This window comes from Amblyraja radiata, chromosome 13 (assembly GCF_010909765.2).
Source record: "Amblyraja radiata isolate CabotCenter1 chromosome 13, sAmbRad1.1.pri, whole genome shotgun sequence".
Taxonomy (NCBI): domain Eukaryota; kingdom Metazoa; phylum Chordata; class Chondrichthyes; order Rajiformes; family Rajidae; genus Amblyraja; species Amblyraja radiata.
The window spans coordinates 16,727,248-16,788,195 of record NC_045968.1 but is presented as its reverse complement, the minus strand read 5'-3'; the positions used below and the strand labels follow the sequence as shown (position 1 = coordinate 16,788,195).

The window sequence follows — 60,948 nt, the reverse complement described above, 5'->3', positions numbered from 1 at the left end:
AGGGCAGGAATGTGTATGAATAGAAATGTGTGTGATTAGTAATAAAACAGTAGTGAAGACTTAGTGCGTTTCCACTCGTCTTTACACTATCTAGCTCTCTCTTGAAAGTATCCAGAGAACTGACCTCCAACACCCTCTGAGGCAGAGAATTCCACAGACTCACAACTCTCTGTTTGAAAAAGTGATTCCTCGTCTCCGTTCTAAATGGCTTACCCCTTATTCTTAAACTTAAAAATAAAACTTGATGTTGGTCGGACTTTAAATAATAGCTATAAACTAATGAGTTAAAATATGAGGCTGCACTACCTTAAAAGATTGTGCAGTGAACGTCAGATTGGGATGTCAGGACTGTCTTATGAAGAAAGACTGGATAGACTTGGTTTATACTCTCTAGAATTTAGGAGATTGAGAGGGGATCTTATAGAAACTTACAAAATTCTTAAGGGGTTGGACAGGCTAGATGCAGGAAGATTGCTCCCGATGTTGGGGAAGTCCAGGACAAGGGGTCACAGCTTAAGGATAAGGGGGAAATCCTTTAAAACCGAGATGAGAAGAACTTTTTTCACACAGAGAGTGGTGAATCTCTGGAACTCCCTGCCACAGAGGGTAGTCGAGGCCAGTTCATTGGCTATATTTAAGAGGGAGTTAGATGTGGCCCTGGTGGCTAAGGGGATCAGAGGGTATGGAGAGAAGGCAGGTACGGGATACTGAGTTGGATGATCAGCCATGATCATATTGAATGGCGGTGCAGGCTCGAAGGGCCGAATGGCCTACTCCTGCACCTAATTTCTATGTTTCTATGAACTAATGGAGGTAAAAAATCAATTGCTGGAGGAACTCAGCGGGTCAAGCAGCATCTGTGGAGGCAAAGGGATAGTTGAAGTTTTAGGTCCAGACCCTCATCGGGACTAACAGATATGGTGTGCTGAGTCCATAAAACATCATTTGGATATACACTCCAAAAGCATTTTATCTCATTCACAAGTTAATGGAAATCTGGAACATGCCAATTTAAAAATTGCAAAAATTAAATTGAAAAATAAGAGTGTCACGGGATTTGTAACAAAATGGACAAAAATGGATTAGGGGCTCAGTACTGCCAAGTTGTAATTGAATGTGGAACATATCTGTTTGTTCCTTTCAACACACTATTGATTTGGGTAGCTGACAACCTGAGAGGCATTACGCAGACGCGGAGCCGTCTGCGGGCCGGCAGGAGGTATTGCGCAGGCGTGCGTACGGCAGCGGGCCGGCAGGAGGCAGTGCGCAGGCGTGCATACGGCAGCGGGCCGGCGGGAAGCAGTGCGCAGGCGCGGAGCCGGCAGTGGGAGGCGTGCTCCCGCTGGCCCGAGGGGAGGAGCCGTCGACGGCGCCCGGCGGAGCTGACCCGACCCCCGCACCCCACATCCCGGCCGCGGCATGGAGACGCGCACCAAGCGCAGGCTGACCAACGGCGCCATCGGGCTGCTCTTCCTCTTCAGCGGCATCGAGTACGGTGAGGGGGAGGAGAGGAGGGGAGAGAGGGTGAGGGGAGGGAGTGAATGAATGAATGAGGGAAGGGTGGGGATGAAGGGTTATGATGAGGTGGGAGGAGGATGAGGAGGAAGGGGTGAGAAGGGAAGGTGAGGGAGGAGCTCGGGGGGAGAGGGTGAAGATTGATGGCGGTAGGAGGAGGGTAAGGGCTGGGGGTGAATGAGGAGGTGAGGGAGGAGGTGAGGGTGGGCTGGGGAGAGGAGGGGGGGGGGAACCTGCCATGGGTATCATGCGATGTCAAGTGATAACATGGATATAGTGTAGGACACAAAATCGTGGCTCATGACAACCTCTGCCGACCTCTGGTTTGAGCAACCATTGGCAGTCACGGTGGCACAGCGGTAGAGTTGCTGCCTTAAGGCAAAATCCGGGTTCGATCCCGACTACGGGTGCTGTCTGCACGGAGTTTGTACGTTCTCCCCGTGATCTACGTGGGTTTTCTCCGAGATCTTCGGTTTCCTCCCACACTCCAAAGACGTACAGGTTTGTAGGTTAATTGGCTTGATAAAAATGTTAAAAATTGTCCAAGTTGGCGATATGCAGAGTACTGCCCTGCCGACTACGAAATTCAGAAGGTTCAGAAGGTATTCTATTGGAGACAATTCAAATGTTGCCTGACAGACCTTTGAAGGACATTTGGACAGGTAGACGGATTGAAGGACATTTGGACAGGTGTATGAATTGAAAGACATTGACAGGTGTATTAATTGGAGGACATTTGGACAGGTGCATGGATTGAAGGACATTTGGATAGGTGCATGGATTGAAAGACATTTGGACAGGTGCATGGATTGAAGCACAGTTGGACAGGTGCATGGATTGAAGGACATTTGGACAGATGTATGGATTGACGGACAGTTGGACAGGTAGATTGATGAGTGCGCTGCAATGTGCTGCTGGGGATGGTGTTGGAAGCAGATACCAGAATGACCTTTGGTCTTGGCATAGTGTTCGACATAGACATTGTGCGCCGAAGGACTTGTTCCTGCTCTGTACTGTTCCACATTCTATATTCTATTTGGACAGGTACATGGATTGAAAGACATTTGTAGGCACAGGATACCGCAGACTTTGCAATCTGTAGCAAAAAGGAGAACACAGCCAATCCGGCAGCATCTGTGGAAGGACATTTTGACAGTTGGCATTTTGAGTTGACATCATTCAGCTCGTATGGAAGGGTAGAGGGAAGGAGCTTGTGTAAAGTGATGGAGGGGTGGGGCAAGAGCTGGTAAGTGATAGGTTCCCATCTGCTCTTTCAGCTGATTGATGATGTGTCCCATCTCGAAACATTATCTGTCCATTTTCCTCCTTGCCTGATCCACTGAGTTCCTCCAGCTGTTCTCCTTTTATGCATCATATATATATATATTTAATGTTATGGGGTATGCATAGACATTTGTATATACTTGTGCATTGATGAATTTACTGGTGTGTTTAGAGACTCTTGCTGGCTAACAGTTTAAATATCTTCTATCTGAGATAACGCGTGGTTGTGCCATATCCAGTTTCCTCATCAGGAAACTGACCTCGTAATGTAGATGGAACACAGTCACCCGAGATAAGGAAACGTATTCAGCATCAAACCAATCTCTAGAGACAATAGACAGGAGGTGCAGGAGTATGCCATTCGGCCCTATGAGCCAGCACCGCCATTCACTGTGATCATGGCTGATCATCCCCAATCAGTACCCCGTTCCTGCCTTCTCCCCATATCCCTTGCGGGATATCTCGAGCAAAATTAATTTCATGTGGTCATTTCCATTCAATGCTTCTCTAATTATTGTGCGATTTATTTTGCTTTTGCAAATCCAATCTGTAATTCATTCTTTCATACAGAGAATTGTGTGTCTTTGGAATTCTCTGCCTCAGAGGGCGGTGGAGGCTGGTTCTCTGGATACTTTAAAGAGAGAGCTAGATCGGGCTCTTAAAGATAGGGGAGTCAGGGGATATGGGGAGAAGGCAGGAATGGAGTACTGATTGCGGATGATCAGCCATGATCACAGTGAATGGTGGTGCTGGCTCGAAGGGCCGAATGGCCTACTCCGGCACCTATTGTCCATTGTCTATAGAACCATTTAGCATCCATGGGTGAATTCTGAAGCTTGTGTCTGTCTTTGGTAATGGAAGTAAAAATGCTTTGTAATTTGGAAATAGATTGTATTTTAACACAGAGAGTTCCACACTGGGTATGTGACAATAGACAATAGGTGCAAGAGTAGGCCATTCGGCCCTTCAAGCCAGCACCGCCATTCAATGTGATCATGGCTGATCATCCACAATCAGTACCCCGTTCCTGCCTTCTCCCCATATCCCCTGACTCCGCTATCTTCAAGAGCCTATCCAGGTTTCTTTTGAAAGTATCCAGAGAACCGGCCTCCACCACCCTCTGAGGCAGAGAATTCCACAGACTCACAACACTCTGTGTGAAAAAGTGAGGGAGTGAACTGCAAGAGGTCTGGTCTGAAGAAGGGTGTCAAGCCGAAACGTCACCCATTCCTTCTCTCAAGAAATGCTTTTTGTGTCTATTTTCGGTTTAAACCAGAATCTGCAGTTCCTTCTTACACAAACTGCTAGAGGAAGTAGTTGAGGCAGATACAATAATAACGTATAAAATACATATGGACAGGTACGTATGGACATAGGTACATATCTATAATACTAAAAGTCTGTTCTTGACCGGTTTTGGCCATCTGTGCTGCGATTTCCGAGAGAACGCCGCCACCTACGGCCGTCATTTTTCCCTTCGATTAAAAATGACAGAGATGCTAATGTTTTTACAAAATTCCCCATTCTCTTTGCTGCCCCCGCTGGCGGAAGGGGGGAGGGACTATAAAACCAGGAAGTGGTGTGCCACACAGTCTCTTCAAGATGGAGGAAGGCAGAGGGTCACATTTCTCTGAGCTGTGAATAACACTGAACACATGTCAATTCAAATGCAAGTGTCCTTAGTGGTTCTAAAATGCTTGCAGAATGTGTCTATTGGTTCTAAAATGTTTGCAAAAAGTGTCTATTGGTTCTAAAATGTTTGCAAAAAGTATCTCTTTTGGTTCTACAATGCTTGCAGAATGTGTCTATTGGTTTTAAAGCTTGCAACAAAGTGTCTATTGGTACTAAAGCTTGCAAAAAAATGTCTATTGGTTCTAAAGCTGGCAAAAATATGTATTGGTTCTAAAACTTGCAAAAAGTGTCTCTATTGGTTCTAAAGCTTGCAAAAATATCTTGGTTCTAAAGCTGGCAAAAATATGTCTATTGGTTCTAAAGCTGGCAAAAATATGTCTATTGGTTCTAAGCTTGCAAGAATATGTCTATTGGTTCTAAAGCTGGCAAAAAAATATCTATTGGTTCTAAAGCTGGCAAAAAAATGTCTATTGGTTCTAAAGCTTGCAAGAAAATGTCTATTGGTTCTAAAGCTTGCAAAAAAATGTCTATTGGTTCTAAAGCTTGCAAAATGTGTCTCTATTGGTTCTATTGGTTCTAAAGCTTGGGTGTGGCTTGAAGTTGAAAGGCACTACTTACTGCAGATAGTGGCTTGGGTGCAATGGTTTGAAGTTAAAATGCATTACTTACTGCGTGGGTGCATTGGCTTGAAGTTGAAAGGCACTACTTACTGCAAATGGTGGCATGAAGTTGAAAGGCACTACTTACTGCAAATGGTGGCTTGGGAGCTTTTGCTTGAAGTTGAAAGGCACTATTACTGCAAATGGTGGCTTGGTTGCTTTGGATTGAAGTTGAAAGGCACTACTTACTGCAAATGGTGGCTTGGGTGTGGCTTGAAGTTGAAAGACACCACTTACTGCAAATGATGGCTTGGGTGTGGCTTGAAGTTGAAAGACACCACTTACTGCAAATGGTGGCATGAAGTTGAAAGGCACTACTTACTGCAAATGGTGGCTTGGGAGCTTTGGTTTGAAGTTGAAAGGCACTACTTACTGCAAATGGTGGCTTGGGTGTTGCTTGAAGTTGAAAGACACCACTTACTGCAAATGGTGGCTTGGGTGTGGCTTGAAGTTGAAAGACACCACTTACTGCAAATGGTGGCATGAAGTTGAAAGGCACTATTACTGCAAATGGTGGCTTGGTTGCTTTGGCTTGAAGTTGAAAGGCACTACTTACTGCAAATGGTGGCTTGGGTGCTTTGGCTTGAAGTTGAAAGGCACTACTTACTGCAAATGGTGGCTTGGTTGCTTTGACTTGAAGTTGAAAGGCACCTGTTACTGCTAATGGTGGCTTGGGTGTGGCCTGGGTGTGGTTTGAAGTTGAATGCCACTACTTACTGCAAATGGTGGCGTGGGTGCATTGGCTTGAAGTTGAAAGGCACTACTTACTGCAAATGGTGGCTTGGGTGCTTTGGCTTGAAGTTAAAAGGCACTACTGTAAATGCACTTACTTCCTGTTTGCACTGTATATTGATTTTAGATAAAACGCTACCACTTACGGCTGTGATTTCTGGCCATCTTACTCAGTCCCCCTCCGCTGAGCAGGTTCAGAGAATTCTTCCCATCAATGAAAAATAAAAGTGTTATTAGTTTTTTTTAAAATGTTGAGAATCTCTCTCCTGTCAATCACTCCATGAAAGCCACACCTTTTCCGGTGGGATGGGGGGGTGGGGTTATAAAACCCAGAAATGTGGGTGTGGCTCAGTCTCTGCAAGATGGAGAAGGGAGAGGTCACGACTCGCTGTCTTTAGTGGCTTTGCACTCTACTTCAAATGGTATGAAACTGCACTTGAATTTGGTGGCCTTGCACCCTGCTAGAAGTGGTAAGAAACTGCACTTGAATTTGGTGGCCTTATACCCTGCTTGAAATAGAATGTCAAGGATTAGCCGTGAGTCAACTACCAGCCCACCAGCCGTGAGTGAATGAGTTGCCAGCACAACAGGCTTGATTGACTGAGACGCCAGCCCAAGAATCCATTTGGCGCACAATGTGCATACTAGCCCTCTGGAGACCAGTCCCTTCAGCCCACAACACCCATACTAGCGCTCCAGAAAGCCCCCCCCCCCCCCCCCCCCCCCCCCCCCCCCCAACTGGCCACCAATATTAGAATTGGTGGAGAGGTGGAATATTGCGTTGGATGACCAGCCCTCCTGTGTGATGCTGGGACCCAACGGGTCCCACTTAGTCTAGTAACATATAAAATACATATGGACAGGGCAAATGGGACTAGCTGAGATGGGGCATCTTCGTTGGCATGGGTGTGTGGGTCCAAAAGGCCTGTTCCTGTGCTGTGTGATTCTACGACTCGATGGTTTATACCTTTCTCTGCGTCTCCTATAAATAATGACTTTACCACTTCATGTGTCTTCATGTGTCTTCAGTGCGGGCAAATTGGAGAGAAAGCGTTAATCTTTTTTCTGCCATTCTATTGCTCTTAATCTGACCATACAATTTTACAGGCTAAAAACATGCAACATTAAGTTGAGTTCTAAGCATAGCACAGCGCAGTCATTTTTAGCCCTGTTATTGCAAATAGTCAATAATGTACTTATCTATTCTGCATTTTCCATTTCTTTCATTGTATTTTTATGATGGGTTAAAAAATGAACTAATTCTAATAGATGATCTTAACATCAGATGGTTGATGTGCATCTGGAAGGATGTAAACGTTATGTTTGACAATTGACTATGCAGCATGTTGAGATTTTGGCACATACTAAGGGATTGTGAATGCCAATCTTTCTATTTATTTAACTTCCATTTTTGCACTCTTGCTATCTTAACAAGGTCGAGAAGTAATGTTAAGTCAAGAGTTTAATTTTCATTTGTACCAACAACAAACAATGACATTTTACTTGCAGCAGCATAACTGACCCATAAACACAGTATACATTGATAATATGAACATAAAAAATAGAAATAAATTAATACCCTCAATACTAGTGCAAAACAGCTCCAACATCCTTAGTGTAACCAAATAGTGTAGTTCATAGGTTAGTTGGTGTTTTGTAGTATTCTGGTGATCAATTTTCAGACTGCTGTATCTTCTTCCCGATGGTAAGAATAAAGTACATACTAAAAAATGAATGAATTTCTGAAGTAACTTTTTAATTAAGTCCTCAGAAAATCCTACCGTGGGAAAGATGGGCAGCTTTAAAATTTAGATTTTTTTTGTGAAAAAATATTGTGCATTAAAAATTGTATACAATTATATACTACTATAGAGGCTTAGCTTTATAGTGCCACGTGTGCCAAGCTGCAGTGAAAAGCTTTGCATTGTAAGCTATCCGATCAAATCAGATTATCATATACGTAAATACAATCGGGTCAAACGCAGGTGCAATAGATAGAGCAAAGGGGAAGATACCAAGTGCAGAATAGAGCTCTAGGCCATGCAGTACACCTGTTCCAGAGACAAAGTCCAATATCCCCAATGGGGTTTAGGTGAATCGTACAGTACCCTAGCTTATGGAGGGACCGTTCAGAAGCCTGATAACAGAGGGGAAGAAGCTGTTCCTGAGTCTGGTGGTGTGCGCTTTCAAGCTTCTGTACCTTGTCCAATGGGAGTGATGAGAAGAAGGAATGACCAGGATGGATCTTTGATTATGTTAGCTGCTTTTCTGAGACAGCATGGAGCATAGATGGAGTCAATGGTGCAAAGTCTGGTCTGTGTGATGGACTGGGCCACATCTACAACTCACTGCCTGGTCTGTGTGATGGACTGGGCCACATCTACAACACTGCCTGGTCTGTGTGATGGACTGGGCCACATCCACAACTTGTTGCAATTTCTTGCAGTTGTGGGCAGAGCCGTTCCCAAATCAAGCTGTAATGCAACCCGACATTATGGCCTAACATCGAGGATCGGTGCGGCCTTTCCTGGAGACGCGCCTGGGACTTCAGCAGCGGGCGCAGCGAGGACACTTTCGTCGTGGAGCAGGAGAGTCGTCGCTGGAGGGGAGCACTCCGTTCGATGGCCCGCGGCAGCCTGAAGCCGTGGTCTGCGGAGCTCCAGCTGGCGCGGTGTACGGAACCTGTGTTCCCTCGTTTTGGACCCGGGAGGAGAAGAGCTCCGACCACCGGCCCGCGGCCAACTTCTACCACGGACGCGGCGGGGACTTATCATCCGGAGCGGGGTCCCTTGCTGGGGATCCCTGGAGAGGAGCTCTGACTGCCGGCCCTGCGGTCTGCGGTGCTTCTGGCTGCAGCGCGGTGGGGACTTTAGATCTTCGACCGCCGGCCAGCGACTTACACCATCTTGAAGCCGCGGTCTCTGGTGGGGAGGCACCGATTCAGGACTTACCTGGACTTTATCTGGACTTTACCTTGTCTGAACATCTGGATGCCCGCAGCGGCGGCTGCGGAGGGTTGTGGTCCCGACCACGGGGGAAAATGGAGGACTGGCCAAATTTTGTGCCTTCCACCACAGTGATGAATGCTGTGGTGGATGTTTGTGTTAAATTTTTATTGTGCATTGTACTGCTGCTGGCTCTGAATTTCCCTGAGAAAGGGATTAATAAAGTTTTTTTAATTTATTTTTTTAATCTATCTATCGATCTATCCCTCCCAAGGTTCTTAAACTGACATTACAGTAGAGTGGGATGTAATTGGGGTAGGAGTCTGTGGTACTATTAGGGGGAGGAGTTTGATAGGGACGTGTTATAGAATCATATCGCATGGAAATAGGGCCTTCTGCCCAACTCGCACTTTCCAACCAAGATGCCCCATCTAAGCTACTCCCATTTGGCCCATATCCCCCTAAACCTCCCCTATCCATGTACCTGTCCAATTATTGTGCTTATGTGGGTTGTACCTTGTGGGGCGGCGGGGGGTGGGGGGGGTGGGGGGGGAGGGGAGAGTGTGGGAGGTGCAAACCATGCTCCGTCCACAATGGCTGGGTAAATTGGGAGCCAGCTAGTGTAGGACTGACCGATTAAATATTTATTACTGATGCTGATTTAATCAAAAAGTATTTAGAAGTACCTGAAAGACTTCAAATACACTCCAACAACTTTTTGGAAAGTGCATTGAGTGATTAATGTTTCCATTGAAATGCAGAGGGAAAAATGGTTATTTGGCTCGGACTCAAATGGCCAACATGTTGCACAAGTCCCAGGCAAGTTGCCTGAGTGGCCATGCTCCCACTGGACCATGCCAAATCCAGTCTGTGTCCCATCTCAGCAAGATTTCATCAGATGCGGTCATTTGCCACCTAGCCTCACAAATGGAGGCGCAGAGTGATGCAGCACGGAAACAGGCCCTTCGATCAAACTCATCCATGCCCACCGAGATGCCCCATCTACGCTGGTCCCATATGTGCATGTATGGCATATGTCACATTAAACCTTTCCTATTTGATCCATTGCCTTCAGTCCATTATCAAGAACCAGAGGACATGGGTTTAAGGTGAGAGGGGAATGATTTAATAAGAACCCGAGGCGAAGCTTTTTCACAGATAGGTGGGTATATGGAACGAGCTGCCAAAGGAGGTTGTTGAATGAATGAATGAATGAATTAAGTTTATTGGCCAAGTATTCACAGACAAGGAACTTGCCTTGGTGCTCTGCCCACAAGTGACAACATGACATACAGTGACAGTTACGAATGACACATAAAACATTAAACATTAATAATTGATATTTGATCAAACATGTGAACCAAACAAAATATTAGAGCAAAAGGAGGCTACAGATCTTTGGCTATTGAGCTACTACTCGTGGAAAAAAAGCTGTTTTTATGTCTGAGAGAGACATTATGAGAGAGAGAGAGAGACATTCACGAATTCTCCCGAGTTTTCCCCTGATTCAAACTCGCAGAATGTTCGTAACAAGTCCGTAGGAGGTCGTAGGAGTCTGTAGTTATATCGTAGCGACTCGTTATGCTAGCTGTAGGTACTCGTGGCATCAGGTAAGTTGGGACGTTTCTTCCAGCCCGATAAAAAATGTCCACAAGTAAAAAAAATGGTTGGGGTGAAAGAATTAAGTTGTGAAAGTGGGACAGGCCCTTGACAACAACCTATGTACTTGTTGCTCATCCAAACCATAGATGATCCAGTGAAGACACATGGAAATGCAGGTGATGGAATTGAGCAAAACACAAGGTGCTGAAGGAACGCAGCAGGTCAGGCAGCATATGTGGAAGGAATCGACAGGTGACATTTCGGGTTGGAATCCTTCTTCAGATTCTACAGAAGATAAACCATATAGTGTACATAGCTTAATGTTTCTAAATGTAGATACAATAGACAATAGGTGCAGGAGTAGGCCATTTGGCCCTTCAAGCCAGCACCACCATTCAATGTGATCATGGCTGATCATCCCCAATCAGTACCCCGTTCCTGCCTTCTCACCATATCACCTGACTGCTATCTTTAAGGGCCCTATCTAGCTCTCTCTTGAAGGTATCCAGAGAACTGGCCTCCACCGCCCTCTGAGGCAGAGATTCCACAGACAAAAAAATTGCAAAAAATGTAATGCAAGTGTTAAAAGGAATATTTTGGTTTGTAATCTAACATAGTTTTTAACCTTTTATTTTCAGCTGTAATACTTCCAACGATCTGGGCATATCTTGAGACACTGAAAGCTGAACCGTACTTTCTGGGTTTGGGACTATCGGCCTTCAGTTTCAGTGGGCTGATCGCTGGCCCTATCCTTGGTCATATATCAGACCGATCATGGAGGACAAAGCCCATCATCTTATTTGCTAATATGTTCGAGATTGTAGGTAGGTCAGAGTTCCTTGACCTGTTTTCCATTCAGTTACCAGTCAAGTCAAGACTGTTTAATTGTCATGTGTACAGATGCTCCCCAATTTACGATGCTTTGACTTTACCACTATTTCGACTTTACGATAGGCAAACACTGGGCAACGACAGCGAGCCGCACGTCACGTCCGGTCACGTGATTGCAATTTATCGCAATGAGTTTTCGATTTGCGATATTTTCGATTTACAATGAGTTTATGGGAACGTAACCCCATCGTAGGTCGAGGAGCAGTTGTACTGCTCCAGAGGATTGTTCTAACATTTTCCAATGTGTATTACTGATGATATGTTTGTGCTGCATTGTATCTAAAATACATTATGTTGTATTAACTTATGAAAAAGGAAAAAAAATCATTATTACGCTTCATTATTATTACACATTATTATTAGATTATTAGTTCAAAATGTTCCTAGACCACACATGCTTTGATGTTATTTCTATATGCAAGGTTTGAGTTCATTTGCTCTTAGATTTTGTCAGAAATGCATAGTAATAATCTGTCTCTGTAACTTAGCTCTAAAGAGATGGAGAGAGAGAGATAGTGAAGAGTGTTATATTGTCATGTATACCAAAGCAGAACAATGCTTGCAGCAGCTTTAACACTACACATTGACAACATGATAAATCATAGAACGTCCAATACATTAAAAAAAACAAAATTAATGCAAAACAAATGCCCCAAAGTCCCTAGTGTGGTTTGCAGCTTAGTTAGTGTTAAAACAAAGTGGTGCTGTAGTGTGGCAACATTTTGCAAACAGCACAACAGGGCAGGATTAAATCTAACCGTTCATTTAAATATAAACCAGGAGTTGTAGTGGTAGTTGAACAGAAAATGAGTGGAATAGTGGTGGGGAGAGCAGTAGAAATTGTGTTGTTTGCATTAAGCGTATATTAATATAATTTTGCCACCATTTAGAAAAATATTGCCTCTTGCCGCAGCTGCACCTGGTTTGTGCGATAATAACTTGTGGTATAAATAGCAGCTCTACCAGTGGCACAGTTGCTGCCTCACAGTGCCAGAGACCCGGGATTGATACTGACCTCAGGTGCTGTCTGTGTGGAATTTGCATGTGATCCCTGTAACCATGTGGGATTCCTCACGTTGCTCCGGTTTCCTCCCACATCCATGGACGTGTGAGTTTGTGGGTTAATTGGCCTCGGTAAACATGCCCGTAGTGTGTAGGGAGTGGATGTTAAAGTGAGATAATATAGAACTAGTGTGAACGGGGATGATCGATAGACTCGATGGGCCAAAGGGCCTGTTTCCATGCTGGATCTTCAATCAAACAAAGAAACAAGCATTTAACGGAAGATCCTATTAGAAAAATAAATAATTAAAAGCTTAAGGATTTGCAATTGCATTGGAACATGAGAGATGAGGTCATTTGTTTATTAAATGCAGGTAATATGAAGAGTGAGTTCATAAAATAAAAACCTGCTTCTGTTATCCAATAATCTACCTTGAACCCTGTTGCTTGTTGAAAGCCCCACCTGGCTATTAAATTAATTTTTAGTTTACAATCGAATAGACAATAGGTGCAGGAGTAGGCCATTTGGCCCTTCGAGCCAGCAACGCCATTCAATGTGATCATGGCTGATCATCCACAATCAGTACCCCGTTCCTAACTTCTCCCCATATCCCCTGACTCCGCTATCTTTAAGAGCTCTAAACATTAATTAATTAAATACCTATATTTAGTATATGAGGGTGAATTATTTAACATTTTGGATGACATATTAATGAGAATATAGACCTGATCTGTTGTCCTGAACAATAATAAAAGTGACAAAATAAAATCCCATTCAAAACTGACCTTTTCACTTTTTGATGCTCTTGCAAACCACTGGAATTCTCTTGTCACATATAAGGGTCGTTTGGTATGGTACGGCACTTTACTTGTCACATGTACCGAGGTACAGTGAAATTCATTTTTGTGAACAGTTCAGTACAAGTGTCACTGTACATAAGCACTGAGATGCATCTTAGATAAGCATCATAGATACAGTACAAGTGTATAGCAGTAGTGCTTGTAAATAAAGTGAAGAATGTCATTCAGATGTAATGTTTCGAAACAATGATTCTTGGGGATTAATGACACCACTTTGTTTTTAGGAAATTTTATGTACTTCATGGGATATTCAAAATGGTTACTTCTTGGTAGTCGACTTGTCGCAGGTAAGGCGAAGTTACAAGCAGCTTCCATAGGAACTCTTCCATTGTTTATCTTTCTCGATTATTTATTTAATTTACTTTGTGATCCTCGTAAAGTTGCTGAGATTTTGATTGTATCGAGCTGTCGTGTAAAAGATCAATTTAACGGAGACGGGAGTGATTACTTTTTGTTCTCCAATGAGATTTCTGAACAGGTGTTGAACATTTGATTCTAGTAAATGATGCTGTACATGGCCCTCGCAGGAAAAGCAATGCGCTTGTTTCTTTGCAGGCATTGGGACGGGTGCTGGCGCGTGTATTTTTGGATATCTTACTCGGTCTACCTCTACAGGGGAACGGGCTACAGTATTTGCAGTCGTCATGGCTGCGCGGCAGGCTGGGCTGTTGATTGGTAAGTAAATAGAACCTAGAACAGCACAAGAATAGGCCCTTCGGCCCACAATGTCCGTGCACAGCATGATTTTAGTTATTTTAGTTTCAGAGATACAATGCGGAAGCAGGCCCTTCGGCCCACCGAGTCCACACCGACCGGCGATCCCAGCACAATAGCACTATCCTACACACGCTAGGGACAATTTACACTTTTACCAAGCCAATTTACCTACAAACATGTATGTCTTTGGAGTGTCGGAGGAAACCCGAAGATCTCGGAGAAAAACCCACGCGGGCACAGGGAGAACGTACAGACAGCACCTGTAGTCAGGATCGAACCCGGGTTTCTGGCCATCCGTGCCGTGATGCCAAGTTAAATTAATCTCCTCTGTCTATATGTGATCCATATCCCTCCATTCCACGCATATCCATGTGCCTATCCAAAAGCCTCTTAAATGCTACTTTTGTATCTGCTTCCACTGCCACCCCTGACAGCGAGTTCCAGGCACCCACCACCCTCTGGAAAAACAAAAATGCATACTTCAATAACTCAGCAGATCAGACGGCATCTCTGGAGAAAAGGAATAGGTGACGTTTCAGGTTGAAACCCTTCTTCCGTCTCGACCCGAAACATGACCTATTCCTTCTCTCCAGAGATATTGCCTGTCCCGCTGAGCGACTCCAGCTTTTTGTGTCTATCCTCGGTTTAAACTATCATCTGCAGTTCCTTCCCATGCATACTTTAATGCCAGATTCAAGTCTCTATTCCAAATATTAGTTTAGAGAGCAACATGTGAGTGTGTTGATGCACGACAGACTGCTGATTACTTCCTCACACATGCAGTTTACATACACATGCAGGACAAGAAGGCATCGGTGAAGATACTGCTATATTGCTTTGCCATGTTAATGAGATGTAGAATGTGTAATGAAGTGTGTGGGAGGTACCAAACTTGTCCAAAAATAATTTGCGTAGATTTTTAGAATTTAATTTTGCACGGCCAATTCCGCAAGGAAGCTGAGCATAACACAGTGCTGGGGGAGCTCAGCGGGTCAGGCAACATCTGTGGAGGGAATGGACAGATGATGTTCCGAGTTGGGACTCTTCAATCTGACAGAGTGTCTATATCCTCCACAGATGCTGCTGTTCCTCCAGCACTTTGTGTTCTGCTCAGGATTCCAGCACCTACAGTTCCTTGAACCCCAACAAGGAAAGCAGACTGACATTGTCCGAATGTAAACTTGTTTCTACCTCACTGAGGTAACTTTGTAAGCATCCACATATTTAGCAGGGGGGTCAATTAATCCATAACATTTTACAAAATTAAAATATTTTTTTAATTTTTACTCATTTTAGGACCAGGTTTTAATTTATTCCTGAGACTTTGCAACTTCAATCTGGGGCCATTTAAAGTCAATAAATACACGTCACCTGGGGTAAGAATTGCTCTTTATTTTTAAAATATATTATTTTGTAAATGTATGTACTATTAAAAGTAAAAATAAGAATTAATTGAGGCATGTACTATAACACCTGGTCCAGTATGTGGATAGGAATGGTGCAGAGGGATTACGGCTAAACGTGGGTAAATTTGGAATAGCTTAGATGGAGCTTTCTGGTCAGCATGAATGAGTGGGGCCGAAGGGCCTGTTTCCATGCTGTATGACTCTATAAGTTATGTTAGACAGCAGAGCATAAACAAATGGATGTACTCATGCCTTGTACTGGTTCTTTTTTTTCTTTATTACAAATGTTGTTAACAATTAAAAAGAGAAACTTGGGGAATTCGTGTCAGAGCTTAAAAGCCAGTCTTATTAGCTAAATTATTATTATTATTAAAGCTTTATTTCAGACACAGGTCCATATAACACATCAAACAGTACAAAGAATTACAAAGATACATTAAAAAATTGCATATTAGCCTAAAATATATATAAGCTATTGCACCAATGCCGTCTTAGCCTAGAAGTGAATCTATAGCAGCTTTTCAGAGGGCTGACTAGGGCTTCAATTATGTGGTTCTCTGATTTGTCCAGGCGACACATAAAACTAAACATCAGCTGTCTTAAGAGTGCCTCACAGGTTGGCACTCTAGTGGACACAAACAATTGACTGGCACTATGCCACCTAGGGACACGAAGTAGCAACCTCATTGCATCATTGTATGCAACCTTAAGCCTCTGCATACTCTTTTTCTTATAATTAGACCACAATTGAGCAGTATATAACGGTGTGATGTAGGTTCTGAACAGGGAACACTTCACAGAATCAGAGCACATATAAAACTTCCTTATAAGCATGTTGGCTTGAAGATAAATTTTACAGCGCTGTCGGTAGAGGTCTTTGTCATCCTTCCAGTCATCAGATATGACATGACCTAAGTATTTAATTTCCTCACACACAGCAAGAGGACTGTCTGACAAATAAAAGGTCGGAAAAGTTGATTCCCTGTCCTCAGCGCTTCTAATTACCATTATGCGGCTTTTCTTAGCGTTATACTTAATGTCATAATCAAGGCCATACTGAGAGCATACCTTCAGCATCTGCTGCAGCCCAGCACTAAATGGACAGAGCAGGACCAGGCCATCTGCATACATCAGATGATTAACAATAGTGTTGCCCACAAGACAGCCAGTTTTTAGCCTATTTAACTGATTTGACAATTCGTCCATATAAACATTAAATAAAATAGGAGACAAAATTCCTCCTTGCCGCTCTCCGTTACTAACACAGAATGGAGCAGATACAACATTGTCCCATTTAACGTAAAACGTTTGATGGGCATACCAGAACACTAAGATTCTCACTAAGAATTTAGGGGCAACTCTATTTAGCAATTTTACAAACAAGTGTTCATGGTTAATTCTATCAAATGCCTTGGACGCATCAATAAAACATAGGGATACAGATGAATTCAGGCTTGTGTACCTGAACACAATCTCTTTAAGAGCATAGATACACAGGTCAGTTCCATGTTTTCTTTTGAACCCAAACTGATTGTCAGTAGTAAGGACATACATTTCTAGCTTTGTCAGCAGTATTCTCTCCAGTACTTTAGATAAGATACTGGCTAGTGCAATAGGTCGGTAATTATCAATACTGTTGAGCCTACCAGCCTTATCTTTAATCACAGGCACTAGCATTACAGACATAATATCATTTGGCAAGACACCATGAACCAGACAGCCATTAAAGCACATGGAAAGCAAAGGGCAGAGCTTATAGCTGGCATATTTTAGATGTTCTGCAGTAATGCAGTCCATACCGCAGGCTTTGTTGTTATCCAACATGTTAATGGCATCATATACATCAGCTGCCCTAACTACCATATCTACAGAGAGATCAATATGTTCAGGATTGATTCTAACTGGGTTACTTTTAACACAGTTAAAAAGGTTACAGTAGTGCTCACGCCAACTCTCAGCTATTTTTTCTGGGCTACTAACACCTTCAATGTCAGACGGTAGGGGTGTTTTGCTGTTATTCATTACTCTGACCTCTTTCCAGAAGTTAGTAAGGTTGTTATTCTGTAGCTTCCTGGCAAGCGAGTCTGCTCTCATTGTGTTTTCATTTTTCTTAATAAAACGAAGTGCATATTTAACTCTAGCATTTGTGCGTTTTTTCATATCTAGCAATACTCCCTGTCTAGGCCTACCTGCCTCTGACCAGAGTCTAAAGGCCTCTCTTGCCTCAGCGTACTGCTCAGCCACAAACTCATTCCACCCAGCATCTGTGGAGGGAATGGACTGGCGATGTTTGGGATCAAGACCATCCCTCAGACTTTGGTTTCTTAGTTACACCAGTGCCAAACTTTCCACCCATATCACTCCCTCTGGCTTTACATTTCACTCCTCCTCATCTTTCCTTATCCAAGTAGGAAAGAACTGCAGATGCTGGTTTAAACCGGTGGTAGATACTAAACCCTGGAGTAACTCACGGGACAGGCAGCATCTCTGAAGACTTCAGTCTGAAGAAGGGTCTCGACCCGAAGCATCATCCATTCCTTCTCTCCAGAAATGCTGCCTGTCCCGCTGGGTTACTCCAGCTTTTTGTGTCTACCTTTCCTTATCTGAGACCATTTTGTTTCTTTTCACCTCCAGCCTTTGAGACTTACTCCACCCATCTGCCAATTAGATATCTTTCAAAACACAGTGAATTACATGAAAGCAAAAGTCACTTTTTTTCCTAAAAGGCGAGCCTCAATAGTCTTGGATCGCTCGGTACAATGTTTGGATTTAAAATACCAATGATTTGAAAGGTAGACAAATATGCTGGTGAGCAAAAAAGGCAGCATCTATGGAGTATCTATCTATAAATCACAACCCGTATGCAGACAAGTAACACAGTGACACAGCGGGGAGAGTCCCGGGTTCGATCCTGACTACGAGTGCTGCCTGTGCAGATTTGGAGGTTAATTGGCTTCTGTCCCTCGTGTCTAGGATAGAACTAGTGCATGGGTGATCATTGGTCAGCGCGGACTTCGTGGCCTGAAGGTCCTGTTTCCCTGCTGTATCTCTAAACTAAACTAAACAAGTGGCTGAATGAATGTGAACCTTTAAGATTGCTTTGGACTTATGATTTGATTATTAAAGGCACTAAGCCAAAAGTGTGTTTGTTCTCGAGAGATCACCTTGTCTGAAGAAGGGTCTCGACACGAAACGTCGCCTATTCCTTCACTCCATAGATGCTGCCTTTTTTGCTCACCAGCATTTTTGTCTACCTTTCAAATCATTGGTATTTTAAATCCAAACATTGTACCGAGCGATCCAAGACTATTGAGGCTCGCCTTTTAGGAAAAAAAGTGACTTTTGCTTTCATGTAATTCACTGTGTTTTGAAAGATATCTAATTGGCAGATGGGTGGAGTAAGTCTCAAAGGCTGGAGGTGAAAAGAAACAAAATGGTCTCAGATAAGGAAAGGTAGACACAAAAAGCTGGAGTAACCCAGCGGGACAGGCAGCATTTCTGGAGAGAAGGAATGGATGATGCTTCGGGTCGAGACCCTTCTTCAGACTGAAGTCTTCAGAGATGCTGCCTGTCCCATTGAGTTACTCCAGGGTTTAGTATCTACCACCGGTTTAAACCAGCATCTGCAGTTCTTTCCTACTTGGATAAGGAAAGATGAGGAGGAGTGAAATGTAAAGCCAGAGGGAGTGATATGGGTGGAAAGTTTGGCACTGGTGTAACTAAGAAACCAAAGTCTGAGGGATGGTCTTGATCCCAAACATCGCCAGTCCATTCCCTCCGCAGATGCTGCCTGACCACTGAGTTCCTCCAGCACTTTGTGTTTTGCGCAAGATTCCAGTATCCGCAGTCTCTCCTGTCTGAACTCTTTCTCATTTTATTACAGCTGTTCATGTGTTTAATGTGGACTATTCTGCAAGTGATCATTATCTTCATGTACTATGACCTTCCGTCGGTTCCCGTGGACAATTGCAAAGTGGTTTCTGTTGAAGAGGAAGAAGAGCCTCTGATTGGCGGTGTTGGAGACAGCAGCCGGTGCAGCACTGCTATTGAACACGACAAATCTCACGTCCCACCAACAAGTGAAACGGGCGGCGAAAATAGCACAGCCGATGAAGATCACTACATTCCCAATGGCCACATCGAAGACTGTAAAACCAATAATAATCCATTTCACAATTTTAGCGCTGCAAAAGGTAGGTATCAGTAATCGAGATAAACTCTAATGCATTTGTGGCATCCTGTATTCAAAGCAACAACAAACTCAGAGCTTATGGAGGTACAAGATAACACCTTGTGCAAGACACTAAATGCTGGAGGAACATACGAGCGTGTTGCCACGACTTGAGATATTGGGAACTAGATTCTTGCACTCCTAAATCCATCTCCCCTCAAACACTCCCATCAGTTTTTATAACCCTTTTGTTTTTAAATTTCAAAATAGACTTTATTTGAGAAATAAATATATACAGTGCATGATCCTTACAAAACTCCATCTGACATTCTCAGAGGCTCTACATACATACAATACAGTTTCCCCAAATCACAAATTTATCCCCCACCCTTGCCACTCATGTGGCCCACTGGCGTGGAATCCCTTCCCTTATTTTGAGGGGCGTCTCCACCACACCCTGCCCCCCCATGTCCAGCATCGGAACAACTCTAGACTGTGGTCCTCCCCCCAATCGAGCCTTGGCGTTGGCTGCACCGAGCTTCAGTGCGTCCCTCAGCATGTACTCCTGCAGTCTGCAGCGAGTCAGTCGGCAACATTCCCCGACGGCCATCTCGCTCCGCTGGGTGGTCAACAACGCTCGGGCAGACCAAAGAGCGTCTTTCACCGAGTTGATGATGTTCCAGCAGCACTCGATGTCAGTGTCTGAATGTGTCTCCGGGCTGCTCTAGTAAAGATGCCATTAAGCTGGAAAGAGTGCAGGGAAGATTTACGCTGCTGTTGCCAGGGCTCGAGGGTCTGGACTATAGGGAGAGGTTGAGCAGGCTGGAACTTCGTTTGTTGGCGTACAGGAGGCTGAGGAGGTGATCTTGTAGGGGTGTATAAAATCATGAAGGGAATAGTTAGGGTGAATGCACAGCCAGTCTTTTACCTGGGGTAGGGGAATCAAGAACTAGTGGGCATATCAATATCAGTTTTATTCGTCACTTGCACTTAGAGTGCAAGTGAAATGAATTTGCCAGCAGCGGTACAATGAAAAAGAACACACAAAAAGACAATAAAAATAAAGGGTTAAGGTGAGAGGGGAGAGATTCAATAGGAACCTGAGGGGTAACTTCTCTGCTCAGAGGGTGGTGTACATGGAATGAACTGCCAGAGGAGGTAGCTGAGCCGGGCTCTGTAACCGCATTGAAAAGGCACGTGGATGGGTACATGGACAGGAAAGGTTGGGAAGGATCTGGGCCAAACACGGGCAAATGGGACCAGCTTAGATGGGGCATGTTGGTCAGCATGGACAAGTTGGGCTGAAGGGCCTGTTTCAGTGCTGTGTCGCTCTTTGACTCAATGAATATAGCGGGTCAGATGCTGAGTTCCTCCAGCACTTTGTCCTTTAAACCCAATTCTGTTTCCCTGGGTCAGTGTGTGTACTCGTGCACACCCTTGAGATTTCTATTTGCATTTTCAAGTTTTTCTTAACTCATTAATTTAAATAGCTATCTGTACTGCTCAGATTTGAAATTTAAATCTGCATCTCTCTTCAGCTAGTGTTTGCCAATGATTGAAAATATCAGTATTGAAACGTGTGTTTCTGATTTAATGTTTCAAATCTGTGCAGTTTCAAAGATAATTTTATCTCTTTTGATTGTAATGGGGTTGAGAAATATATTGTCCCCAATGCTGATGCAACAAATGTAAATAACATGAAAGCACAAATATTTCACCGTGGGAAGTCTGAAGCTTTTAAACATAATATATCCCTTTGCATATTCTTCATCAATTACATTATCTTTCAAATCTATTTTAGCACCATTTTTTGCTTTCACTTTTGTATATGTTTCCATTTCAGTTTTACTGTGACATTTGTATTCCGCAATCCAGATTTTTGTACATCGACCAAGCACAAAGATAGGAACTGTAATGATATCTTGTATGTCTTGACTGTCATATGTTAATAGAATGGAGCGGCTGGGCTTGTACACTCTGGAATTTAGAAGGATGAGAGGGCATCTTATTGAAACATATAAGATTATTAAGGGTTTGGACACGCTAGAGGCAGGAAACATGTTCCCGATGTTGGGGGAGTCCAGAACCGGGGGCCACAGTTTAAGAATAAGGGGTAAGCCATTTAGAACGGAGATGAGGAAACTCATTTTCACACAGAGAGTTGTGAGTCTGTGGAATTCTCTGCCTCGGAGGGCAGTGGAGTCCGGTTCTCTGGATATCTTCAAGAGAGAGCTCGATAGGGCTCTTAAAGAGAGCGGATATGGTGAGAAGGCAGGGACGGGGTACTGATTGTGGATGATCAGCCATGATGACATTGAATGGCGGTGCTGGCTCGAAGGGCCAAATGGCCTACTCCTGCTCCTATTGTCTATAAAATCACAAGATCCAAAAATATATTTTTGATTGAATGGTATAGCATGGAAACGATCTTTCGACCCACTGAGCCCACGCTGACCATCGATCACCTGTTCAAACTAGTTCTATGTTGTCACACTTTTGCATCCACACCATATGCACCAGGGGTAATTTACAGAGGGCCAATAAACCAACAAACCTGCAGGAAAGAACTGCAGATGCTGGTTTTAAATCGAAGGTAGACACAAAATGCTGGAGTAACTCAGCGGGACAGACTGAAGAAGGGTCTCGACCCGAAATGTCACCCATTCCTTCTCTGCACAGATGCTGCCTGTCCCGCTGAGTTACTCCAGCATTTTGTATCCACCTTTAACCTGCCATCTTTGGAACGAGGGAGAAAACCGGAGCACCCGGAGGAAACCCATGCAGCCGCAGGGAGAACATGTAAACTCTGCACAGACATAGAAACATAGAAAATAGGTGCAGGAGTAGGCCATTCGGCCCTTCGAGCCTGCACCGCCATTCAATATGATCATGGCTGATCATCCAACTCAGTATCCTGTACCTGCCTTCTCTCCATACCCCCCTGATCCCTTTAGCCACAAGGGCCACAGACAGCATCCAAAGTCAGGATTGAACCTGAATGAACGAATGAAAGAGTTAAAGTTTTTGTACTTCAAAAAGCCCATGACTGCAAACTGCAAAACTGCAAAACTGCAAAACTGCACTGTGGTTTTATTCTTGGTTCTAGTTTATTAGTGTGATTTTGCAGATCAGTTTTGACAGTCCCAATGTGCCACCTTGTGGACAAAAGATTTTTCTCCGAGTACCATAGATCTATCCAACTTATATGAATGTATTTGCCTATTATACGTAACAAGTATTAGCAGCAAAAACATTTTATTTTAAATTTTCCATGAAAGAAAGTTGGCTGGCATTTTGAACTTCACTGGGTTAGATGAAGGTAATGGTAATTGGCCAAGACTGACCATGTGCGATGTCATATGGAGGGCAGGCTGTTGTCCATGCAGCACGTCCCCTCTCTCCACGTCGCTGATCGATCCAAAGGAACAGCAGGGCCGTTACAGTTTGGCACCAGTGCCGTCGCAGGAGCTGCCAGAGCAAAGTTGTAGACAACGACGAACTGCATAGGGGCTCCGTCTCCGGGTTTTCTTGAGGTTTACTCCAGGAGCCTTTTCCATGACTGGATATGGCCACAAGGCAGTGGAGGTTTTAAATCAGAGTTTTCGCTCTCCTAGATGGACTGCCTTCCCAAGCTGACGAGCCCCATCTGCCCGAGACTCGTGGGGGCGGGAGCATCTACCTTCCCGTGCAGGTCTATAGCACCTGCCCACTGCCCTTAATCAAAGGGAATTAAAAACCCCATTGTGTAGGAGGGAACTTACACTGAAAATAGACTGAAAATAGACACACAATGCTGGAGTAACTCAGTGGGCCAGGCAGCATCTCTGGAGAAAAGGAATAGACGTTTTGGGTGGAGACCCTTCTTCAGATGCGTCAGTAATTGGATTGGTACACCAACAAACGATTGGACTGGTATCAGGAAGGTGAAGGTTGTGCAAAGTACTATTGATAGACTCATTGTATATCATAACAAGTGCTTTAATTGGAATACATACGGAGACCATCGAAATTAGTACTGTAGGCTCTGAGTCATAGGTTGAACTAACCAACATGGCTGCCCGCATTCTACCAGGTGGTAGTGTGGAAACCTAACATGGATTATGGATCAGGTCAGCAGCAAAACCAGACATGGATCAAATCAGCAATACTGTTTGATCTACAAAGTTTGTTGGAGATCATCATGCCCCCTGGAGTTCACCTGGACAGTGACCTAGTCCCAGCCCACTCCAGCTCCTTCATCAATGAGCCTTCCTTACATCATGGGGTCAGTGGGGACCACCCGCAGCGCAGAAAACACTGAGCTAATTCTTAGCTTTATCAAAATATCCAGTCAGGGTTTTATTGTTGTCTTTTACTGCTCAACCAGTAAGTTGACAGAATCATTACCCATCTGTTGTAGACTAGTCTGAATAAGAGTTCCGACCTGAAATGTCACCTATCCGTGTTCTCCAGAGATGCTGCCTGACCCGCTGAGTTACTCCAGCACTCTGTGAAACATCACCTATCCATGTTCTCCACAGATGCTGCCTGTCCCGCTGAGTTACTCCAGCACTCTGTGTCTATCTTGTTGTAGAACACATCTGATTTTTACATTTCAATAAAACATGTGTTCACAATAAACAAAAATCCATTGTATCTTATTAAAACTTCCAGTTTTGTTAAATTCATTATTTAATCAGTCAGTGTTTTTATTTATTTCAGAATATCTACGCGAGGAAGTGGTTGTTGTATTGACAGCACAATTCATTACTCTCTTCAATCAGACTGCGCTAGAGGTATTCAACACTCCACTGTAATCAAGCACCTAGTTGAAGCAGGGGTGTGATGGCATTGTGGCTAGGTGCTGGACAAGGTGTTATCCAAGGTGTACCTAATAAACCAAAGTCGGAGAGATGGCCCCGACCCCATGCACTGCCTGTCCATTCCCTCCACAGAGGCTGCCTGACCCGTTGAGTTCCTCTAGCACTCTGCGGTTTGCTCAAGGTTCCAGCATCTGTGCTCTCTTGTGTCTCTCATAAACTGAAGTTACAGCTGCTCTTATAATTCATAATCCTGGACCCAAAAGCTGGCATTGTAAATGTGGCCAATGCATTTACTGATTTATAAACTCACCTGAGATAGACACAAAAAAGCTGGAATAACTCAGCGAGTCAGACAGCATCTGAAGAAGGGTCTCGACCCGAAACGTCACCTATTCCTTTTCTCCAGAGATGCTGCCTGACCCTCTGAGCCCTGGGCCACCATTGAAGGTGATCCTCAGGGGCCCGTTCTCAGCACAAACTCCACTCTGTATACAGAACCTGGGTCTCTGGCTGCGCTGCTGTGCTGCCCTAGTCCTGGCTTGTCCTAAGCTCACCAGTCTTCTGCTTCATAGACTTTTCCGCTCCCGTAGTTAAAGGGTGGTTGCTGATGACTGAATAATGTTCCGTTCCATTTGCACCTTCTTGGGGAAGGAGGCGGTAGTTTCTGCTCAGAGTAAGGACTGGATAACGTTCGGATTTGGGTTGACAGCTGCCGCAGTAGTGCCAGACCTCGTCAGTCTCGATCCAGAGAAAGTTGAACCACCTCCCTTGACATTCATTTCCATTGACTAATCCTCTATCAACACTTGGCAGTAGACCCAAGGAACTGCAGATGCTGGAATTTTGTGTAGAACAGGGTGGCGCAGCGGTAGAGTTGCTGCCTTACAGTACACCAAACCTGGGTTCGATCCCGAATATGCGTGCTGTCTGTACGGAGTTTTTACGTTCTCCCCGTGACCGCGTGGGTTTTCTCCGAGATCTTCAGTTTCCTCCCACACTAGGTTAATTGGCTAGGTAAAAATGTAAAATGTCCCTAGTGTGTGTAGGATAGTGTTAATGTGCGGGGATCGCTGGTCGGCACGGACTTGGTGGGTCGAAGGGCCTGTTTCCGTGCTGTATCTCTAAACTAAACTAAACTAAAGTGCTTGAGGAACTCAGTGGGCCAGGCAGCATCTGTGGAGGGAATGGACGGTCCCTTCAGATCGGATTGTTCTGTAGTTGTTAAATGGACAGCTTCAGATCGTTCTGTAGTTGTTTGGGGAGTCCAGAACCAGGGGCCACAGTTTAAGAATAAGGGGTAAGCCATTTAGAACGGAGATGAGGAAACACTTTTTCACGCAGAGAGTTGTGAGTCTGTGGAATTCTCTGCCTCAGAGGGCGGTGGAGGCGGGTTCACTGGATACTTTCAAGAGAGAGCTAGATAGGGCTCTTAAAGATAGCGGAGTCAGGGGATATGGGTAGAAGGCAGGAACGGGGTACTGAATGTGGATGATCAGCCATGATCACATTGAATGGAGGTGCTGGCTCGAAGGGCTGAATGGCCTACTCCTGCACCTATTGTCTATTGTTAAAATCTTTTGAATGCAGCAATTTTATTTTGTTGCTTTTAGAAAATATGTTTAATGCACTATTAAGTTAATAATATTTTTTTCAACTTTAGACAATGGTTACCCCAATGACCCAGAAATATTTCAACTTTGGAGAACTGGAGAACAGTTTGATGTACTGTATGTGTGGAGTGGAGGTAAGCTTCAAGATGCAGTTCAACATTACCATACATTGTGGATTTGACTTCTAAAAATCAATAGGCATTGAAACACAGACCTGGGATGACCTCATTTTCTGTTTTGTAGGTAATAATTGGATTTTTTATTGTGAGGTGGCTAAGCACTAAATTTGCAGATCGAGTAATTCTGGCACTGGGGCTTGTCATATGCAACATTTCTTGTGTTTGGTGTTTAATCTTCTTGGCAAATCCTAAAGGTAACAATTTTATTGTATTTGTGCCTGTTTTATACACAGGGTTTTCAAGAATAAATATTTCTCCAACTAGCTATCGTTTCTGATCTAGAAATAGTTAGTTCCGTGAGGGTGTCATATCCTCTGTGCAAGGTAAAGATTGGTGACTGACATTTAGAAACTAGTGTAGATATCTGTATCAACAAATCGCTTAGGAAGTTGTATGAAGCTCTTAACATTGAAGTGAATCCATACAAGATGAAAATGGTGCTATATATTGCTAATCAGGTAGGTCGCAGAGGAACTCTATTGATATTGCATGTTGATAAGTGATAGGAGCAGAATTAGGTCATTTGGCCCATCAAGACTACTCCACCATTCAATCATGGCTGATCTATCTTTCCCTCTCCACCCCATTCCCCTGTCTTCCCTCCGAAATCCCTGACACCCGTACTAATCGATTGCACATGCAACCATATCATTGAACAATGTCCATGTTTGCCTTATTTTGGTTTAAACCAGTACAGTGTACCAGCAGTTTCAAAAGATTTAATATGTCAGAGGGTCTGGGATATATGTATTGGAAGCGTTATGTCTATGCGAAAAGCATTGCTTAAAATCTTTGTGGTGACCACACCTTGGTGTTAGGTCTTAGTATTTGCTGTCCAGAAACAGAGTTTCTAAAACTTTGTATGTCTGCTGATGTGGATTTCAAGGCACTGGTCTTTCACCTCAATAGCTCCAGAGGCTTGCCTCTGCTGGGCAAGGAGCAAGGTCCAAGGTCTCTGTCCACGACAGAGCTTCTTGCTACTTCACTTCCAGAAAATTACCTCTCAACCAATATTTTTACAAAGTGTCACACATCCACAATATCTGCTTTCCCCCTAGTATTCAACTACAAGTAGATAGCATTGGAATTTTGTCCAGTCAGCCTTAGATTTATTTTCAATAGGTTGGGTTTTAACCGTGCAACTCTATTCTTTAACAGGAGGGTTTTCCATTTTGCTCTGCGAGTTTGTGGTTGGTGTGTTTCTCCAGATCCTGGGCTTGCCCTTTGTCGCAGTATCTCAAGTATCTTTATTTTCAAAAGTGACAGCGGAGAAAACTCAAGGTCAGTTTGGTTGTGGTTTCTCTTCTTCTCCAACACCCTCAAGTTCCTGTGACCTGTTTGTACTGTAGAATTACAGTTCAGATAATAACTGTCATTGGTGTCATTGGTGGGCCTTCAGTCTGAGGAAGGGTCTCGACTTGAAACATCACCTATCCATGTCCTCCTGAGATGCTGAAGATAGACACTAAATGCTGGAGTAACTCAGCGGGATGGACAGCATCTCTGGAGAGATGGAATGGGTGACGTTTCGGGTCAAGACCCTTCTTCAGACTAGAGTCGGGACAGAGAATCGAGAGATATAGACGTGATGTCGAGAGATATAAAACAAATGAATGAAAGATATGCAAAAAATACAAAGATATGTTTCTACAGAGATGCTGCTTGACCCCATTCTCCTGCCTTCTCCCCATCACCTCTGAAACCCGTACTAATCAAGAATCTATCTATCTCTGCCTTAAAGATATCCACTGACTTGGCCTCCACAGCCTTCTGTGGCATTGAATTCCACAGATTCACCACCCTCTGACTAAAGAAATTCCTCCTCCTCTCCTTCCTAAAAGAACATCCTTTAATTCTGAGTAGAGTGTGGATTGATTTTAATGTCTTGGTGTTTAGCTCTGAAATGTCTCCTTTATCTTTTGTAGGATTTAGTCATGGACTGCGTCGATCAATAGGTGGAATTGCCACAATAATGGGCCCAATGTGGGCGGGGGGACTAATTCATAATCTTTATATCATGTTTGGCGTCATGATGGGACTTCTGACACTTCTAACTGTAAGTAAACTGAAAATAGCTCACTAAAATGTCAATTGCATTAGGATTTCTCACATGATGGAGTTTGTAATTCATCATTTGGAAATCCATTTGCAAATTGCAGATTCTGAACAATTGGGGGTTTTGACAGCGTTTGTAGTTATATGAGCAGTGATAGTTCCCACAGTGGCACTGTGGTGCAGCAGTAGAGTTGCTGCCTCACAGCGCCGGAGACCCAGGTTCCATCCTGACTATGGGTTCTGTCTATACGGAGTTTGTACGTTCTTCCTGTGACCTGCGTGGGTTTTCTACAGGTTCTCCGGTTTCCTCCCACACTCCAAAATGTGTATGGGTCAATTGGCCTTGGCTAAATTGTCCCTAGTGTGAAGGATAGTGTTAGGGTGCGGGGATTGCTGGTCGGCGTGGACTCAGTGGGCTGAAGGGTCTGTTTCCGCGCTGTGTCTCTAAAAACTAAATAAAACTACAACTCGGTACAGAATAAAAGCTTTGTGCGTGACAATACATCAGAGCGTGTGAAACTATGTAGGCCTTTTTACCCTGGCTGGCAAATGGACTGAGGCTTTGGAGCTCACCTCATGGCTGATCTCAGCCAATTTGAGTTGGAACAAGAGCTTTGACTCCACAGAGTCTGAAACGTCACCTGTCCATTCCCTCCACTTGAACGGCCGAGTTCCTCCAGCACTTGATGCTTTGCTCGGGAGCTTTGTCTAGCCATTTCTGTACTCTTCCTTCAATTGACAATATCAAAGCTAATTTAGAGTTCCTGTTGCCTGCTCAGATTATTTCTGGATATCTAAGAATGTTAGGCCAGCAGGGCTTGTAGGCCAAGGCTTCTGCTACTCCGTGGGTACCTGTGAATGAGCGATGCCATCACAGTATGGACAAACTGTGCCCTACCTTGATGCACCCCCATTTCTCCCACCGTCCTGCCTCTATTAACCCGTTGACCATCCCTTCGCACTGAGATCCCGTCGTCTGGCTTCACGTTTCGCGTGTCTTCTCTTCTAATCTCTCACCTTCCATCTTTTCATCTCAGGCCTTTGTCCAACCATCTGCCAATCAAAACCTCCCCTCTCCAGTATCCACCTATCACTTGAGAGGCCGGCACGTTGGCGCAGCGGTAGAGTTGCTGCCTCACAGCCCCAGAGACCCGGGTTCCATCTTGACTACGGGTGCTGTCTGTGCGGAGTTTGCACGTTCTCCCCATGACCGCATAAGTTTACTCCGGGTGCTCTGGTTTCCTCCCACACTCCAAAGGCGTACAGATTTGTACATTAATTGGCTTGGTAAAATTGAAAATTGTCCCTAGTGTGTGTAGGATAGTGTTAATGTGCGGGGATCGCTGGTCGGTGCGGACTCGATGGGCTGAAGGGCCTGTTACCGCACTGTACCTCTAAACACTTGCCAGCCTTTGTCCCGACCCCACCCCTCTTCCGGCTTCCTAAACCCCCCCCCCCCCCCCCTACATTCATTCTGATGAAGGGTCCCAATCTGAAACATCACCTATCCATGTTCCCAAAAGATGTTTCCTGATAATTGTTACTCCAGCATTCTGTGTCTTTTTTAAAAAAAATTAAAAGATGTATCATTTGACCAGAATCTACATAATTACATGCAACATGCCAATCTTTTTGGTTTTATAAAGGAATGGAAGACGTACTAGTCGAGTTTGATTATTTTAATCCAAATAGTAATAATATGTGCATGTAATATGTAAATATGTGATTCTGTTCCATTCTGTTTTGTAGTTTTTGCACAAATCCGCAAGCATTGCCACTTTTCATTTCATTGCACATCTCGTATGTGTATGTGACGAATAAACCTGACTTGACTTGATGAAAATGAATGAACTGCATTTGGGTAACTTTGGTTTCTGCTTCAGATAATGATGATATTGTCCTACAGCTATCTGGTTGAACCCGCCCCATCACAAATGTCATCTGTGAACAGAAGAAACATGGATGATGACTGATTAAAATGTCATGAACTCGAGTAGGAGTGTACAAGGTAAAACTGAGGGGCAAAAGTATAACTGTCTGAGGAAGGGACCCGACCTGAAACGTCACCTATCCATGTTCCCTAGACATGCTGCCTGACCCGCTGAGTAACTCCAGCACTCTATGAAACGTCACCTATCCATGTTCTCCGCAGATGCTGCCTGACCCGCTGAGTAACTCCAGCATTCTATGAAACGTCATCTATCCATGTTCTCCACAGATGCTGCCTGACCCGCTGAGTAACTCCAGCACTCTATGAAACGTCACCTATCCATGTTCTCCGCAGATGCTGCCTGACCCGCTGAGTAACTCCAGCACTCTATGAAACGTCACCTATCCATGTTCTCCACAGATGCTGCCTGACCCGCTGAGTAACTCCAGCATTCTATGAAACGTCATCTATCCATGTTCTCCACAGATGCTGCCTGACCCGCAGAGTAACTCCAGCACTCTATGAAACGTCACCTATCCATGTTCACCACAGATGCTGCCTGACCCGCTGAGTTACTCCAGCACTCTGTGTCTTCAATTTAGTTTAGTTTAGAGATGCAGCGCGGAAACAGGATCTTTCGGACCACCAGGTCCATGCCAACCAGTGATCCCCGCTCATTAGCACTATCCTTTACCCACTAGGGATAATTTCAACATTTACCAAGCCAATTAATCTACAAACCTGCACGTCTTTGGAGTGCGGGAGGAAACAGAAGATCTCGGTGAAAACCCACGCAGGTCACGGGGAGACCGACAAACTCGGGGCAGACAGCACCCGCAGTCAGGATCGAACCCGGGTCTCTGGCACTGCAATCATTGTAAGGCAGTAACTCTACCGCTGCGCCACCGTGACCGCCCAAAGGTGCTCCGTTTTCTCCCACAGCCCAAAGACGTGCGGGTTTGTATGTTAATTGGCCCTCTGTAAATTGTCCCGAGACTACAGGGATTGGATGAGAAAGTGGGACAGCACAGAGCTGGTGTGAACGGGTGATCAATGGTCGATCAGTGCCGCAGGTCCTGTTTTTGTGCATTTTTTAATCAATATGACGGTAAATGTATGAAAAATAGGAAATAAAACTGGTGGCTAAATGATACTATTAATTTGCCTTCTATCACAGTGAGGAACGCGATTCCACTGTGGTGGATGTTTATTTTACATTTATTGTGTATTGTGTTCTTTTTACTTGTTTGGCAACTCAAATATCACTGTATCTTATTTGGTGCATGTGACAATAAATGTGAACAAACTTGGTCTAAGTGAGAGTAAATGACTGGAGGTTTATCAATGTAGTAAACAGAATGATCAGCATCAGTTCCTGATCAGCATCACTTCTGTCTCACAAAGAGAAATATCCATGATCAATTCCTAGCAAGAATCAAACTGGAGTGGGTGGGAAATTGAGAATAGGCGATGGATGGTCAGCATTTACTCAGTGGGCTGAAGGGCCTGTTTCCATGCTGTATCTTTCTGAACGTTGAATCCTTGAATTTGAGGTAACTTCTACCTACACTCCCCCCTCCCCCCCCCCCCTCCATTAACCAGCTCCACGGTTCACAACCGTGTATTTCTCTTTGGATCACGCCGTCACTCGCCAACAGTTGGTCTATCAGGGAACCTCCCTGCCTGAGGCCATCTGTTGGTGGCCCTGATTTGTCCTGGTCTTCTTGCTTTCAATCCCCCCCCCCCCACATCCTGAAGCCAATACCAACCCAAAAACATCTCCTAATGTGTTCTAGGGAGACAGAAATGCTGGAGAAACTCAGCAGGTGAGGCAGCATCTATGGAGCGATGGAAATAGGCAATGCTTCGGGTCGATACCCTTCTTCAGACTCAATACTACTATAGTGTCGTCACTTGCGGGCGGAGCACCAAGGCAAATTCCTTGTATGTGAATACTTGGCCAATAAACGTATTAATTCATTCATTAATTGGTTGATTATACTTTTTCTCTCGAGGTGCTGCCTGACCCGTAGAATTACTCCAGCACTTTGTGTCTATCTGACATAAACCAGCATCTGCAGTTCCTTTTAATTTTATTACAGCAACTTTGTGGTTTAGAAAGATCACAAAAGGCTATTTGACAACTCTGGCTTGCCTCAGTTCAGAAACATTAACCGATATTTCCTAAACATTTCCCACTGTTGTTCTTTCTGCCTAATCCTGTTAAATCAAATCACATGATACACGAGTACAGTCAAACCATGCACAAGTAGAGCAGGTAGTGCAAAGAGAAAGAGACCAGAGTGCAGAACATAGACTTACAGCGTTATAGCATTTCAGTTACAGGGGAAAAAGTGCAAGGTTGGCAATGAGGTAGGTTGGAAGATCAGAGCTACACCCTTAGCTTATGGAACGTCAGTTCAGATGTCTGATAACAGAGGGGAAGAAGCTGCTGCTAAATCTAGTGGTACATGCTATCAAGCTGCCCGACGGGAGAGGGAAGAAGAGGGAATGAACAGAGAGGTGTGAGTGGGCCTTGATTATGTTGGTTACCTTCTCAAGGCAGCGGGAAGTGTAGATGGGATTCGACGGTTGGGAAGCCGGTCTGTGTGACGGACTATGCGATATAGTATTTAGAGATGAAAATATTATAAACCATCGATGCGTCCCCTGTTTTATAACCTGAACCAGTTGATTAACTGTAGGTAAAGAACTGCAGATGCTGGTTTAAATCGAAGGTAAGCAAAAATGATGGAGTAACTCAGCGGGACAGGCAGCATCTCTGGAGAGAAGGAATGGGTGACGTTTCGGGTGAGTCTGAAGAAGGGTCTCGACCCGAAGCATCGCCCATTCCTTCTCCAGGTGATGCTGCCTGTCCCGCTGAGTTACTCCAGCATTTCGTATCTACCAGTTTGATTAACTGTTCAGTTGTCATCTACCCACAATGATTCTTTTTTTGCCTTGTCATATTTTAATTTCTAGTGCATTAAAATGAAAATGAGTAAAATGTTGATTTGCACTAAATGTCTTTTTTTTTTCTCCCCCTTCACAGATGTCCAATGCTGCTGCTGCGATGCTTTTTACTACATAATGCTGCCACATTGAATGTGGACATTCTGATCAAGCAAACCTTTTGTACGTGGTGATAAATGTAAAGAACAATATAATGTTATATAAAGTGATCGGAGAAACTAGAAAGGCAATATTAAAATGTGAACAAAATAATGCAGTCCTGTTCATTTCAGGTTCTCTCAGAGTATATCGTTTCTAGAATTTATATTTTAAATTGCAGGACATGATTTTGAGAAAATTTATTTTTAAATCACTGTTAAATAGACTGCATTTAAGATAAAAATCACATTTTCTGCATTCAGGTGTAAGTGTGCATCAAATGTGTTCTGAAACTGTGGAAAATAGACAATGTTAGATGTGACAGTGTGTCATAAATGTATTTGATGGAGTATGTTTTGTATTGACGATGGACCTGACTGTTTTAAAAAAGAACATGTAATAAATAACTAATTTAATTCTGATTTCAGTTATCTTGTAGAAAACTAGCAAATTTGTCTGCCTAATGGCAAATTTAAATGTCGAGCATCGTAAGTATTAACTTCACACCTCTGTGCCTCACCTGGGCTCGCTCCTCTATCTCACCCTCCCCTTCCACCTACTTTCCTCCCTCGAGCTTCACAACTTCAACTCTTTTGCCTCCTCTTTTCATTTCTGACCTTTGTCCATCATCTGCCTATCAAAACCTCTCACCTGTATCAACCTATTACCTGTCCAGCTTTGTCCTGCCCCTCCCCTTTTCAAGCTTTCGTTCTCCCCCACCTTCCTGCTAAAATCAGTCTGAAGATGGGTCCCGACTTGAAAAGTCACCCCCCATTCTTCTAAATTTCAGCGAGTACAGGCCACTGCCGTCAAACGCCCATCATAGGTTAACCCACTCATTTCTGGGATCATTCTTGTAAACCTCCTCTGGACCCTCTCCACAGCCAGCACATCCTTCCTCAGATATGGAGCCCAAAATTGTTCACAATATTCCAAATGTGGCCTGACCAGCGCCTTATAGAGCCTCAGCATTACATCCCTGTTTTTGTATAAAATCCCTCTTGATATAAATGCTAACGTTGAGTTTGCTTTCTTTACTACCGATTCGACTTGCAGATTCACATTTTGGGAATCCTGCACCAGCATTCCCAAGTCCCTTTGCACCTCCGAATTCTGGATTCTCTCCCCATTTTGAATATAGTCTACGCCTTTATTGCTACTATCAAAATGCATGGCTCCGCACTTTGCTGCACTATACACTGGCGGTGCTGGCTCGATGGGCCGAATGGCCTACTCCTGCACCTATTGTCTATTCCATCTGTCACTTCTCTGCCAACGCTCCCAACCTGTCCACGTCCTTCTGCAACGTCCCTGCTTTCTTTACACCACTACCTGCCCCTCCACCTCCACACCAGCCAGACTCCACGCAGACAGCACCAGTAGTCAGGATGGAACCCGGGTTTCTGGTGTTGTGAAGCAGCAGCTCCACCAGCTGCACCACCGTGCCACCAAAGACCTGTGTGGGGTTTGCACCTAAAGTGCCTGTTTCTATGCTGTATGATTCCGTGACTCATAAGAATGGTATATACGAGGAAAAATGCTGCACAGCTACTTGAAATGGATATCTACTGTCTATTGTTCAAGAAGGAACTGCAGATGCTGGATAAAATTGAAAGTAGACAAAAAATGCTGGAGAAACTCAGCGGGTGAGGCGGCATCTATGGAGAAAAGGAGTAGGCGACGTTTCTGGTCGAGACCCTTCAGACTTATGTCGGGGTGGGAAAAAGAGAGGAAGAGGCGGAGACAGTGGGCTATGTGGGATGTTGCTAAACTGTCTTCGAAGAGAGGAGGAGAACTTCTTCAAAGTAGACTTGCATTGAGGAGATTTTGCAGTGGGGTAGACAAAATGTTTAAGGAACTGCAGATGCTGGATAAATCAAAAGTAGACAAAAAATGCTGGAAAAACTCAGCGGATGGGGCAGCATCGATGGAGAAAAGGAGTATGCAACATTTCTGGTCGAGACCCTTTTTCCACCCCCCCACCCCTGACATCAGTCTGAAGAGTCTCGACAGCCGTCTGTGGCAAAGAATTCCACAGATTCACCACCCTGTTTGGGATGTGCACGTATTTCATACAAACATAGAAAATAGGTGCAGGAGTTGGCCATTCGGCCCTTTGAGCCAGCACAGCCATTGAATATGATCATGGCTGATCCAAAAATCAGTAAAATCAAGGAAAGAGCGTTCACGTCGCGGCCCTATTTCCACTAATCTTTCCACCACCGCGCACAAGAAGCACAAGAAGCGACAAAACAGACACCATTGCATGCAGAAGCCAAGAAGTGTGCAGCTCTGGCTGAACAACTTCTAATCTTGTGTGTGGACTCAACAAGAGGAAGTATCCCGTTCCTGCTTTTCCCTCCATATCCCTTGATTCCCAAGAGCCACATCCAAAGTCTCTTGAATTCATCCAGTGAATTGGCCTCCACTGCCTTCTGTGGCAGAGAATTCCACAGATTCACAACTCTGGGTGAAAAAGTTTTTCCTCATCTCAGTCCTAAATGGTCTACCCCTTATTCTTAAACGGTGACCCCTGGTTCTGGACTCCCCCAACATCGGGAGCATTTTTCCTGCATCAATCCCTTAAGAATTGTATATGTTTCTATAAGATATCCTCTCATCCTTCTAAATTCCAAGCTCAGTCGATCCATTGTTTCAGCTCCTTGCCTCCAGTGGGAGGCCCATTTTAACCAGGCTTATGCTGGCAAGGGCCAGGGATTTATTGATTTTTCATTGTCAATCAAATGAGGAGTTTTGGTTTCTAACCAGTTAATTATTTCTGTGTTCAGCAAACACAGAGAAATACTGGAGCAGGGAGGGGCAAGCGAATCAGATCAACACTGCCTCCACGACCGAAGAGAAAATCCTTTAAGGAAAGCCTAAGAGAAATCCCTTGCCTTGAACATGCTGGAACAATTATTTTGAGGGGAGCAAGCAGAAATATGCTTTCCATCCTAGCTTGGTTTCCTGAAATTATGTATTTTGAGCCAAATTTATTATTGTGGTTCTATTGTAATATTGTTGTGGTAATATTATTAGTATATTCCAAAATATTTGATATCTGTCTTATTCTAAAGTTGGAAAGGGTGCAGAAGATATTCACCAGGATGTTAACATCTCTGCGGAGAAGGAATGGGTGACGTTTCGGATTGAGACCCTTCTTCAGACGAGAGTCAGTGGAAATGGAAATGAGAGATATAGACAGTGATATACAATAGACAATAGGTGCAGGAGTAGGCCATTCTGCCCTTCGAGCCATTCAATGTGATCATGGCTGATCATCCCCAATCAGTACCCCGTTCCTGCCTTCTCCCCATATCCCCTGACTCCGCTATCTTTAAGAGCCCTATCCAGCTCTCTCTTGAAAGTATCCACAGAACCGGCCTCTGAGGCAGAGAATTCCACAGACTCACAACTCTGTGAGAAAAGATGTTTCCTCACCTCTGTTCTAAATGGCTTACCCCTTATTCTTAAACTGGTGTAGAGAGATATAGAACGAAAAATAGTCTGAATGGTCATGTCACCCATTCCTTCACCCCAGAGATGCTGCCTGTCCTGCTGAGTTACTCCAGCATTTTGTGTCTAATCTTCGGTTTAAACCAGCACCTGCAGCTCCTTCCAACAGCAGGATGTTACCTGGGCTTGTGGGCTTGAGTTACAGGGTTGGATAGGCTGGGACTTTTTATTCTTTGGAGCGTGGGAGGCTGAGGGGTGACCTTGTTGAGGTGTACAAGATCATGAGGGGCACGGATAAAGTGTCTTTATCCCAGGGTAGAGGATTCTAAAACTAGAGGGCACAGGGTTAAGGTGAGAGGGGAGAGTTTTGAGAGGGACTTCAGGGGCAATTTATTTTCAGTCGGAGGGTCGTCCATATCTTGAACGAGTTGCCAGAGGAAAGTATAGCAGTGGATACAATGACAGCGTTTAAAAGACATTAGGACACATATATGGATAGGAAAATTTAAAGGGATGTGGGCCAGACTTGCCCAGTATGGACATGATGGGCCGAAGGGTCTGTTCCCATGCTGCACCATTCTATGATTCTGTGCTCAAGGAAAATAAATGTAGAGCCAAAGGGGTAGGAAAGAACTGCAGATGCTGGTTTAAATCGAAGGTAGGCACAAAATGCTGGAGTAACTCAGCGGGACAGGCAGCATCTCTGGAGAGAAGGAATGGGCGATGTTTCTGGTCGAGACCCTTCAGACCAAAAGGCTTCAGAGCCAAAAGGTTGCTGGAAAGAAAGTATTAAAAAACAGCCACAAACTAAACAAGGTGTGCTCCAACACAACCAAACATTTCCCAATGAAGCCCCTCTAGCCTGTATCCACCTATTTACTCAGTTTGTCCTGCTCCCATTCCACTTCCGACTTTTACACCCTCCCCCCCCCCCCCACCTCCAGTCCGAAGAAGGGTTCCAACCCAAATCGTTGCCTGTCCATCCCCTCCACAGTTGCTGCATAACCCGCTGAGTTCCTTCAGTCTGAAGAAGGGTCTCGACCAGAAACCTCACCCATTCTTTCTCTCCAGAGATGCTGCCTGTCCCGTTGAGTTGCTCCAGCTTTTTATGTCTACGAGGAAACACTTTTTCTCGCAGAGAGTGGTGAGTCTGTGGAATTCTCTGCCTCAGAGGGCGGCGGAGGCCAGTTCTCTGGATGCTTTCAAGAGAGAGCTAGATAGAGCTCTTAAAAATAGCGTAGTCGGGGGATATGGGGACAAGGCAGGAACGGGGTACTGATTGGGGATGATCAGCCATGATCACATTGAATGGCGGTGCTGGCTCGAAGGGCCGAATGGCCTACTCCTGCACCTATTGTCTATTGTCTATTATCTTCGGTTTAAACCAGCATCTGCAGTTCCTTTCTACACAGAGTTCCGCCAGCACTTTGTTTTGCTCAAGATTCCGGCATCCCCAGTTCCGTGTGTCCACTACCCAATCGCAAAGAAATCTATTGTAAACAAAAATGAATGATGATGCTAGTGGGCGCGACAACATTTGACAGTGTTAAAATAGAGGGGATTGTTGGTAATGCATGTGTGAACATTGACCTCCAATTTCAGGTAGTCCCTGCTTTCTCCCTCCTTCCCCTCCCCTTCCCAGCTCTCCCACAACCCACTGTCTCCGCATCTTCCTTTCTTCTTCCCGCTCCCCCACCCTCACATCCGTTTGAAGAAGGGTCTCGACCCGAAACGTCACCTATTCCTTCGCTCCATTGATGCTGCCTCACCCGCTGAGTTTCTCCAGCATTTTTGTCTACCTTCACACTGCTTGTGTTGCTTTTGTTGCGTGCTAACCAATCAGCGGAAAGACAGTACATGATTACAATCAAGCCATTCACAGTGTACAGATACACGATAAGGGAATAACGTTTAGTGCAAGGTAAAGCCAGCAAAGTCAGATCAAGGATAGTCCGAGGGTCACCAATGAGGTAGATAGTAGTTCAGCACTGCTCTCTGGTTGTGGTAGGATGGTTCAGTTGCCTGAGAACAGCCGGGATGAAACTGTCCCTGCATCTGGAGGTGAGTCAAGTCAAGTTTATTCCTCACATACACATATGAGATGTGCAGTGAAATGAAAAGTGGCAATGCTCGCGAATGTTTGCAAAAAACAAACAAACTACAAACAGAATGGAACAGAATCACATATTACATATTTGTGTGAGGGAGGGAGGGAGGGAAGAAAAAGGAAAAAAACAGCAATTTTAAATAGACACCACAAAACAGTAGTACAGTAAATAATAATAATAATAATAATATTAAAGCTTTATTTCAGACACAGGTCCATATAACACATCATACAGTATAAGGAGATACAAAAATACATTAAAAATTGCATATTAGCCTATAAGATATACAAGCTATTGCACCAATGCCATCTTAGCCTAGAAGTGAATCTATAGCAGCTTTTCAGAGGGCTGACTAGGGCTTCAATTATGTGGTTCTCTGACTTGTCCAGGCGACACATAAAACTAAACATCAGCTGTCTTAAGAGTGCCTCACAGGTTGGCACTCTAGTGGACACAAACAATTGACTGGCACTATGCCACCTAGGGACACGAAGTAGCAACCTCATTGCATCATTGTATGCAACCTTGAGCCTCTGCATACTCTTTTTCTTATAGTTAGACCACAATTGAGCAGTATATAACGGTGTGATGTAGGTTCTGAACAGGGAACACTTCACAGAGTCAGAGCACATAGAAAACTTCCTTATAAGCATGTTAGCTTGAAAATAAATTTTACAGCGCTGTCGGTAGAGGTCTTTGTCATCCTTCCAGTCATCAGATATGACATGACCTAGGTATTTAATTTCCTCACACACAGCAAGAGGACTGTCTGACATATAAAAGGTCGGAAAAGTTGATTCCCTGTCCTCAGCGCTTCTAATTACCATTATGCGGCTTTTCTTAGCGTTATACTTTATGTCATAATCAAGGCCATACTGAGAGCACACCTTCAACATCTGCTGCAGCCCAGCACTATATGGACAGAGCAGGACCAGGTCGTCTGCATACATAAGATGATTAACAATAGTGTTGCCCACAAGACAGCCAGTTTTTAACCTATTTAACTGATTTGATAATTCATCCATATAAACATTAAATAAAATAGGAGACAAAATTCCTCCTTGCCGCACTCCGTTACTAACACAGAATGGAGCAGATACAACATTGTCCCATTTAACCTGAAACGTTTGATGGGCATACCAAAACACTAAAATTCTCACTAAAAATTTAGGGGCACCTCTATCTAGCAATTTTACAAACAATTGTTCATGATTAATTCTATCAAATGCCTTTTGTCCCTGGAGAGATAGGAGTTTACAGTCCTAATGGCCCCTGGGAAGAAACTCCTTCTCATCCTCTCCGTTCTCACAGCATGGCAACGGAGGCGTTTGCCTGACCGTTGCAGCTGGAACAGTCCGTGGCTGGGGTGGAAGGGGTCTCCATGATCTTGTTGGTTCTGAAGTTGCACCTTCTGATGTATAGTTCCTGCAGGGGGGCGAGTGAAGTTCCCATAGTGCGTTCGGCCGAACGCACTACTCTCTGCAGAGCCTTCTTGTCCTGGGCAGAGCAGTTCCCAAACCAAATCGTGATATTTCTGGACATGATGTTTTCCACAGCTGCCGAGTAGAAGCATTGGAGGATCCTCAGAGACACTCTGAATTTCCTCAATTGCCTGAGGTGGTAAAGGCGCTGCCTTGCTTTACTCACCAGTGCTGCGGCGTGTGATGTCCATGTCAGATCCTCTGAGATGTGGACTCCCAGGTATTTAAATCAGCTCACCCTATCCACAGTATCCCCATTTATCTTCAATGGTGTGTACATCCTCGGACGTAAAACACAAAGTGCTGGAGGAATTCAGTGGGTCCATTGCCTTACAGTCTGTCCTGGTCGTAGTTTAGATCTATTATTGTCATCGTGTGGGAGGGAGGAGGAAGAAAGAGAGAGGGTGGGAGGGGAGGAGAGAGAGAGAGAGAGAGAGAGAGAGAGAGGGGATGTGGGAGAAGAAAGAGGGTGGGAGGGAGAAAGAGAGAGGGTGGGAGGGGAGCAGAGAGAGAGGGAACGTGGGAGAAGAAAGAGGGTTGAGGGAGAAAGAGAGAGGGTGGGAGGGGAGGAGAAGAAAGAGGGGGGGGGAGGTAGAAGCGAGAGGGAGGGAGGGAGAACAGAGAGAGAAGGAGGGAGAACAGAGAGAAGGAGGGAGGGAGAAGAGTGAGAGGGAGGGAGAAGAGAGAGGGAAGGAGGGAGAAGAGAAATAGAAGAAGGGAAGAGGGAGGTAGGGGGAAGAGGGAAGGAGAGAGAGAGGGAGGGAGGGAGAATAGAGAGGGAGGAGAGACGAGAGGGAGGGAGGGAGGAGAGAGGGAGAACAGAGAGGAGAGAGAGGGAGGGATAAGAGAGAGAGGGAGGGAGAAGAGAGGAAGGAAGGGAGGGAGGGAAGGTGTGTCTGGAGCGCTGCTCTACACCTCTGCCTGACTGCCCCAGCCGGTCGGGCCGGTTCTGCGCCGGCAACATGGGCACCTTTATCGGCCACATCTCTCCGGGCATCGCCTTCTTGTCGTTCGGGCTGCTGTACGCGGTCCGGTTCTCGTCGCTGCTGGCCCGGGGGCAGCGGACACTGTGCCTGCCCGGTGCGGCCCGCAGTCCGGGGGTGAGGGGCTGCGTGGGGCGAGTGCCGGCCGAGGGGGTGATGAAGGTGGTGTACAGCACGGTGGCCGTGCTGGCCGAGTTCTTCTACCCGCCCGGGGTGGACAAGCTGCACCTGTACAACCCGGACAAGCCCGGCTACCCTTTCATCCACCCCAACGAGTGGCAGCACGCCACCATGTACGCCTACTTCGCGCTGAGCGGATGGGTGGACATCATCAGCCAGGCTTGTCTACCCCGGCGCGTCCACCTGTGCGAGAGGGTGGCTATCGCTCTGCCCTTCTACATTGAAGCCTTGCTACTGTACCATCACGCCCACGGCAAGCAGCAGGTGGAGAGCACCGTGCACTCGCTGCTCCTGCTCGCCTGCCTCCTGGTGTGTGTGGTCCTCACCGCCGAGCTGTGGAGACCCAACGAGCCGCTGCTGTGGTTCGCCAAGACGTGCCTGGTGATGGTGAAGGGCAGCTGGCTCCTCCACGCCGCCTTCATCCTCTACAGACCGTTCCTGGGGCAGCCGTGGGCGGACGGCGACATGGCCAACCTGATGTTCCTCACCAACTTCTTCTGCTGGCACCTGGCCCTCAACGCCTCCCTGCTCCTGGCCATCTACTGGTTCACCGCCCTGTGGCTCAGCCGCTGCCGCTGCCGCCGCCGCCGCCGCCTCGCCGGGGCCAACGCTGCCTTCCACCACGCCAAGGATGCCTTGGTCTTCAACCTGCCCACCACCGGCGGCACAACCTCCCGAGTGGAGTACCACGCAGTGCGGGCAGCCGAGGAGGAAACACACTTGCTGCAAGAATGTGAACCCTGAATAGCGGCCGAGAGACAGAGACAGAGGGGGCTTCAACTTCGGTGCTTGGTGGGTAGGGGCGAGTGACTCCCTCAAATCTCACCTCCTCCTGCCCTCTCTAACCCCCCCACCCACCCCCCTCCCTCCCTCCCTCTCTCCCCATCCTCCATTTCCAGCCAGTCTCTAGTTAAATTGTGTACAGCCAACTGAACAATGACATTCTGACTTGCAGCAGCAGACTTTCATGTAGATAAATATAGCAATCAATAAATCAATGATCAATAATACTGGGTAACCATTATAGTGTGAGGCTGAAGTCGGTGTTGCAACCAAGGACACAGTCCGTAGACGATCACAGTTGCGGAGGTTAGTGTTGTGAGGTGTATAAGAGCCTGGTGGTTGTTGGGCAGAAGCTGTTCTTCAACCTGGAGGTCACGGTTTTCAGGCTCCTGTACCTTCTTCCCCGATGGTAGCAGCGAGATGAGAGCGTGGCCAGGGTGGTGTGGGTCTCTGATGATGCTGGCTGCCTTTTTGAGGCAGCGCCTCCTGTAGATCCCTGTGATGGTGGGGAGGTGAGTACCCGTGATGGAGTGGCCAGTGTCCACCACTCTCTGTAGTCACCTTTGTAGCTGGGCGTTCGAGTTACTGATCCAGGTCGTGATGCAACCATCGAGGATGCTCTCTTCCCTACACCTACAGCAGTTTGACAGCGTGCACTGCAACTTTTATTCATATGTATAAACCTGAGTCTGTGACTTAGTTTACACTGTTTTCTAATTGAACGGCAGGGTGATAATACCTCCACATGTTGGAAACAGAACATCTGGAGCAGTTTCCCTTTTATTACTTACAATATATAAATAAATCAACTGATGTCAAACATTTTAAAGCACCTGTTTACTCCTTGTGGAAGGAATGTTATATTTGAAGATGTGTAAGTATTGTCAGTAAGCATTGTGACTCACTTTAATCTGAATGTTCACCCAGAGATTTAGTGGCTAATTTAACTATGGATTAATATATAATTGTTTGGATCATCTAGACCAGTCTTGTTCGTCCCGTTTACCCCCGGCAACTTTAATAGCACATTACAATGTTATTTCACTTATTTATGATCAACTAATGATGAACAGATACCGGTATACCAGAACCAAACACAGTCAGTCAATGAGAAGAAATATGTACAAACCCAGAATCAACAAATTTACCTCCTGGGTGGACAAAATTTACCCCAGGTTGGGAACCCTAATCTAGATTTAACCAATGTTGAGAAATGCATCGTCTTTAGAAGGATAAGAGGGAATCTTATTGAAACATATAGGATTATTAAGGGATTGGACACGCTAGAGGCAGGAGACATGTTCCCCATGTTGGGGGAGTCCGGAACCAGGGGCCACAGTTTAAGAATAAGGGGTAAGCTATTTAGAACGGAGACGAGGAAACACTTTTTCACACAGAGTTTGTGAGTCTGTGGAATTCTCTGCCTCAGAGGGCGGTGGAGGCAGGTTCTCTGGATACTTTCAAGAGAGCTAGATAGGGCTCTTAAAGATAGCGGAGTCAGGGGATATGGGGAGAAGGCAGGAACGGGGAACTGATTGGGGATGATCAGCCATGATCATATTGAATGGCGGTGCTGGCTCGAAGGGCCGAATGGCCTACTCCTGCACCTATTGTCTATTGTCTATGAATCGGAATAGTTTTCATAAGTTCATAAGACATAGGAGCAGAATTGGGTCATTCGGCCCATCGAATCAGCTCCGCCATTCAATCATGGCTGATCTATCTTTCCCTCTCAACCCCATTCTCCTGCCTTCTCCCAACCTCCTTTGAACCCGTTACTAATTAAGAGCCTCAATCTCCACTTTATAAATATCCAATGTTGGCTGCCACTGTTGTCTGTGGCAATGAATTCCACAGATTCACCTTCCTCAGGCTCAAGAAATTCCTCCTAATCTCGTTTGAAACTTTCCGTTCCATCCCTTTCCTCTTCCAAATATGCTAGTTTATTTTCTCGGCATCATGTTTGGCACGTGCACTGTGGGCTGAAGGGCCTGTTCTTGTGCTCTTCAGATTATTTGTTGTCAGGTGTCCAGAGATACAGTGAATGTTTGTTCTGCGCGCTGTCCAGTCCAATCCCACTGTAGATGAGGGCAGTAGATCCTCTTCTGGAACGGCACGCAGAGAGTCGCCACGTTCCAGCCCCATCTGGACGACAGTTCCAGTCCCCATGGGACGACAGATGGCACAATGGGCTAAGTGTTCGGCTGGCGATCGGAAGGTAGCGCTTGGAGTGCATACTGTCGTTGTGTCCTTGGGCAAGACACTTCACCCACCTTTGCCTGTGTGTGAATGTGTGTGAATGTGTGTGAGTGATTGGTGGTGGTCGGAGGGGCCGTAGGCGCAGATTGGCAGCCACGCTTCCGTCAGTCTGCCCCAGGGCAGCTGTGGCTACAGAAGTAGCTCACCACCACCGAGTGTGACTGAGGAGTGAATGAATAATGCGATGTAAAGCGCCTTTAGTATTAGAAAGGCGCTATATAAATCCCATCCATTATTATTATTATTATCTTGCCCTAAGGATGTCCGCCGTCTGCTAGAGTCATAGTCATCTCCAGCAGCCGCCTCTCCGCTTCTGTGCCGAGGTGACCATGTCCCACTTCCTGAGCTTTGATAGCATCATGGTCGTTGATCTGGAAAATCAATGGGCATGCAAACACTTTCATCTATTGTCCCACCGCAAATTGGCGGAGCAGCACCTCATATTTTGCTTGGGTATGAACATTGACTTCTCCAATTTCAGGTAGTCCTTGCTTTCTCCCTCCTTCCCCTCACCTTCCCAGCTCTCCCTCAGCCCACTGCCTCCACCTCTTCCTTTCTTCTCCCCCCCCCCCGCCCCCCACCCCAACATCAGCCTGAAGAAGGGTCTCGACCCAAAATGTCGCCTATTCCTTCGCTCCATTGATGCTGCCTCACCCCCTGAGTTTCTCCAGCTTTTTTGTCTACCTTCACCTCTTCCGATCGACCTAACTTGGATTCACATCACCATTCCTTTAGAACACAGAACATACAGCACAAGAACAGGCCCTTCAGCCCACACTGTTTGTGCCGGACAGGATGCCTTGTTTAACTGATCTCATCTGCCTGTAGATGATCTGTAGCTCCCTATTTCCTGTACTCTCATGTACTGTCTACAAACCTCTTAAACTTCACAGACACATTCACTCAGACATCCAACCAAGTCGCATTGGAGAGCGAGAGAGAGAGCGAGCGAGTGAGAGAGAGAGAGAGAGAGAGAACATTAAAGAAACACTTCCACAAAAGTAAGTGCAATGGATCATCTTCACCTTGTCAAGGACAATGAGCGATCAATAACAAAGAGAAGTTTTACCCAGTTGCCCATATCCTAACAACTAATGAAAGAAGGACATTTGGACAGGTACATGGATAGGACAGGTTTAGAGGGATATGGGCCAAATGCAGACAGCTGGGACTAGTGTAGATGGGGCAACCTGGTCGGCATGGGCAAGTTGGGCCGAAGGGCCTGATACCATGCCGTATGACTCTATGACACTAAAGATTCTAAAAATCCATGAATTATTCCCTACAAAATGAATGAATGGTTTGGTGGAAATCAATAAAGTAACAGCTACAATCAATGTTAAAAAGGATCCTGATCTAAAACCGTCTTTTGCTCATTTCCCTCCAAAGATGCTGCCTGATCATCTGAGATCCTCCAGTATGCTCCAGTATCCATGAGTCCATATGTCACAAGACAAAGGTGCTTTTATTCTATGAGTACAACTGCATTAACCCATTGCTTCCTCCGAAGCATTGAGCAATTGTTTAATGTCACTAATGACAACGAGAGAGAACATGCTGGAGAACTCAAGGGTTCAGGCAGCATCTCTGGAGGGAAATGGACAAGTGATGTTTTAGAGTATGAAGAGGCTCCCGATCCGAAACGTCACCTATCCATGTTCTCCACAGATGCTGCCTGACCCGCTGAGTTACTCCAGCACTCTGTGAAACGTCACCTATCCATGTTCTCCACAGATGCTGCCTGACCCGCTGAGTTACTTCAGCACTCTGTGAAACGTCACCTATCCATGTTCTCCCCAGATGCTGCCTGATCCGCTGAGTTACTCCAGCACTTTGTATTTAGCTCAAGATTCCAGCATCTGCAGTTCCTTGTGTTTACAGGGAATTGTTTTAGCCACGGATTTCTCAAATGTGACAGGCGGTGAAACCTATCTGGTGTTTGTTTGTAGTTAAATGAAGGTATTTAACGAACAGCCATACAATGAAAATAATAATGTGTGTGTCTTAGAGGAAGATATTAAGGATAGCAGGCGAAGCCCAAGTCAATCTAGTGAAGCATGCATGACTGCATTATACTTTATACTTCTTGTCTTGAGAAAATCAAAACCCAATAACGGAAAAAGGCGTTGATAACAAAAGACTGTTTACTTTAGCTTGGTGGAAGTGTTTGATTAGAAACAATATGTTGAATAAGATATGACTATTCCAAGTTGGTGTGAGCAAGCATCCCCTGTTGTTTGTTGTGGGTGAAATCACATGGAGACCAAAAGCGTTCGACATCAAAACAGAAGGTGTTGAAAGCACTGTGTGTGTACTAACCTGCATACACCTCTGGTGAAACACAGGCAACATCTCAGCCTAAAGACCCTGTGTTTAAGAAAGAACTGCAGATGCTGGAAAAATCAAAGGTAGACAAAAATGCTGGAGAAACTTAGCGGGTGAGGCAGCATCTATGGAGCGAAGGAATAGGTGACGTTTCAGGTCGAGACCGTTCTTCAGCCCCTTCTTCAGACTTCTTCAGTCTGAAGAAGGGCCTCGACCGTAAACATTACCTATTCCTTTGCTCCATAGATGCTGCCTCACCCACTGAGTTTCTCCAGCATTTTTGTTTAGCCTAAAGACCGTCCACGCTTTCAATTGATACCAAGACGAGTGATTGCAATGGAGATTTAGTCAATGTCTTCATCTATTGCTTCCTGATCAGTATTCCTGGCTCAAAGTTTACACGTCTAGGAAGGAACTGCAGATGCCGGTTTACACCGAAGATAGACACAAAACGCTGGAGTAACTCAGCGGGACGGGCATGGAGAGAAGGAAGTTTAGATATGTCTTGTAAAGTGTTATAGTTTGTTCCTTTATGTTGGGCATCTCTCATGTTACCCGGTGTGGGTCTGGATTGTTTAGGTTAGTTTGGAGATGCAGCACGGAAACAGGCCCTTCGGCCCACTGATTTCATGCTGGCCATCGGTCACCTGTTCACGCTATCCCACTTTCCCATCCACTCCCTACACACTAGGGGGCAATTTACAGAGGGGCCGATTAACCTACAAACCCGCACGTCTTTGGGATTTAGCTTAGTGTAGAGGTACAGCGTGGAAACAGGCCCTTCGGCCCAACAAGTCCGTGCCTACACTAACACCATCCTAGACACTAGGGAGAATTTACAATCTTTATCAGAGCCAATTAACCCACAAACCTGCACGTCTTTGGAGTGTGGGAGGAAACCGGAGCACCCGGAGAAAACCCACGTAGGTCACAGGGAGAACAGTTTGCTGATTTTAATCACACTGTTCATGTATATCTGTGTGTCATATCCATGAGTTAATATGTCACAAGATAAAGGTGCTTTTATTCTATGTGTAACTGCATTAACCCATTTGCTTCCTCCAAAGCATTGAGCAATTGTTTAATGTCACTAATGACAACGAGAGAGAACATGCTGGAGAACTCAAGGGGTCAGGCAGCATCTCTGGAGGGAAATGCACAAGTGATGTTTTAGAGTATGAAGAGGCTCCTGATCCGAAACGTCACCTATCCATGTTCTCCACAGATGCTGCCACACACACACACACACACACACACACACACACACACACACACACACACACACACACACACACACACACACACACACACACACACACACACACACACACACACACACACACATATAATGTTTCGGGTCAGGACCCATCTTTACACAGTGCTGAGCAAATTTGCTGAGCAAGCAGTTAGTAATTAAAGTCAGTGAATAGAACTGTCTTATTTAACTGCTGCTCTGCACGACTCTCGGCCAGAGCCAATGGAAATTGCCCACTATAAGTCTGCAATATAAACACTTGTCAACAATCAGAGCTAGCCCATAATATCCAAACATGCACCAGTTCTAAACCAGTTGTACAGCTTTCAGGCAGGCAGGACTGCATATACATCCGCGCAGTTACCCATTCCCATGATTTTCACTAGAAATGCATCCTTAGTGACGATCCCACCAACACAGTCGGGGTGGCAATGGGAATCTTGTTTATTTACACGGTGACTAAATTCTGCCTTTATTCAAGACGTCTCAGCTGGAGTTTCACTAATCTGTGACTTGCTGTTATCAGTGGAACTCATCGCCACAGAGGGCTGTGGAGGCCAAGTCGGTGGATATCTTTAAGGCAGAGATAGACAAGTTCTTGATTGGAGCGGGTGTCAAGGGTTATGGTGAGAAGGCAGGAGAATGGGATTGGGAGGCAGAGATCAGCCATGATTGAATGGCGGAGTAGACTCGATGGGCCGAATGGCCTAATACTACTTCTATAACTTACTATCGCTGGTGTTTTTCAGTACATTGCAGGTATGTGGCGATGCTGGGGTTGAAACTAGGGGGCTATCTATCAGAAGCAATCTCTTTGAGCCCTTCGAGCCAGCACCGCCATTCACTATGATCATGGCTGATCATCCCCAATCAGTACCCCGTTCCTGCCTTCTCCCCATATCCCCTGACGCCGCTATCTTTAAGAGCCCTATCTAGCTCTCTCGTGAAAGTCTCCAGAGGGAAGATCCCAGTTGCTGAGGTTAGTGTTGTGCGGTGTTGCTGGGAAGAAGCTGTTCTTGAACCTGGAGGTCACGGTTTTGATGAGAGGCATAGATATGGTAGATGGAACATAGAACATCACAGGCCCTTCAGCCCACAATGTCCGTGCCGAACATGAAGCCAAGTTAAACTGATCTCCTGCACATGATCCATATCCCTCCATTCACTGCATATTCTTGCTATTGAGGGAGTGCCGCGTAGGTTCACAAGGTTAATTCCCAGGATGGCGGAACTGCTATATGCTGAGAGAATGGAGCAGCTGGGCTTGTATACTCTGGAGTTTAGAAGGATGAGAGGGTATCTTATTGAAACATATAAGATTATTATGGGTTTGGACACGCTAGAGGCAGGAAACATGTTCCCGATGTTGGGGGAGTCCAGAACCAGGGGCCACAGTTTAAGAATAAGGGGTAAGCCATTTAGAACGGAGACGAGGAAACACTTTTTATCACAGAGAGTTGTGAGTCTGTGGAATTCTCTGCCTCAGTGGGCGGTGGAGGCCGGTTCTCTGTATGCTTTCAAGAGAGAGCTAGATAGGGCTCTTAAAGATAGCGGAGTCAGGGGATATGGGGAGAAGGCAGGAACGGGGTACTGATTGGGGATGATCAGCCATGATCACATTGAATGGCGATGTTGGCTCGAAGGGCTGAATGGCCTACTCCTGCACCTATTGTCTCTTGTCTATTGTTTATATCCAAAAGCCCCTTAAACACCACTATCGTATCTGCCTCCACCACCACCCCTGGCAGCATGCTCCAGGCCCACGGCCACATTGTGCGTTGAAACAGACTTGCCCAGCACGTCCTCTTTACACTTTGCCCCTCTCACCATACAGCTGTGGCCATTAATCCCGACCTTTGCCCCTTGTTAGAGTGTTCACCCCAGAGTGGAAAGGTCGAGGACTGGAGGCAGAGGTTTAAGGTGAGAGGGGGAAGTGTCTAAAGGGAATGTGCGGGAAAAGTGTTTTACACAGAGGGTCCATTATAGCGTGGAAAATGGAAAGCCATCGACTTTGGTTCCGAATACAGAAACACGCAGTATGTTTTATAAACAGTGAGTGTTTAGTGTGGTTTAATGTCACGTGTACCGAGGTACAGTGAAAAGCTTTTTGTTGCGTGTTAACCAGTCAGCAGAAAGACAATGCATGATTACAATCGAAGGTAGACAACAGTGCTGGAGAAACTCAACGGGTGCAGCAGCATCTTTGGAGCGAAGGAAATAGACAACGTTTCGGGCCGAAACCCTTCTTCAGACAATCGACAATCGAGCCGTCCACAGTGTACAGATAGATACATGATAAAGGGAATAATGTTTAGTGCAAGATAAAGTCCAGTAAAGTCCGATTAAAGATAACCCAACGGTCTTCAACGAGGTAGATGGGAGGTCAGGACCGCTCTCTAGTTGTTGGTTCAGATGCCAGAGAGGGCGTGTTAAAGATCAAGAGACTCCGTTGCGTCCTATTCGCTGAGAGCAGACAAACGGGTGGAGGAAACATTTTAGGAATGCGAAAGGCATGTACACTTGTTGATGAGGAATTTGAGTTCAGGAGTAAAGATGTTCCAATACAATACCATTTATTTATTGTCATTTGAGCCTCAGTGAGGCTCAAACGAAATTCCGTTTCCACAGCCATACAAACAAAGACAATTTCCTACAGACATACACACAATTTAATTCACACAAACATCCATCACTGTGAACCCACTGTGATGGAAGGCAAAGTCTTTTCTCTCCCCTGTTCTCCATTTCTCTCCCGATATCCAAGCCCCAGGCGGGCGATGATAAGTCCCACGGCCATTTTAGGCCGTGCCGGGCGATTTACGGCCCCGCTCCTGGTCTAAAAGTCACAGTGTTGGAGCCCCCGGCGGGCGCTGGAATGTCCCACGGCCATGAAGCCGTGCCGGGTGATGTACGTCCCCGCTCCGGGTCGTTCCAACCCCGCGACACGGGCTGGAGAAGTCGCGTTGCGGGAGCTCCGGGAAGCGGTCTCTCTCTCCCCCCGGACGATCAGCTATGACCACAATGAATGGCGGTGCTGGCTCGAAGGGCCGAATGGCCTCCACCTGCACCTATTTTCTATGTTTCTTTGTCTATGTCTATGTTCTATGTCTATGTTTCTATGAGTGTGTGAGGAAAGTAAGCATGCAGCAGGCAGTGAAGAAAGCGAATGGCATGTTGGCCTTCATAACAAGAGGAGCTGAGTATAGGAGCAAACAGGTCCTCCTGCAGTTGTACAGGGCCCCAGTGAGACCACACCTGGAGTATTGTGTGCAGTTTTGGTCTCCAAATTTGAGGAAGGACATTCTTGCTATTGAGGGGAGTGCAGCGTAGGTTCACGAGGTTAATTCCCGGGACGTCGGGACTGTCATATGCTGAGAGCGGCTGGGCTTGTATACTCTGGAGTTTAGAAGGATGAGAGGATATCTTTTTGAAACATATAAGATTATTAAGGGTTTGGACACGCTAGAGCCAGGAAACATGTTACTGATGTTGGGGGAGTCCAGGTACACGTCAGATTTGGTAAGGTATGATCGTTCCATGAATTGTTTTGCACTCCGAACGGTGTATTCGGCGAGTCCGTTGGACTGCGGGAACTCGGGACTGCTGGTAACGTGTTGGAAGTCCCGTTGTTTCACAAAGTTTTTGAAGGCTTGGCTGGTGAACTTGCTCGGTATCAATGCATGCCACGATCTAGGCCTGGGGTGTACTTTGGCCACACTGTCCACAAACTCTGCCTCACTGATGAACCCACTCAGCAGCTACTCTCTCAACACAAAGACCTGTTTAACGATAAACTTGGCAAGTTACCTGTCACATATCATATTACCGTGGATCCCAAAGTCACTCCTGTGGTCCGAGCGCCACATGGTGTCCAATATGCCATGCGTGGCAGAATACACACTGAACACCAGCGCATGGTCTGTTATTGCTGAAGTTACTGACCCGTCCAACTGGGTTTCCGTCATGGTGGTTGCAACTAAGAAAAACAAGGAGAAGATCCCTATATCTGCATCAACCCCAGAGATCTTAACACTGCCATCAAACGCCCACATTACCCAATGCGAACGACAGAAGAAGTCACCACACGGATTGGCAACGCAGCAGTATTCTCAGTCCTGGATGCCAAAAGCTCTTTTTGGCGGATTCCACTCGACCCGGACTCGTCCAACCTCACTACGTTCAGCACCCCGTTTGGCCGCTACAAATTTCTAAGAATGCCCTTCGGCATCCACTCCGCTAGTGAGGTTTTTTCCAGCGCATTATGGAATAATTGTTTGCAGAGTACCCATGCGCCATCAGTGTTGATGATATTCTCGTCTACAGTCGCGACCTGGCCGAGCATGACGCCAATCTGAAGAGAGTACTTGACTGTGCCAAAGACATTCAGCTTCAACTCAATCCCACTTCTGACACCATGTGATGATTCGACTGGAACACACATGAAGATACAACACATGTTTATTAAATCACTTCCAGCATGGATCTGCATACGTTACAGCTCCGAGCTGCTACTGCTATTAACCAACGTAAGCGAGCTCTTGATACTATAAAGCACATACTAGGCGGAGCTTCTACTAACAAGCACTATAATTGGCTAGTGCGAAATAGCCAATCTACACTTAGGTTTCCATTTTTACACACCAATTGTTTAATATTATGTCGGCCAACCATATTCTCTCTTTTTTCATTCATATGTAATCTTTAAGTTTTCCCTGGATCCAAATAACACAAAATTCTTACAAAATTCTTGGGGTTGGACAGGCTAGATGCAGGAAGATTGTTCCCGATGTTGAGGAAGTCCAGAACAAGAGGTCACAGTTTAAGGATAAAGGGGAAATCTTTTAGGACCGAGATGAGGAAAACATTTTTCACACAGAGAGTGGTGAATCTCTGGAATTCTCTGCCACAGAAGGTAGTTGAGGCCAGTTCATTGGCTATATTTAAGAGGGAGTTAGATGTGGCCCTTGTGGCTAAAGGGATCAGAGGGTATGGAGAGAAGGCAGGTACAGGATACCACTTGGACAACAAAAACTCATATGTCAGGCTGTTATTCATTGATTACAGCTCGGCATTTAACACAATCATCCCCTCCAAACTGGTTACCAAACTCGCAGAACTGGGTCTCTGCGCATCCCTCTGCAACTGGATCCTTGACTTCCTCGTCCACAGACCACAGTCTGTTCGTATTGGTGGAAATGTGTCAGCCTCAATAACAATCAGCACGGGAGCACCTCAAGGCTGCGTGCTCAGCCCCCTGCTGTACTCATTCTATACCCATGACTGCGTAGCGAACCACAGTGCGAACTCCATCATCAAGTTCACTGACGACACCACTATTGTGGGGCGTATCACTGATGGGGATGAGTCAGAGTACAGAAGAGCAACTGTCCATATGGTGCCAGCACAATAACCTGGCCCTCAACACCAGCAAAACCAAGGAACTGATTGTGGACTTTGGAAGGAGTAGGAGGGGGACCCACAGCCCCATTTATATCAACGGGTCGATGGTTGAAAGGGTCAAGAGCTTCAAATTCCTGGGCGTGCACATCTCTGAAGATCTTTCCTGGTCCGAGAACACTAATGCAATCATCAAAAAAGCACATCAGCGCCTCTACTTCCTGAGAAGATTACGGAGAGTCGGATTGTCAAGGAAGACTCTCTCTAACTTCTACAGGTGCACAGTAGAGAGCATGCTGACCGGTTGCATCGTGGCTTGGTTCGGCAATTTGAGCGCCCTGGAAAGGAAAAGACTACAAAAAGTAGTAAACACTGCCCAGTCCATCATCGGCTCTGACCTTCCTTCCATTGAGGGGATTTATCGCAGTCGCTGCCTCAAAAAGGCTGGCAGTATCATCAAAGACCCACACCATCCTGGCCACACACTCATCTCCCTGCTACCTTCAGGTGGAAGGTACAGGAGCCTGAAGACTGCAACAACCAGGTTCAGGAATAGCTACTTCCCCTCAGCCATCAGGCTATTAAACCTGGCTCGGACAAAACTCTGATTATTACCAACCACTTTCTGTTATTTGCACTATCAGTTTATTTATTCATGTGTGTATATATTTATATCATGGTATATGGACACATTTATCTGTTTTGTAGTAAATGTCTACTATTTTCTGTGTGCTTAAGCAAAGCAAGAATTTCATTGTCCTATACAGGGACACATGACAATAAACTCACTTGAACTTGAACTTGAGTTGGATGATCAGCCATGATCATATTGAATGGCGGTGCAGGCTCGAAGGGCCGAATGGCCTACTCCTGCACCTATTTTCTATGTTTCTATGTTTCTATGTTAACACATATTTGGTACCGAAGCACCGCCATTCAATGTGATCATGGCTGATCATCCAAAATCAGTACCCCGTTCCTGCCTTCTCCCCATATCCCTGGATTCTGTTAGCCCTAAGAGCTACATCTAACTCTCTCTTGAAAACATCCAGTGAATTGGCCTCCACTGCCTTCTGTGGGAGAGAATACAGCCTTACATCATGCCCACCGTTGTGGAACAGGGGTCAACAGAAGCTGAAATGATAGCAATCGTATCGTGAAAATAATGTACTGAAGGAAGGAAGAGATATGAATCATATGTGTCCTCTCGTGCATTCGTTCACTGATGGAGAATATGGATTGACGAAGACTGAGCTGGTCATTAAGTTTAATTCCGTTCCGGGCCATTACTGATTTGTCTCACAGTCCATTGCTTTTGTAGACTTTTCATAATTTGCCCATTCAGAGGCACAGAATGTTATCTTATCTACGGTAAAACCCAGGAAAAGATGAACGTTACGTTCAGCAGAGCGGCCCCTCAGTTTATTGGAGATGGGGAACTGCAAACTGCCCACTTTGACGGCTTGTGCAGGAAGGGACTGCAGATGCTGGTTTACACTGAAGATAGACACAAAAAGCTGGAGTCACTCAGCGGGACAGGCAGCATCTCTGGAGAGAAGGAATGGGTCGAGACCCAAAAAGTCACCCCATTCATTCCTTCTCTCCAGAGATGCTGCCTGTCCTGCTGAGTTTCTCCTGATTTTTTTGTGTTTAAGAAAGAACTGCAGATGCTGGAAAAATCGAAGGTGGAAAAAAATGCTGGATTGAAACTCAGCAGGTGAGGCAGCACCTATGGAGCGAAGGAATAGGTGACGATTCGGGTCGAGACCCGGAAGCATCTATGGAGCGAAGGAATAGGTGACGTTTCAGGTCGAGACCCGGAAGCATCTATGGAGCGAAGGAATAGGTGACGATTCGGGTCGAGACCCGGAAGCATCTATGGAGCGAAGGAATAGGTGACGTTTTGCCCAAGAAACGTCACCTATTCCTTCGTTCCATAGATGCTGCCTCACCTGCTGAGTTTCTCCAACATTTTTATCTACCTTCCAGAATTTTGTGTCTATCTTTGGTTTGATGGATTCTTTGATTCACTCTTCAGTCTGCGAGGTTACTTTGCAGCAAGTAATGATAGTCCCACTGCAATCCCCTCGTGATTTAAGACACTGCTCTCGCACCATCCCTCGGCCTCCTGTGCTCCCAGGACTTTAAAAAGAAATGTAAAGGCCAAATGCAGGCAAATGCAAATTGTGAGCAGTTATGGGCACCATATCTGAGGAAGGATGTGTTGGCTCTGGAGAGGGTCCAGAGGAGGTTTACAAGAATGATCCCATGAATGAGTGGGTTAACATATGATGAGCGTTTGACAGCACTGGGCCTGTACTCGCTGGAGTTTAGAAGGATGAGGGGACACCTCATTGAAACTTACAGAATAGTGAAAGGCCTGGATAGAGTGGATGTGGAGAGGATGTTTCCACTAATGGGAGAGTCTAGGACCAGAGGGCTCAGTCTGAGAATTAAAGGACGCACCTTTAGAAAGTTGAGGAGGAATTTCTTTAGTCAGAGGGTGGTGAATCAGTGGAATTCATTGCCACAGATGGCTGTGGAGGCCAAGTCAGTGGATATTTTTAAGGCAGGGATAGATAGATTCTTGATTAGTGTGGGTGTCAGGGGTTAGGGGGAGAAGGCAGGAGAATGGGGAGAGACGGATCAACCATGATTGAATGGCGGAGTAGAATTGATGGGCCGAATGGCCTAATTCTGCTTATGAACCTAACTTATAATTAGCCCAATATGCCGACTTGGTTGGCATGAACAAGGTGGGTCGGAGTTCCTGCTTTCAATCTTGTTATTGAAGTTATAAAGTTGAAATATTGATGTGTATATATTAGTTATTAGTTCGGCACCAAGGCGATGATTCATATCTGTCAAGTATGAAAACGACTGCACACAGCAAGCCGATGAAAGGCAAGATTGATCCACACTTTTAGACAGAGCAGTTTCTGAACGCAATGTTTAAAGCTGTGACTCATTTTGATCTAATCACAATCACAGTGGTTGCAATCTGTGTCATTCGAACCAACTACCTACTGTGTGTCATTCTGCACTGAGCGACCAAAGCTGATGGGAATTGCCATGGTTATTCAATAAGTGATTTATTACGGGTTGGAAGGAACTGCGCACACTGGAGTAACTCAGCAAAAATATAGACAATAGACAATAGACAATAGGTGCAGGAGTGGACCATTCGGCCCTTCAAGCCAGCACCGCCATTCAACGTGATCATGGCTGATCATCCCCAATCAGTATCCCATTCCTGCCTTCTCCCCATATCCCCTGACTCCGCTATCTTTAAGAGCCCTTTCTAGCTCTCTCTAGAAAGTATCCAGAGAACCGGCCTCCACCGCCGTCTGAGGTAGAGAATTCCACAAACTCACAACTCTCTGTGAGAAAAAGTGTTTCCTCATCTCAGTTCTAAATGGCTAACCCCGTTATTCTTCAACTGATCTCTGCCCCTCAGCGTAAGCCTGTGTCTTCTGGTTCTGAGTTTGTGTCTGCATTCTGCAGCATTGCTTGGACAGATAGATGAAAGTCCGTGAGCCACCAGGTGGAGACAAAGGACTGTCTTTGGCAGTGGGCAGCGTGAGTTTGGAAGCCAGCCCGGTGCAAAGTGGAAGCTGATGGGATGTGGCCCTGTCCACATTCTTCTAGTTGATATAACACAGAGTCAACACAAGGGCACGATCTACAGCTTCTGGCCCAGGCCTAGCTAACGACCCAATTATCGTTCTGTGTAGAGATACAGCGCGGAATCAGGCCCTTCGGCGCACCGAGTCCTTCACTGACCAGCGATCCCCGCACACTAACACTATCCTACACCCACTAGGAACATTTTTTACATTTACCAATTAACCTACAAACCTGCACATCTTTTGAGAGTGGGAGGAAATCGAAGATCTCGGGGAAAACCCACGCAGGTCACGGGGAGAACGTACAAACTCCGTACAGACAGCACCCGCAGTCGGGATGGAACCTGGGTCTCTGGCGCTGTGAGGCAGCAACTCTACCGCTGTACCACCGTGACGCCCATCCATGCCTGCCATTAAATTATGGAAAACAGACAGAAACATCTCGTTCTTTCCTGGTCCTAGACCTTGAACTGTGAGCGTCGATGTTAGCATGCACCATGTTAACTTCAGAGACATTGCAGCTGTGTCAACAGACAATGGACAATAGGTGCAAGAGTAGGCCATTCGGCCCTTCGAGCCAGCACCGCCACTCAATGTGATTATGGCAGATCATCCCCAATCAGTACCCCGTTCCTGCCTTCTCCCCATATCTCCTGACTCTGCTATCTTTAAGAACCCTATCTAGCTCTCTCTTGAAAGTATCCAGTGTTCAGTTTCACAGTCCTTGAAGTGAGCCAATCGCCACACTGTGTAATGGCAATAAAGTATTTTTTAGCGAGGATTCAAAAGCCATTGATTTAAACTTTTAAACATTTTACAGAGTTGTTACAAAGCATCAGCAAGTTGTGGCGGTGATTAATTTCAGTGTTGATTATAACTTGTTTTCATGGTAGATATTCGGAAGTCGTAAGAGGTTTTCTTTCAGAGTGGGTTTTGCAGCAACTCTGGTGAGGAAGGTGAACGGCCAGGAATGGAGGTGACTACAGAGTGTGGTGGATACTGGCCGCCCCATCACGGGTACTCACCTCCCCACTATCACAGGGATCTACAGGAGGCACTGCCTCAACTAGGAAAATGGACAAGGGAGAGCCAGTGGATGTGGTGTACCTGGACTTTCAGAAAGCATTTGATAAGGTCCCACATAGGAGATTAACTGGTCCCTTTCAGAATGGCAGGCAGTGACTAGTGGGGTACCGCAAGGCTCGGTGCTGGGACTGCAGCTATTTACAATATACATCAATGATTTGGATGAAGGGATTCAAAGTAACATTAGCAAATTTGCAAATGACACAAAGCTGGGTGGCAGTGTGAACTGTGAGGAGGATGCTATGAGAATGCAGGGTGACTTGGACAGGTTGGTGGAGTGGGCAGATGCATGGCAGATAAAGTTTAATGCAGATAAATGTGAGGTTATCCACTTTGGTAGCAAAAACAGGAAGACAGATTACTATCTAAATGGCGTCAAGTTGGGAAAAGGGGAAGTACAACGGGATCTGGGGGTCCTTGTACATCAATCTATGAAAGTAAGCATGCAGGTACAGCAGGCAGTGAAGAAAGCGAATGGCATGTTGGCCTTTATAACAAGAGGAATTGAATATAAGAGCAAAGAGGTCCTTCTGCAGTTGTACAGAGCCCTAGTGAGACCACACCTGGAGCATTGTATGCAGTTTTGGTCCCCTAATTTGAGGAAGGACATTCTTGCTATTGAGGGAGTGCAGCGTAGGTTCACAAGGTTAATTCCCGGGATGGCGGGACTGTCATATGCTGAGAGAATGGAGCAGCTGGGCTTGTACACTCTAGAGTTTAGAAGGATGAGAGGGTATCTCATTGAAACATATAAGATTGTTAAGGGTTTGGAAATATGTTCCCGATGTTGGGGGAGTCCAGAACCAGGGGCCACAGTTTAAGAATAAGGAATAAGACATTTAGAACGGAGACGAGGAAACACTTTTTCTCACAGAGAGTGGTGAGTCTGTGGAATTCTCTGCCTCAGAGGGCGATGGAGGCAGGTTCTCTGGATGCTTTCAAGAGAGAGCTAGATAGGGCTCTTAAAAATATCAGAGTCAGGGGAAATGGGGAGAACGGGGTACTGATTGGGGATGATCAGCCATGATCACATTAAATGACGGTGCTGGCTCGAAGGGCCGAGTGACCTACTCCTGCACCTATTGTCTATTGTCAATTAGGCAGCCAGCATCATCAGAGACCCACATCACCCTGGCCACGCTCTCATCTCACTGCTACCATCGGGAAGAAGGTACAGGAGCCTGAAAACCGTGGCCTCCAGGCCCCACGGTGGCGCAGCAGTAGAGTTGCTGCCTCACAACGCCAGTGACCAGGGTTCGATCCCGACCACGGGTGCTGTCTGTGTGTTCTCCCTGTGACCGCGTGGATGCTCCGGTTTCCTCCCACACTCCAAGGATGTGTTGATGCGTAGGCTAATTGGATTCTGTAATTGCCCCTCGTGTTGGGATAGAACGAGTGAACTGATGGGCAGCATGGACTCGGTGGACCTAGCAGGCCTTTCCCATGCTGTGTCTCGCAACTAAACTCAACTGAGATGAAGGCAAGTAAGTCGCAGTGTCTCCCACAGTCTCATCACCCTGTCCCAGCTTCATGGTCCACTCACCATCTAACGCACCAGTCAAATGCAGCTCGGCCCAGTGGCCATTCACACTGTGTACACACTGTCTAACTACTGTCTACACACGGTAGCCTGCACTGGCAGACCAGAGCTACAGACATCTGATTCCCCGACTGACCACTGGCACCGTGAGGGTTTCAGTGAAACACGTTCTGTCTCATTAAGTTACACTCACCAATCCCTCTCCCTTTCTCCCTCTCCCCCCTCTCTCCCTCTCTCTCTCTCCCCCTCTCTCCCTCTCTCTCTCTCCCCATCCCCCCTCCCTCTCTCCCCCTCTTTCCCTCTCTCTCTCTCGCTCTCCCTCTCTCTCCTTCTCTCCCCCTATCTCCCCCTATCTCCCCCTCTCACCCTCTCTCCCCCTCCCCTTTCTCCCCCTCCGCCTCTCTCTCTCCCTCTGTCCCTCTCCCCCCCTCTCCCCCTCTCCCCCTCTCCCCCTCTCCCCCTCTCCCCCTCTCCCCCTCCCCCTCTCTCCCTGTCTCTCCCCTCTCCCTCCCCCCCCCCCTCTCTCCCCCCCTCTGTCTCCCTCTCTCGCTCTCTCTGGTTCATGTGAACTGATTGATGTGAGCTTGGGCTCTGGTGAGGGTTTGTGTCAGATATTCCTGCAGGCCGTGTGATGTGGACATAGAGCTGGGCTGTATACAGTTACAGACGGGTCTGTACAGTTATATTTCAGTTGACGTTGGTCAGGCTGGGATTTAACATGATTTAAGGGCCGTATCAGCAATAGAATGACAATTTGGGAAATGATAGGAGCAAGGTCACCAATAAAACAGACACAGAGGACTTACACATGGTGAAAACCAACATTTTAAACAGAAATGAAAATATGGAAGGTAGACACAAGATGCTGGAGTAACTCAGCGGGTCTGGCAGCATCTATGGAGAGAAGGAATGGGTGACGTTTTGGGTCGAGACCCTTCTTCAAATTAAATGGCTTTAGTTGGAAGAATCCGTGCGGCACGGTGGCGCAGCGGGTAGAGCTGCTGCCTCACAGCACCAGAAACCCAGGTTAGATCCTGACCACAGGTGCTGTCTGTGTGGAGTTTGCAGCTTCTCCCTGTGACCGCGTGGGTTTCCTCCGGGTGCTCTGGTTTCCTCCCACATCCTAAAGACTTGCGGGTCTGTAGGTAAATTGCCTCTCTGCAAATTTCAAGAGTGAGCTAGATAGGGCTCTTTAAGATAGCGGAGTCAGGGGATATGGGGAGAAGGCAGGAACGGGGTACTGATTGGGGATGGTCAGCCATGATCACATTGAATGGCGGTGTTGGCTCGAAGGGCCGAATGGTCTACTCCACGCTGCATCTCTAAACTAAACAGTGGGTTTCTAACAGAAAGAGGGAAGGAATT

The 60,948-nt window shown here is 45.8% G+C and overlaps 2 protein-coding genes across 4 annotated transcripts; both read left to right on the top strand.

Annotated features, from left to right (window-relative positions):
• Window positions 1-1,345: 1,345 nt before the first annotated feature.
• On the top strand, window positions 1,346-33,526 carry LOC116979647 (major facilitator superfamily domain-containing protein 8-like). 3 transcript variants are annotated; one of them, XM_033031305.1, is made up of 14 exons: window positions 1,346-1,387; window positions 1,419-1,495; window positions 11,008-11,193; window positions 13,348-13,410; window positions 13,679-13,798; window positions 15,137-15,216; window positions 19,130-19,439; window positions 24,119-24,192; window positions 25,880-25,963; window positions 26,073-26,202; window positions 27,167-27,289; window positions 27,934-28,064; window positions 29,947-30,071; window positions 33,046-33,526. In XM_033031305.1, the coding sequence occupies exons 2-13, from the start codon at window positions 1,420-1,422 to the stop codon at window positions 30,034-30,036; spliced, it is 1,467 nt and encodes a 488-aa protein (XP_032887196.1). In that variant the 5' UTR covers window positions 1,346-1,387; window position 1,419; the 3' UTR covers window positions 30,037-30,071; window positions 33,046-33,526. The 3 variants fall into 3 exon arrangements, with proteins under 3 accessions (XP_032887196.1, XP_032887197.1, XP_032887198.1); XM_033031306.1 differs by lacking the exon at window positions 11,008-11,193 and having other exon boundaries at window positions 1,347-1,387; XM_033031307.1 differs by having other exon boundaries at window positions 1,350-1,490.
• Window positions 33,527-41,039: 7,513 nt separating this feature from the next.
• On the top strand, window positions 41,040-42,149 carry LOC116979646 (transmembrane epididymal protein 1-like). The gene has a single exon (XM_033031304.1). It carries the CDS (start codon window positions 41,112-41,114, stop codon window positions 42,054-42,056), a length of 945 nt encoding a protein of 314 aa, XP_032887195.1. The 5' UTR covers window positions 41,040-41,111; the 3' UTR covers window positions 42,057-42,149.
• Window positions 42,150-60,948: the final 18,799 nt, after the last annotated feature.

Coding starts and splice junctions, on each gene's coding strand:
- LOC116979647 (XM_033031305.1), top strand. CDS start 1,420: ATGGAGACGCGCACCAAGCGCAGGCTGACCAACGGCGCCATCGGGCTG. Junction 13,411..13,678: donor TGGTAGTCGACTTGTCGCAG/GTAAGGCGAAGT, acceptor GTTTCTTTGCAG/GCATTGGGACGGGTGCTGGC. Junction 27,290..27,933: donor GACAGCGGAGAAAACTCAAG/GTCAGTTTGGTT, acceptor TATCTTTTGTAG/GATTTAGTCATGGACTGCGT.
- LOC116979646 (XM_033031304.1), top strand. CDS start 41,112: ATGGGCACCTTTATCGGCCACATCTCTCCGGGCATCGCCTTCTTGTCG.